This window comes from Eurytemora carolleeae, unplaced genomic scaffold (genome assembly GCF_000591075.1).
Source record: "Eurytemora carolleeae unplaced genomic scaffold, Eaff_2.0 scaffold39, whole genome shotgun sequence".
NCBI lineage: Eukaryota > Metazoa > Arthropoda > Copepoda > Calanoida > Temoridae > Eurytemora > Eurytemora carolleeae.
The window spans coordinates 266829-338366 of NW_019396056.1; the positions used below are offsets into that span (position 1 = coordinate 266829).

The following is a 71538-nucleotide window of genomic DNA, read 5'->3' on the forward strand; positions in this document are numbered from 1 at the left end:
ATATTTGCAAATAATTTTTTACACATCATGATATCTGAGTTCGTTTCTCTTTTTCCCATCTGACACCCCAAATTTTTTTTAAATCTATATTGTTAGTTTATTTTTCTTGTGGTTTTTAACATTTTTATTATCGATTTTGATGGTTATCATATCGTTAGAACTGACGAAGGTCAAACCAGACCGAAATATATTTCCAATAAAATGTGGAACTAACATCTACTTTATTTACTCTATGAGATTTGTTCCCTCATCCTCACCGAATTTTAAGAATAAGTGGAGATAAGAATAGTGCTACTGGTGGTGCAACATCAGTACAATGATAAATGCAGCTAGTGCTTTGTGCTTAACTAGTTATAATAGTGGGGGTATGGAAATTGATAAACAGAACTTTATATAACAGAACTTTGTTCTGATACATTACATGCATTCAAGAACACTTGAACATGGATTCTGGGGACCGGAAACAATGCAATACTAACAAACTAAAGAAATATTTTGGAGAAAATAATGATATGTATTGTATATGCCTGCATTCAAAGAGGATACAGTGGTCAAACCTTGACGGGGTAAAGGGGGTCTTGCTACGATGTGGAAGAAAGGATTCATAAAATGTGTGAGAAAAATCAAGTGTGATATCTTCAGAATCCAAACTTCACAATTCAATTTTCCCCATTCTGAATTGTTAGTATTAAATTAACACTTTATGGTAGATTCCCAAAATAATAACGAATGATCTGGAACTGCTATCTCTGGGTGACTAGTCATAAATGTAACCTATGCTACACTCTTCATTGTCAAAATCATGATGCTAGTATTGATGAATATGCTACAGGAATATGAGAAGCTATAGATTATGCAGCAAAGTTGTGTCAACCAGGATCAGGAGGAGTGGCATGAAAATCAAAAGGGATCTCTGGTTGGAATGAATATGAAAAACCTTATCAGGCTAAAAGTGAGTTCTGGTTTGGTGTTCGTTAAGCAGCTGGGACCCCAAGAGAGGGAGAACTGTTTATTTTGATGCGAAATGCTCACATGAAAAGTAAATATTCTATAAGAAGATTAAAGAGAGCCAAAAGTCAAATACTTTAAGATAAATTTACTTGGAGGGGATGATATATTCAAAGAAATTAAAAAAGTCCGGGGACAAAGCACAAAAATTTCAAATTGTATAGATTGAGAAGTTGGGGCCCAGAATATTTCAGATCACTTTCAAGAAATCTATGTACTCTCAACATACATATTTCTACACGCCCTTTTCTCTGAGGGAGCCAATGATTGATCGAAAACCCGAAGATTTATGTCTGTTATTGTAATCAATAGAATATGTATGTTAAGAAGTTTAGTGCTGGCAAACCTGAAAAGAATCATGAGGACACAACTATTCTGTTCTGCTCAGGATTACTACTTTAGATGGGAGTCGGAAAGGATCTGAATAGGAATGAAACCTGCTGCTTTAACCAGGTTCACTAAACGAAATGGAATTCTGTTTGATGACGGCAGACTGTCTCCAGGATTTCAGTTCAAAACTCAAAATTTAGACAAGGTTGGATATTTGGACAAGCATGAGATAACCGGCCTGGTACCTGTAGTAATGAAGGACTCTCCTATCTTCTGTGCATATCTGATGTATGTTCACACCAAGACAAACATTCATGACACAAGATGACGAAAGTACAAAAAGGATTACGGAATTTGATAAGAAAAGTGATATCTGATTGTATAAAATGCATATTATTAGAGAAGAAAACATTGGAACTAAGGATGGCAAATTACCCTGAAGCTAGAACAATCCTTGCTCCATGCTTTCATTAATGTATGATGGATATCTGTTATAGATTCAAAGGACAAGGCGCTAGAACTGTCATCAAGGTGTAATATTCTGTTTACTATCCGGAGCAACTAATATAATGGCCCTCAAAGGGATTGAAACCCAAGATGTGTGTGCAGTATTGGAGAGGCATTCCAACAGATACAGAGTTACTAGGTTCATATCAATCAAATCAAATCAAATTACAATCAGTCTTTAATAAAAAAATTTTACTTGAAAAGTTTCACAAAAGTTAGATTTAGAAAGGTTGGAGTTCCTGGCAGAGAAAGGTGAGGGTTCCTTTAAGAAGTCTGGTGGCTAAAAAATAGCATTTAAAATAAAAGATATGATTCCTGGCTGAAAAGATCCACAGGCTGGTCAAGCAAGAAACAAAGCTATATTTGAGAATTAATTAAGTATTTGAGCAACTGAAACAATAAAGTTTATCACATCTAAAGTCTAAATATTTATCAAGCAAGAATTTTTTAACACTAAGTTTAAACCCAAGCTTGCTCTCAATTTGTTTAATATTAGGATCAAAATCATTCCATAACAAAGGAAGGCTGAAAAAAGGAAACTTAAAAAAAATCATCAGCATTTCTAATCATTAATATGTGTAGATAATGGAACTCAGTTGGAAGCACTTGACATAATACTTTTGCCATAAGTAACACTTGCCATAAGTCACACTTGCCATGAGTTACACTTGCCATAATGGTTACAATTGCCATAATTACACTGGCTATAATTACTTTTGTCATAATTTTCTAATTTTTAAAAAGATGTAAATCTGTCTTTTTTATTGCAAATGCGGAAAATTTTCTCATGAAAGTTTCCAACTTAAGTTTTCTCATTGTTTTAAAACAGAACAGTTGACACAAGTTCAGCTCCATATTTTCTCACAATGGAGGACCCTTTGGTAACCTTTGACACCACAAGTAAGGGTAAACCCATGGTTCGAGACAGCAAAAACTACACCTATGTAGCCAATACCTCGTTTACAGAAGTTAAATATGGGAAATGTTTGGTTATAATGTGCTCTGCTAGAATTCGAACCCGAATTTCTTCCTCAAACCTATGAGAGGATTGCTAACATTGTCCTACAGTATAATACTCTTCCCATAGAAGAGTACCAAAATCTGATAGCTCATGAACTGTCTCTGCATTAGATTTGTTATTTGTATTCAATTTGTAATTGTAAAAAAAATATAAATATATATGTTTGTTAATTCAAACCAAATTTAATTTTAGTTATGGCAAGAGTAATTATAGCAAGTGTAATTATGGCAAGTGTAACTTATGGCAAGTGTAACTTATGGCAAGTGTAACTTATGGCAAGTGTGACTTATGGCAAGTGTTACTTATGGCAAATGTATTATGGCAAATGTAATTATGGCAAAATATTTATGGCAAAAATATTATGGCAAATGAAACTGAGCCCTTCAGGTTCAGGATAAGGTGAGAATTAAAGTGATTGTATGCAATGCAAAAGCTCATTCTGAATGGGGACATGTTGAGATACAGATCCAGGTACTGTGGGAATCCCAGGAGAAAATAGGAGTTGATACCACTGTTCCAATGACATGTATGCAGTGGGACACTCTATTCTCTATGATATCCAATGTTATTAAAAACCTGCCTATTGCCAGGGGGTTATATCCAATGAAACTGCTTTGGAATATGAGATTATAACAGATTGAAATTGGGCTGGAATAACTATAGATCATTAGAAGAGTAAGATATTGATCTATAAATGAGTACTAATTTTACGAAGATTTTGGATTGGAATAGAGATGTGTACCAACACTGCTATTAAACATTTATACATTTGCTTCATTTGCATCCGAATAAATGGTTAAAATCAAGTCGGTTGCCAATCATAACTGATGTTGTGTTGCTTGTATTTAATGATTGTAATTAAGCCAAGGAGTCCATGATTTGGAGATTGGGACGCTTTCAAAAGTTGAAAAAACCAAGATATCCATAGATTACTCCATGAAAGTAAATGGGGTGAAGCAAACAGTAGTCAGGAGTGGTAGATACAAAGATAAAGATAGATTGTGCATAAGACGACATTTTTCATCTTGAAAGATATAAATGTACAGAGATGGTATAAAGATATTCCTATTATATAGATTAACTAGGTCGGTTGTGAACATTGAGTCATTGAGTACTTGTGGTGTACATTCAAGTTCTGTAGAGAGAAATTTAAGTTAGTTTAGTCCTTCTCATGTCCTTCTTTAGTTCTCGTCAATATGATATATTGCTCAGTGAAATATTGTTGTTCAAATAGTTCCATTCCCGGAGTTATTTTACACTCTATTATGAAATCCATTAAAACACCAAACCACCCCGCTTATCATTGGAGTACACTTTGACCCCTAGAAGTATGAGTTCGTGGACTGTATAATTCTTGGTGATTTTGCGTACATAAGCTATCTATGTTTATCTATTTATCTATGGGTAGATATGTCAGTATTGTGAATTTTGTAGGAGAAATTATGGTCTATACTTTAGATCATTTTAATGGTTGTGTTAAAACACCAGTCCTCGTAGAAGTAATTTCTCTAGGGACTGCACTTTACTGATGTCTAATGTTTGCTAGCTATGGTTCGAGAAACCTCTATTGCCACTATGTCGAAAAATTTGTGAAAAAACCTTTTATTTAAACTTAAAATACAAGTTAAAATAAAACCTCCTGTAATACATAGGCACATTTTGATGTACTGTGCATGGTCATTTCTGCGTGCCGATAGGCGTAGTTATAACGGGGAGTCGATTTAAATCGCAAAATCAAGTGGGGAATAAAAACTACTCGACATTTTCTTCAAAAGTTACTCGATAATTAATTCGAATACTCTTAAGGTAGTTCTCCTCAAGGTCAGTTTCCATAGCATCCCAAAAACTCAAAATTAGAATTTGCATTTTAATGCAATGAATACCACTTATGTATTTCAGTTTTGATAGCAAGATAAACAAGAAGAAGAAAACTTTGAACAGGAAAAATTAGAAGGGGATTTGATCTTTACACTATCTATTTTTTTCACCGATAGCGACTAAAGACAAATACACAGGATGGCAGACGTCCCATCCCCCCCTTCTATGTCCTACTCGAGATAAAAAGCTGGAAAATGTGTACAACGCNCCCCCCATCAAGAAAATTTTATTGAAAGTGTGTTATCAATGTTAGGAATGCAGGAGTTGACTCAGTAACATGACTGAGGCAACATTTGATAACACACAAGAAAGAATATAGATACAGGGCTCCAAAAAATAGTTCTGCCTCTGCAATTTGGCTAGCTGCAGAAAACATCCAAAAAAAAAATTTATTTTCATTTTCAAAATTAGCCAAAGTATGATTGAAGGATGGACAAGGAATGGACGATCAAGAAGAAAGAATGAAAAACAAGAAATATAGAAGTCTCAAAATGTTTCCATCTGATATCATATTGAAATTTTAAAATATTGTAAAATTTAATTAAAATAAATTATTTAAGTTAAAAAATTTCAGTTTTGATTTCCGCCAAAGTCTGTATCTACATCACCTTGATTTCCACCAAGCTTTTGAGCAAGAGGCAGTTAAAATAAATTTCACTAAAAGGGGTCATTTATTTCACGTACTGTGTTATTTGCGTATATGTGTTTAATAAACTCATAAAGAATAATGTTAACTATACTAAAATATTTAGGATTATTTGCTGTTCTGCATCTGTTCGAGCACATCTGCAATTTGCTTAAAATATCCCATATATATATATTGCAGCTGTGATAAGCCCCCCCCCCCCAAACCTAAATTTCTTCACATTTTAGTATATAAAACATTCTTACGTGAGATAATGATAAAAATAAGTTTACAGAGCTGAAAACTTTTGAATGGTGGATATCGGGATTAAGGCTTAATCCACTCTTTTTCTTAATCTGCAGATTAAATATTGCTCGTTCTCCACTCATTTTTGATCTCCAGATTAATTATCCGATCAGGATTAAGGATATCCCATTCAAAAGTTCCCATCTCAGCTTAATTTTTTTGTTCATTCTATATTATAAATGTGCTGACCGCTTTACAGTTTAAAAACTAATCAAAAATGCACCCTCCCCCTATTCATGAATAAAATGGCCAAAATTTGTAGAACACGACGTTCTACAGAAATGTTTATTGCAGAATTTGAAGGTAAAAAGTGCTAGAATCAAAAAAAGTTGACCACATTATTTGGATAGCTCTGGTTGTATTTAATTGAATAAAACTGTAAAAAGGGCTGGCCAAATTTTTGAAATTGGCCCGGTAGAGTACATGGTGTTTGTTGTTTCGAGATTTACAAGTAAATGTTGCGTATATCCATGTTTATTGAGACACCTTGTATGATGTATATGAGAAAATTGAGATAACACTTTGTTTTTGCTCCATCTGCAATAAGAACCATCCAACCAATTTTGCTAACAATTTGTCAACCCATAATTAAAAGACGTCCAATCTGTTACATACGCAATACATGCTGTTTTAGGAGTGATTTATTGTGTCAGGGTAGACCATATATATTGACCAAATGGACGTGAAAAATACATGTGAAACAAATATTACCATTAAACCATACCAAACTAGTCAGACTCAGAGCATCTTCTTTTTGAACAGTATAAAACAATAATAAAAAAGTTCACGGATTTACTATTATTTATCACGCATTTTTAAACTTTAAACAAATCAAAAACTTTTGGACACACATTTTTGTAATTTTAAGCATCCTTAAACCTTCCCTGGGGTCATTGGGTCCCCATAAAATTTGGGCCCGATCGGTTCAGCCATTTTGACGTTTTAGATACAAACAGACAAGCAAAGTATATATATAGCAGGCCCGTAGCCAGGATATTTCCTGGGGGCGCACCGCGGGCGAATTTTTTTCTTTTTCTTTTTAGACAATGCTTGGTTTGCTTTTACAGTGGTATGGTTGTTTTTATCACATTGTCAATGCACACTATAAAGACTAACCTTTTAACAAGTGTATTTGAGCTTTTAAGGGTTACTTTTTAGTGTCTGAAACTTTTCAGTTTACAATATATCTATATAATATAGTATAGAACTGCTTAACCAACAGAATCAAGTTATATTACCTTGACTTTGCAATATGATAATTAATAATTATATATTCACATTTCTTATTTATTTTAAAAAAAAAGCTTTTCAAGGGTCAAGGGCAAAAACTCTGAAAGCGTACAGGATATTATCATTTCATTTCCATAGGACTCAATGCATATAATTAATAAAACATACTGTTTTAATTAGGCTTAACCAACTATTCAATGAGCAACTATGAGTAAATTAAGACACACACACACACTTTTAATGAGTAACACAAATGTGTAACACACAAATAGATTATAATATGGTTTGGGAAGGGAATCAATTCTTACTCGGGCTATATAATTGATAACTAGATATTAGAAAATTCTTTATTACATGTAAAAACCAATAGCTATAAGGAAGCTGTGCATTAGGCTCGTTTACTGCATAGGAAATCTGGGAGGCTAGTGTCTGCTTGGAGGAGGCTTATGACGCCCAGGTGTTCCCTCACTCTCCTCCCTCGAAGGAGAAGGGAAAAAAATTGAGAGGTAAAATTCAATTAGGCCCCACGTGTAGGATAGGCACGTGCACCTAGGGCCCCCCACCTAGAACGCCCCTGGGAGACCCCCCCCCCCGGGAAAAGTGAGATATGAGTGTGCAGATAAACAATGCTTCAACTTTTGAAGTGCAGCTCATTTCAAATAAAATTAGACCTCTAACTGCAGGGAAGGCTTTAAAAAAGATCGACACGTACGTCGGAAAAATGTTGAAAAATACTTATTTTTACTTTGACAAATATCAACATGTGACACATGTAATTACATATATTATAATTTCAGATCTGTATCTTAATTACTAAAAAAATTATTAACTCGTTTGATTTTTTTATGCACCGACCAGCCGTTTGGCCGTCATCTATCCTACTTATAAAATCAACATTGTGCATAAGTTTATATATTAAAACGAAAAAAACACAGGGTATGGTGTAAAACAAGCTCCGTTTAATAAGAGAACTTTCATAGAATTAAGTATAAAAGTAGAACATCTCTGTTTTGATTTGATCAGACGCTTTGACATTTTTGAATACAAACTGACGAGTCAAATATATAGACTGGGCGTTGCGCCCCCTTTCCTATTCACAAAATTACCTTTTAACTGTAGCTCTGAGGAGGGGAGGAAGGCCAACCACAACAATTTCTCGTCCGAGCCACCTCGAAATCCTCGTCCTTTCAATATTATTTTTTATAAGTGTTTAATACTCCCAGATAAAACTATTTTTAAAGAATCGGGCCACGTTAGGGCATAAATGAAGTATAACATTTTTGTAAATTGAAAAAAAGAGTCTCAATTGAATTAAAGATTTCAAGTTCAAATAATTCCGAGTTTATAGAACTTCTATCTTTTTTGTTAACTTTAGTAAAACCATAGAATTTTTCCGGATGGTTCTATGTGGAAAATTATAGGCAGGGGTATGCCGAATATTTTGCTATTTATTTTACATTACGGGGGCAGAAGAGATTTAAGCTTAACCTAAATAAAGTTTGACATTCTCATGGGTTTGAAGATTTCAATAAGATGTAATCATTGCAATACTTTAGTCCATCCATATTTTATGCCCTTACGTGGCCAGAATTATAAACTATTGGAAACTTTTAACACAAAATAATCGAAGGACGAGGATTCCGAGGTGGCTCGTACGAGAAAATGAGGAGTATGTAGCTCGGACGAGAAATTGTTGGGGCTGGCCTTCCCCCTCATCTGAGAGTGGTCATTTAAAATCATTCTCATATTTTTTTCACTTTTTTTTCTGTTTAAATTGGTGAATTTTCAAAAATAATAAATGTCGCCATTTTTTGCGGGCGAAATATTTGCAACTTCGAGTACCAGCCATAAACCATCCCTGGGGTCATGCGAGTTGCCTCAAAACTGTTTGGCTTGATCGGTTCAGCCGTTTTAACGTTTATAGATACAAGCAAACAAATAAGCATACAAGCAAACAGACAGTGCAAGCAAAGTATATATATTTATATAGATAGAAGATATATGATCAAAACTACGATGTTTCCTCACAAAAAGAAATTATTAAAGGTTATTGCAATGTTTTTTGGATATAATTAAAATTATAAAAAAAATACTTGGAACATTTTTCAGATTACCTGACATGAAAGAATAAGTAGTTTTAACCACTAGAGCATTTCTTTTGATTACATTTTTCTTGCGACAAGGTTATATTTCATATTCAAATGTTAAAAAATTTAAATATGTTTTTTTTTTTAAATAATCGTTAGTAAGCCTTTAATTACATAAGTGTAATAAAAGCTTTTTTTCGTCGGTCCCTAGTAATAATGCCATTTGTATTGTTTGCAACAATGTTGGTATGAAAAAAATTTGAGCATGGAGAACTTCACCGAAATATAATCAATTTCATATTGGTATTTATAAAACAGATTGGAAAAAAGTTCAAAATGTCTGTCCCAGCTTCAGATTTGTGTCTATTCTTCATTCTTAAAGGGACCGTTCACTTATTTTTTATTTGCATGGTAAACTGAACAGCCGATTAATTGGTATTAATTTACTTTTCAAAGATAACTATGGCCGGAGAAAAAGCTGATTTATATTTCTGAATTCAAGCGCAAAGGTTCAGTACCATTGCCTTAAGCTTAGATGTTTTTCAGTAACAAGAAAATCTAAAATGGTAACATATTTTAATGACATTATGCGTTTTCCGTGTTCAAACGTGTATTTGTAGGGTGTCTCAAAAACATTACTTTTTATGTGGACAGGTTTATCCCTTTCTCCTAGGTTCCCTTAGGCCAAATATAGTAATAAAACTTAGGTACATGAAAAATCTGAAAACTTTGATTTTACGTGAATTTCGTGTAATTTTTCGACATTATTAACGGTGCACCTTATGTCCTCCTTTCTTAGTATTTTTTCTTGCTGAGTATTGTTTAAATTATAAAAGTGCGTTTTGTTCGGAATTGTTAAATTATTCCAAATTATGGATTTTTCAAAAGTTGGTTTATATTCTGAACGCGTCCAAAATTCCAATTCGTGATATATGCAAAAATGGAAAACGTTCAATTGTTTCGCAAATAGTGCGGGTTTTAATTGAAAATGAACGATCACACAGTTTTAGTTTTAGAGAAGAAGTAATAGTGTTATTTGTAGTTATTGTCGTGTTTAATAATGTTTCTTAAAGGGACAGTAAAGGAAAAATGAAAGGGGGTATAGGCTGAAAGCTAATCACTTTAGTTCTTGATCGCGCCCCATGAAAGTTTTATCTGATGTTCCTGTCTCGAGAAATTGATATAAAACTGTGTTATAATTATACAAAAATTCATATATGTAAAATTTTGAAAATCTGAAACTTAAATCACATGACCAGAAGTATCACCAATGGCAGAGCAGTATACTGGTCACGTGTCTCCGCCTGTATCACGTGACCACTTTACTGCACTGCCATTGGTGGAATTTCTTGTCAAGTAATACGGACGTAAAAATAATATTATGAATGAAATCTATTGAAAATAGAAACAACAAATATAAAAGTAAACCTAAATTACAATTAGCTTTCTCTGGGATATCATCTTTTTCAGATTGATTGCTGTTTTTCTGAGCATGGTCTGTTTAACCCTACTATTTCTATACGAAATTGTATATATATGCATTTTCGTACAAGTTTGAAACAGCTTTGTATCAACTCTCGAGTTAGGAACTTCAGATAGGCGTCTCAAGGGTCTCGATGAAAAGCTAAAGTGATTAGCTTTCAGCCTATACCCCCTTTCATTTTTCCTTTACTGTCCCTTTAAATAGTTTCTTTCATTGATATTTGCTCTCGGCACAGTAAAAGTTACTAAAACGTTGATCTTAATATTTGTGTACAAACCTGACACTCAGTGTCAGGCTTGAAACATATGCACGGTTTGGAACTTTTCCCCCCTGCATTATTTAAGAAACATACAATCTCTATGTTACTCCTAGATTAGTACTGGTAATATGGAAATAAGAAGGAAAAATTGGTTCCTTGATATAGATATAAAATGTTCGCCAAATGTTCCCCCCCCCCTTACACTGAACCTCCTGAACGCCCCTGATGCATAGTATTTTTTTTCTCTACTATAAATCTGTCAATCTCTGTAGTATTTATCTCTTCTCTTCATAATCCTAAATCCATCTCTTTGCTATTTACCCTTTCTACCATTCATATCTACTATCCATCTCTCTTCTATTCGTCTTTGATATCCATTATTCATCTCTGCACCCTATTTCATGCCATTTATTTTTAAGCCGACTCTCTCTCCACTCTTCATCTATCCTATTAATATTACTACTATCTATCTCTAAACTATCCATATTAATTATTTATCTCTACTATCCATATTTCTAAACTCTTTATTACTAATGCCATGCGTAATGCTGCCAAGCCACCACTCACAAAATCTCAAAATTTCTACCTGCCTTCTGTCTTTGTATATTTAAGCTATGTGAATCACAAAATCATCTAATCCTTAGTAGCAATGCAAGTATTGAAAGAAGACTAGTCATTACTGTTGAGAGACTAGTCCTTATTCCTAATTTACGCTTAAGTTGACTTTTTTGACCAGTAGTAAATGCTATCAAAACCAAATTAAAATGATAATCCAATTTATATTCATAACAGAACATCATTAAATTTTGAAATAAAACCAACATTGCCTTGCAGTCATCAGTATTTGCACATCAAGGATAATGGTAGAAAAACCAAGAATTTTAAAAATGAATCATTACGAATAGGCCAATTCATGAACACGAGCTAGGAACTTTTTAATGAACAAAATAAGTCAAACAATTTTTACCCGATCTGTTACAACCATTTTCTCATACTTGGCGAATATTCAAACGTGAGAAATCGGAAGAAGAGGAGAACATGTCCGACTTATTCTGTCCATTGGAAATGTACAGCTCTAGTAATAAAAATCTTAGTTTTAATGATAAGTGTTAGATACGAGAAATCTAATGGTTTTCAGATCCTCCCATGATCTTTCCCCAGAGATCCTCTCCATCATCTTCAGTTGGACTTTCTTCACCCTGTTAAGAAAATTTAGATCAAAGTTTTTATTCTAAAAAATTAATTTAAAATTCAGTTTGGAGTAGTTAATTTTTTTGAAAGAAATCATTCAAACGAGATAATTTAGAATCTAAAGAGCTTTTCAACTTTTAAATCTTTACAACAAACTAATTTATTGTTAATCTTTTTTAAAAGAAAATACAAAGTAATTCAAATATTTCTACCAAAAAGAAGAAGAATTGTGATCAGAATTTTTCATCAATAAAAATTGTTTGGTTGGATCAACCCAGGTCTATGAAATTCAAAACTGTATCCTGAATTTAGAAAAATGGACCGCGTGTTATAAACTGTTTGGAATAACTATTATTTTGGCTCGCAATGGTATAAATCAATTATTAGTGTATTTGTCTAAATGCAATGGCTATTTCAATTTCAATTTCAATTTCGATTTCAATTTCAATTTCATTTTTAATTTGATTGGAAAATTTTTTCTAGAAATAATCTTAATTTAAGCAAAAATAAAAATAAATTTTATTTTATTTCGTATTTTTGCTTTGCGCTTATTATATCTAGAAATAACCATTCCATCAAGACCAGTAAACAAACATTTAATAAAATTACCTAAAATACTTTTATTATTATTTGGTCGCGTGTTAAAAAGATTTTTGATAAAAATTTTCTTTGTATTAGTGTTATAAAAAGTATGTTTTTACCTCAGAATCGCTGACTTCTGGAGGTTGAAACTTTTCCTCAGTGAGCTCTTTCACACTCTTACCCAGAATATTGGCATATTCATCTACACTTCCGATACGTCCTAAAATTTGTTTATATTATCTAAAATGGTTATATCTTTTTACTGACAATTTGGTGTAACCAAACATAGAGCAACATACAGGGGGTGTATATTTTTCTGTTTGAATATGAACTTTCATTGGGTTTAGGCGAAAAAAAGAAAAAAGGAAAAGGGGATCGGAAGGGGAAAAGGACAAAGGGAAGGGGAAAAGGGAAGAGAAAAGGGGGAAGAGGAGAGCGAAAAGGAATCCTCAATTTATATTAAATGTAATGTGAACAATAAATATGCAACTTTTCTTTTCTTTTCTTTTCCTTTTTTAGAAGAATTTTTGGAGGTTTTTCTAAAAAACTAAATTTTGTATGTTTTTGTTATATTTAATAAAAATGTAAATAATTAATTACTGTAATTAATTAAAATTTTAAAAAAACGTACTGTGATCTATCATATAATATCATATTTTTTGTACTTGGCTGAAAGAAACAATGGATTTAAAAAATCCCTGGAAAGAGGCATGTTTTTTCGTGCAACTTACTCTTTATCTAATATATTTAAGTATATACTACCAGGCCCGAAGCTAGAAATTTGAAAAGAAGGGGGCAAAAAAGTTATAAATAGCATACAAAGAAAAGTGAGGGTCGCGCCGCAGGTGAACATTTTTTGACATGAAAAACTCAATAAAAGTCTAAATTAATGAATGATTAGATTTTTAACTTATCACACATTAGAGTTTATTAAAATAAATATGTTGTCTGTCTTCTTTGCCTAAGTGCTATCGAGAAGCTATTTGCATCAAAACAAAAACAAAATGGAGGTATAAAATGAATATAATGATACAGAAATTTTTTTTATCATGAATAGCCAATACTAGTTTTTAAAACTGAGAAAGTAAAAGATGTTAATGCATGTAAAGATCAAGAAAAGCTCAAGCATGAAATCTTCAGTTTTCTCGAAATTAAAATTCGAAAAAACTTCTCTTGCAAGCTTGAGGATGATTACAAACAGCTTCTTCTAAATCTAAATTTTATATATAATTTAAATTTGTTTCCATGTTACTTTTTGATGTACGATGGTTCATTTAAATCATTAATCTAAGAAAATACAAAAAAAAATTATTTAAACTCTATCATTTCACAAGACAGGATTAAAATAAAAATTCCCAAATCATTTATCTCAGAAAGCATTCAATTTTTCTTTAATTTGAGGGAAAAATAATCCTTTACAAATAATATTGGTAACAAATTTTTATGCCAAATTTTTCTCCTTTCTTCCTTCTTTCTTTCATTTTTAGTTTCCTTCTTTAAATTATTTCATTTTCTTCTTTTTTTTCTCTCAGAAAGTGTGCCCCCCCCCCTTCGGAGGTAAAAGGGGGGGGGGGGGGCATTTTTTTATGAACACAATCATTGCAGTATTTCAGCTCAAACATCTAATATCGAAAACGCCTCGTCTTGAGATTTTCAAAATGTGGTCTACTATTTTTGTATCTTCAAAATTGACGGAGATGTTTCAAAATTTAAACAAATTTCTTAGTATCTAATATTTTCGTCAATTTGGAGATACAAGAAAGCTACTTTATGAAAAGCTCGTCATGCGTACAGCCTCGTTTTTTACTTTCTTTGCCATGCATTATATATCAGAAACCAAAGACGACTTTCAAGTCGTTTCTCAATTCCCTTGTTTATTAGGACACCCCGTAGGAAAAAATGATTTCCTGTTTTTAGGAGATTAGCTCGCATTTACTTTAGTATTTCATCACTAGGCTTACAGGGCACTTCGCGCCCATAATCAATCATAAACATTTTCTCTTTGTATACAGTGTAAAATAATCAAAAAAAATTTCGCAGATATAAAAAAAATGTCGTGAACTTTTTTTAAATTTAATGACAATTAAATTTTGTTAGAGGCAAATGTTTGAAATTTTGATCATTCATGAACCTTCCATGGGGTCACGTGATGTCCCACATAAAATTTGGTCATCATCGGTTCAGCCGTTATGACGTTTATTGGATACAAACAAACTAACAAACACCCAAACAATCATACAAACAAACAGACACTCAGACAAACAAAGTATAGATAAAGATAGTTGTATAAGTTCATGGCCAGAATGGTCAGAAGAACTCTAATTCTAATATATTAAGTATATACTGACGATATTCTTCTTAATTTACTATGTGATGTACTTGTAATTTTCCAAGGCTGTTTTCATCCATTTTATAATTTTAATCCAGAAAGAATGAAAGAACTAAATATTAGTTTAGATTGTAAAGTAAAAATAAATGTTTGATATCTTTTTACGTTTTTGAATGTTTGACGGCCTGACCATAAAAAACAAAAAGGCAAAAATGACGGAGAAACAGTAAAAAGGCCGGGGCCCATTTAAGAAAATTATCATTTAACGCAAAGATGCTGTATTTTAGCTGGGTTTACTCTTAGTTTTCTAAAAATGGGAATTTTTTCAGGGGCACCCTATCCTCCATCCTCTGTCTTTCCATAGATTTTTGACCTGTCTCGTATTTTACGACAACAACTAAAATCCTACCTGGCAACGCCTCCACAGATGGAATATCTACAGGTTTGGATGATGTGGATTCTTGAATTGTCTCTTTTTCTTTCCTAAAATATTACATCCGCGGTTTAATAGCATTTCCAAGTTATCCTTTTCAACTTTTACACTTCAATGAAGACTAGAATAGATTGACTTTATGTCGACGGCCTAGATACCTTCATGTCGACAAAATAAATTAAAAAAACATCATGGTTTAACCTTTTAGGATAAAATTTTCCTGCCGGTTTTTCTTAATTAAGTTTCTATATTTTAACAATAACTTAATTTTGTCACTTTTGTCGCATTAAATGTCTCGTTATTATATCTCGTTAACTTATGATCTCTTTTTACGTTTGACAAGGAAACTGGACATAAATCCTAAAAACAATACAATATAACTAATGTAACCTAATATTTCTATGTATATATGAAACCAACGAGATGGTTTGCTTGTTAGAATGAAATGTGAGCTATTTATGTGTCAACATTTGTAACTCTTCAAAAATGCAAGACATCTCCTTAACACCTTGAATTAATTCAAATAAAACGCCTTAAAATTAGAATTGAATATTATTGATAATATGTTTCATACGACATGAAAAAAGTGACCAGTTTATATTTAACAATATTTAGCTTTAAAGATATTCAAAAATGATCATAATGTAATTAGCATATTTTTATGTCTTAATAGTTTGCTGGGTTGCAACACCCCTATTCTCAAGTATACACTTTTTTAATATTTTTATTCTCTAACTATTTCACCACTTATTCCTCTCAGCAATCCTTTTAAAACAAACTCCACCTTCTCCACATTTCTTTTACTTCATTTAACCTATCCATTTCTTCTACTCCACTTTAATTTGTTTTCATGCAATTTTTAACAGGATTACGCTCTTTGTGTCATCTTATGGCTTTACTTTGGAAGGAATCGTTAAGGTAACTTTTGTATTCCAATGTTTCTATTTGGCGTAAAAATATACGTTAACTTCAGCAAATCAAAATTAGAAAAAAAAATTCTTATGGCAAGAAAATATTCGAATACATTCAGGATACATGAATGATGCAGCATATATGCAACAAAATAGTACAGGTGAATCAGATCAAGAAAGTAATAAAAATATTCCGCAGACCATCCAGAATGAGAATTACAAATTGCTTTATCATCAATGTTCAGCGCTGCATATTACCCTTTCAGGGTGGGGGGCTGTGCAGATATTGCAACACAGAAAAAGGGTACAGAAAGAAGATTATTGTAAAAAAGATTACCTGCATTATAAACATGTATGAATTACTGGTCGCTTAAAAATTGTAATTTGAAAAGAATATACAAAAATAAAAATATCCAATTTGACTTTTACTGAAGCTAGAAAGGCAGTCATACGGCTTTACAGTCTTTGCGGCTCTACACTAGTCTTCATGAAATAAAGAAATATCTTTGCATTTGAATATCACGAGAGAAAAGGTACCAGAAACAAGTCAATCATAGCATGGCAGCAAATTGGACCAACTTTAAAATATAAACTTTATGGTAATCAAATCCTGTCCTCAATATTATTATTTTTATGTATATTTTTTGTCTGCAATATAAATATGATTGTTAATAATTATTAATTGCCAATATCCCCCTTACTATTTATAATAAATGCAAAAAATCAAACTTTCTTAGAGTGTTCTTACTTTAGAAAATATCAAAATTACTAACTTTTCTTCTCCGGCTGCCACGGTAACTTTCATCTTTAACTTCGCCTTACTCACCAGCTTGCTCGAAGTAAATACCTAGCAAATATGGGTAAACATTAATATTTATTTTATCCATATATTTGAAGGATAAAACTGAAAATTAGTTGGATCCGCTACATTTTAGCTCCATGGATCCGGATTCGAATCCGCAAAAAATTGCATATCTACGTATCTGTATTCAAGTCATTCAAGTGGCAAAATTTCCACCATAACATCGGCAAAAAATATAAAATAAAATTAAATTATTTGTTATGGTAGAAGTGATTTTATCAGTGAAATTCTCTCCAAAAAACAAGGATTTTCAATAATTCTTGAAACCACCAACACAATATTATTAAAAAGTTAAAATGTCAATAGCCCCCTGTGAATTTTGAGATAACTAAATGCATATTTAGCATATCATGCTGTTTTTCTACGAAGATTACTGATGTTTGGAATTAAAATATAGCAACCTAAGAAGGAGTGACAGCAATTATCAAAAATGTCATAACTAGGAATTTCCCAAATGCCTGGGTATCTGGGAACTTTCCTAAATCCCTATAGGTGTTTGAGGGGATATTTTTATAAGATTTTAGAAATTTCTCCAATGCCCGGGTATTTTGAAAATTTCTCAGATACCCATGCATTTAGGAAATTTCCCAGATACCCAGGCATTTGGGGAATTTCCCAGAAACCCTGGCATTTCGGAAATTTCCCAAATTCATTTAGGTATTTGAGGGTGGTATATTTTCAAGATTTTGGAAATTTCTCAAATGCCTGGGTATTTTGGAAATTTCTCAGATACCCAGGCATTTAGGAAAGTTCCCAGATACCCAGGCATTTGGGAAATTCCTATTTTTGACATTTTTGATAATTGCTGTCACTCCTTCCTAAAGATATTTTAACAAAAAAAAAATTATATGATAAATACAGATGTCCTGTTGTTTAGTTCTTACCTCCTTCATTTTAGCGTCATTCTTCCATCTGTCTTCCCAGGTTTGCTGCTCCAACTCCTTTACAAGGGTTCATATATAATTTTTGAATTTTTGTTGTACATTTTTGTGCCCTGAAAAGGTGTTTAACTACTGAACCAGGTCCCCTCCTGAAAAGGAGTATAACTACTGAAGCCTTCCTTCCCTTAGCTTTCTTTCTTTGCACTGTTCTCTCTTATTCTTTAATTTCTCCATTTTTTCCCACAAACCCCAAAAGAGCTCATATTTTTTTGTCCCCCCGCCCGGGGGAAACCACAGCTCCTTAAATAGCTTTCCTTAGCGATGAAATCGCACATGGTAAATAGTCATATGGAAGATTTTCTATCTCATAAGAAAAAAATTCAGTACATCCGGAACTTGACATTTATATAAACCAAACAGAAGCATAGCAAGTTGGGTTTGAAAATAATATAGCTATGATAAAATACCTGTTGCGCATCTACCTCCTCTTTACATGGGTTATTTGGATCTCCTCTCTTTCTACTCTTTATCAAAGCCACCTCGGCTATCTTCCTTTTCATAGCCTCCTCGCGAGCTTTAATCTGGACGGCTTGTTTACTCTCATCCCCCCGTTTTTCTTCCATTGCTTTCAGTGCAGCTTCATCCTCTTCTATTTCTTTCTGCCTTTTCAATCTGTCCTCCTTTAGCGGATCCTCAACCTTATCCTTGATGGAAAAAAATTTATACAGGTTTTTAAAATTATAAAGCTAAATCAATAATCATGACTATTTCTAAGAGAACACTTTCTTAATTGATTGTGGACATAAAGTTGTCTTTGACCTTAGAAATACTTTGCGGCATTCATTTCGAATCTTAATTTTAGCAATATTTTTAATGAAACAATCAACAAAAAATATCCCTAACCCTGGCACTGCAGTCTTGTTTGGAAAAACTTGTTAAATAAACTGCCATGTTGGGAACGCAGTTTAATTATCTTATTATTCAAAAACACTAAACCATCGACCCAGTGGCAAGTTTTGCACAAAGTGCTTGGTCAAATGCCTCCTTGACTTTAACACTCCTGTATGGTCTTCCTGGACTGAATCAGATAAAAAACCTTAGGACTAAATAGAAAAACGACAATGTAATAATGAACTAACATGGTTTCTGACTTAACTAACTTGCAACCTATTCAGGGAAATTAAAAAAGTTAAAACCTCCAATCTTAAGAGGATCAGCGTTTTAAGCTTGATATAATCCAAGTTACAAAATCATAAAATGTCAAGACAAGAGTCAAACCAGAAATTACAAGAATATTCATTAAATCGGCCATATTTTAATAAAAAGAATTGACAGTTAGACAAATTTAACCGAGAATGGTTAAAAAAGGCACAAAAAATGGCGGTAAAACCAGTAAAATGGCTGGTTCATTTAGGAAAATTAGTTTTAAATGCTAAAATATCATGTTTGAGCTAGTTTTACCCAATTTCTTCCTAAAACTGAAACTCCCACTACACCCCCTCAGGGGTCCTTCAAGTAATTCAAGAAATTTAACTAAAATAATAAAGGGTTTATATTTTTCTGAAAACCATACAAATTCTATAAAAGTCATCATTTCCCATCACATGATTTAATCCAGAAAAAAATTAAAAATTAATTAATTCAAATTAGAACTTAATAAAAAAGGGAAGTTCTTTAATTTCAATCAACTTCCCTAAAAAACCGAAAAATAAAGGGGAGTGGAGATGGCATGTTTACCAACTCAACCAGCCCCTTTGTTTACCTTATCTTCTCCTTCAATTGCCTCTTTGTATGATGTATAAAAAGGATTGTTTTCATCTTCTGACTGAGCCTTCTCGGCTTCCTCTTCTTCTGTTGCATCTTCTTCATCTGGTTGACTTCGCAGGACAGATGATGCTTGAAATGCTTGCATTCTCCGTAATCTTTCAGCTCTGATCTTTTCCTGTTTAGTTTTTTCCTTCGACTCAACTTTTTCTCGTTTATCTCTCAGCTCAATATCTTCCAATGTCTCGGGACCTTCATCAGCATCCTGGGCTAACTCTTTATCCCAAACATCTTTCCGCATCACCAACTTATAGTCCTCCGGGTGCTCAGTAGCCGTAAAACTCTTAGCATAGCTCTTTAAGGCTACCTTGGCCAGCCTTTCTTCTTTATCCTTTTCGTCCTCCGAGGATGAAAGCTCCAACTCAATTTCACCCTCGCTGCCACTCGATATCAGCTGTTCATTATCACTGTCATCCTTAATATAGACAGTTTCCTTTATCTTCCTCTTCTTCCTTTCACTCAGATATTTTTTTTTCTCAATTCGAGTCATCTTGTTCCATTCTTCCCTTGTCACCTTTTTAAAATTGTCCCTTTTTTTACTTGGTTCTCCCTTCTCCTCCTCCATTTCTTGACTTTTCCCATCTGAGATGATCTCTTGTTTTTCCTCATTCTGAATCTGATCAGTTTCCTCATCCGAGTGTGAATAGTATCCATCATGTTTCTCAAATACTCTTCGTGGTGCTTTAACAAAGTTAGGCTTATGATCTTTAATCTGTTCTTCCATGTCAGGAGCCTCAAAATCGTATTTTTTAAGAGACCAGGAATTATCCTCTCCATCTCCTCTGCCTCTACCTTTACCTCCACGGCCTCTAGCCCGGGCCCTTCCTCGACCGGACACTTCTGCGGCAGCTTCAAGAGCTGGGCTATCATCAGAGACCATTTTGTTACTAATCTTATTTCTCAAGTTCTTCATCTTTTGAAGAAGAGCCTTATGATCATCCTCACGGTCAATTTCATCTTCGACATCACTATCTACCTCCTCAACTTCACCGTCTTCGACATCACTACCACCCTCAACCTTCTTTTTTGGTCGTATTTTTCCTAGTTTGATCTCGTCGTCTTTCCTTTTTTTGTCTGAAACATTCTCTCTTTGATATGGTTTTCTTACTGTTGATTGATCTTCTTTCCTCTCCTCAATTTCATCATTTTCACTTATTCCAGCGGTTTCGCCATCTTTTTTTCTGTATCTTCGCAACTTGCCTTCTTCATCCTTATCTTCAACTTCCCCTTCATCCTCACGCTCTATGCGTTTTCTAGACATTTTGGTTTTATGGTGGTTTTCGAGCTCTTCCTTCTCCTTCTCCTCTGCTTCTTTCATTTGCCTAATTTTCGAAAACAGTTTTTCTTTATCTCTATTCTTCTTCATTTCCTCTTTCCTTTTGTGATCTTCAATCATTTTTTCACGCTCTTTCTCAAGAATTTTTCTTCGTTCTTCCTGTTCCTTTTCGATGAGAGCCTTTCTTCTTTTAGTAACCTCCTCGGTCAATATTTCCTTCTCCAACCTTTCCTTATCGAGCTGCTCTTTTCTCATCTGCTCCTCGTACATAAATAGGGCTTCCTGCTCCTTCCTAGACTTAATCTCATCCTGAATCAGCTTTTTGTTTTCAGAGAGCATTAACATCTCTCTTGCTTTGTTCATTGCCTTGTTCTCACTGTTGAACACTCGATCGTCAGAGGGCTTTACAGTTTCAACCTTTTCTTTCTTCTCGTCATTTTCCTCATTCTTCTCTATTTTATTCTTTTCTTCTCCATCACTATCATCATCTCTCTTCCTAACATTTCTTTTTTCTACCAATGTTGGAAGTTTCTCCATCTTTTCTTCTTTTCCTTGTTCCTTTTTCTTTGCCTCGTCCAGAGCTTCTTCAATAGCCAGAGTTTCCGCTTCTCCCTCCTCTTTTCCGGCTTTCATCAACAATGCTTTAATAGCCCTTAACCGTAAATAATAAAAAAGGGTGTCAACGCATTTTTTTAAAGTGGACTAAGGGAGACACTTTTGAATTAGATAACCGGCTAAGCCTAAGATTCTTAAGCTTAGCAAGTATCGCAGGGGAAGAACTGATGTTCGAAACCATTCCCAGGCTTAGCCAGATATCCAACACAGAAGTTTCGCCCTCTAATTATTTCCGTAATCTTTTCATACCGTGCTCTCATTTCCAACTCTAACAGCTCCATCAGAGTTCTTCCCTGCTCAGTATCCTCTTCTAAGACAAACATTAGGATTTAAATAATAAAAACCATAAACAAAATGGATTGTCAAAAATCCCAAAATTATTTAATAGAGCTTGTTTCCAAAAAAATACTTATATAAATAAAAATTAAACCAGTGCAGTGCTTGAGATATTTTGAAGTGATTATTTTTTGTTACAATTCCTTCTTAAGCTTTATTTGTCATATTCACTACCAGAAAATAAAAATCGAATGGAAAGTGTTCTATTTTAACGATTTGAAGGGTAAAAACCAATAACTTCAAAAAGAAAGGTTGGTTGCGGGGATGAATTTGATATCTAGCATGCACATGAGTATGAAGGCTTTTGACTAGTATGTCTTTCTCATTTCACTGTGGCATATATTAAAAAAAAATTTAACAAACTCAAAAACGGGGCTTCATTTTAGAGAGCTCAACACTCCTGTAATGCGGAAAGAGACGTTCGATTCCATAAAAGACTACGGAATCCAACCAAAAAAATGGCAAATGTTTGGCTTAAAGAGAACTTTCTGGCTATTCTCAAAGCAAAGTTGCCTAGAGAAAGTGTTCAAAATATATTCAAAAACGTTAGAAACCCTGGATAAAAAATTAGTTTTGTCGGCATTTATCCCCTATGTCAACTTTAGTTTGATGTAGATAAAAATGGGAGTATAATTGATAAAGAACACTAATGAGTGATATGAATTTAAAAAATCTTATTCAAAACTATAGCTTAATACATTTTTAAACTTTTTATTTATCGTTTTTAGCTAAATGAATGAAAATTTACGTTGTATTTTTCGTTTACCCCCTTTACATTCATATTATATATACAGGGGCGCACTGGAGGTTTAGCCTAAAGGGGGGTGAACTATTTGCGCGCTTAAACGCGCTGATTTATTTGGTTCACCCCCTATCGGTCGTTGTTCACCGCACTAAGAACCTTCAAATACTATCCTCAACCAAATCACGGTTGGGGGGTGTTTTTCACCCCCCCCCCCGGTGTAGTTTTTTTCTAAATAACTTAAAAACGGCTGACAATAGAACGCTAAACCTTCTTCACTTTTTAAACTTCAGGGTGGCCAAAACTTTTTTGAACCCATCCGTACAAAAATCCGTACATTTTCAGAAGAAATCCGTACAATCCGTACAATTTTCGAAAAACAATCCGTACAATCCGTACAATTTTTTAAAAAAAAATCAATCCGTACAATCCGTACAATCCGTACATTTTGGCCACCCTGAAACTTTATAGTTGTGAACAAATTTTGCCAAAATTTTTTTTATGCAGAGTAGGGTGGAGGACAGTCAAACGGCGGGTCGGCGTTTCAAAAAAATCAGAAATGGTTAATATTTTTTTATCAATTAAGGTACAGGGCTAATATTTATATATTTGAAAAGGATGTATAATAACATGCGTCACATGTTAATATTTGTTAAAAGTAAAAATTATTTATTTTTTAACGTTTTTTGGACGAACTTTTTGAACTTTTTTAAAATCCTCCTTTGCACCCTAACCATTAAAGATAGAGGTATATTTTTTTACTAGGGACTGTATCACACTACCTTATCTCATCTCTAATGGCAAATGCCAAAATCATATGGGGAGACAAAAAGCCCAACCGGGATATGGTTAAAAGTAAAAAAAATCTTACAAGAAAGTGTTCCCAACAGGAGTGCACCCCCTTTTCAAAAACATTGCTCACCCTTTAAATAATCTGTTCCCACTGGGCCAGCTCCCCCAAATTTCAAACCCTGCTCCCCTTTTTCCCAACCCTGTGAACTTTATTTAATTAAATAATACTCTCCCTTACTCTGGGTCAAACATCTTAAACTCAGATATGGATTTTAAATAGAACTCCTATAATAAGATTAAGTTCTAATGAAAGAATTTGAGAAATTATCATAAAATGGAGAAATTGTCAATTGATAAGACAAGAATATAAATGTAAGTTTAATATATTAGGCCTCTAGGGGGGAAGGGGCATGTCAAGGGGGTTCACAAGGTTGTCAGCCCCCCCCCCCCCCCCCACCCCAAGCACACCTCTGCAAACATGCATTCTAAGAGTGATCGATTTTGGACTTTTTCGGAAATCAGCCATAACCGCCCACCAGAGGTTCATAGTAAACATATTGAATAGGCTGTAAACCAAATTTGAATTTTCCGATAGTCCACAGAACTAAATTAAAAATTCAGCAAAAGTTTTTTAACAGATTCGGAAGCAATTAAAAAATATTAAAAACAATTAACAAAATATAATTTTTTTAAATATTAAAATTGAAAAGATTAAGATTAAATAACAATCCGAAAACAACTTTTTACATATTATTTTTCTTTGTTTGAAGTTTTGAATTTTAATAAGTTTTCGTGCTCTGGTGAGCGGTTGGTTGATTTTAAAAAAAGTTCAAATTCGATCACCCCTAATAATACTTAGCACACACACCCATTAATGCAAAAATTATAGATTTTCAAGAGAGTTAAAAAAAACATTCTTACCTTTTTCATTTTCCTCTTTCTTGCTCCTTCCATGCTCTGTGGTTTTACTAGTGGATAAAATAACCTTCTTAACTGGCAACTGATCTTCATTCTTTTTGCCGAATGCAATCCTGTTTATTAAAAATTTTAGTGGGCGAAGGATTACAGTAAAATACAATCCAGAAAGGTATTTACAGTAATTTAAACTATTAACAACCTTTATGTGCAGGGCGGGGTTGCATTTTTGTTATTTTTACTTTCTAGTCGCCATAAAGCCATACAATAAAAGAAAAATCAGAACAGAAGATTCTCGAAATTTCCCGTTTGTGTGTGTGTGGGGGGGGGGGGGATAAGACTGACATAACTCAAATTGACAGTAATAATACACGGTCAGAATAATTACTTTCTATCTATAATTTTCAGGGACTTTCAGGATTTCTGTGTATATATACAATAACATAGCTTTGGAGTTTTATAATGCCAACAACTGGAAAATGGAGAGCAAATAAAAACTTACTTGTGAGATCTCTTCATCGGGCCTTTTAATTCGTTCTTCATGATACTCTAAAATATTTTAGAACGCATTATTATTTATGCATAATGTTTAAATTGGAAACCCTACCTGGAAAGCATCCTCACCAGAATCGGAGTCTCCAGGTTTTGAACCATTTTCACCCTGAAGAAAATAACGTAAAAAAAGTCTCTAGGGAACGTTAAACACTAAAACATTACTGTGGAATCTATTTTGATCAAAAGCAATCAATTACCAACCTCGGAGTCTGAATCTGATCCAGAACTTTCCAACATCTCCTGGCCCGCTAAAACATGCTGCAATCTTCGTTTACTCATTCCGATCTTATCAAAAATCAGTTTAATAGCAGCATTAATAGCAGCAGTTTCGTATATCCGATTATCAAAAGACGAGAAAATAAAAGTTATTTAACTTATTCAGAAGAAAACAAATATTTCTAGTATCAATGAATCGAGTTTGAATTTGGTAAGAATTTGTTGTCGACATTTTATAAAAATTTCCAAATTAAAATATGTAGCTAAAGATTTGATAAACTTTTCCTTTACAAGATGAAGATAGAAATAGAAATCAAAAATCAACATTAGTTTCATTATAACCTGACCCATATCAAAAACTTTTGCCTAATATCTTGGCTAACAAAAAAAGTACCGACACCAACACGATCAGGGGATTTCCATGCGATCTTTAAGAAACAAAACATCATTTGAAGTGAATTTCCATTAAACTTTTGAGCATTTTTTCTACAGGGTGTCCCACATCATATTGGATCGTGTTTAATGTTTGTAGCTTCAAATTACGATTTCCGGGACTAATCAGAAAATCTTAAAAGAACGGATCATTTAAAAAATTGTATGGTGCTAATATAAAAATTTGCAATCTGATATATTAACAATGAGGAGGATATCGTTTGTTCTTCATTTTAAGTCATGTTAAATTCTAACAATTTCTTACATTGCCTCTACAACATATATCCGCAAGTTTCTATTGCAGAGAAACCACATCATAAACTAATCAATTTCCAGCTATAAAAATAAGGATATCTTTCATCTTTGATCTTTGATTAGACTAAGACTTAAAAGGATTCAATTGAGAATCGGACATGCCACTCTATAAACAGAGGGTTACTTGAAATTACGTCTCCAGTCCCTTTACAATTAAAAATCAGTTATATCTACAATTTTACATATGCTCGTCAATTAATTGTAAAAAAGCATATGCTCTATCCAAAGTAAATAAAAAGTACCAACTGATCTAGACAGATAGTCTTTATATCATCTTCATCAAGATCCACAAGGGCAGGAGGGAGCATAGATCTTAGTTTAGAACCATTAATGGTTTTGAACACCTTAACATACATTAATAGATAAAAATGTTAGATGTTGGGAGGTTTATTTCAGGGCTAACACTACAGTGGTATATATTTGGAGAATGTAGAACTAGGGGGCAGGGAACGGAAGCGGGCGGGTGGGAACTATTCTACGAAATATATGGTCTACCTACAAAAACTATTTTTGCAGATTTGGAAAACAACAAAAAAGACAATTACGTTTACTGGCTTTCCCCCCCCTCTTTTTCATACTTTAACCCCAAAAAATTTGGCGCCATAATTTCTAACCTAATAGTAACATTTTTTTAACATAATACAGAAATCGGGATGATCTCGTTTCTATTTAAATAAAGAGGATTTTAAGTTCTTATGTTTTCAAAGAATTAAGAATCTCACCTGGTTTATCATTTCATCCCTGTCATTGATGTAGTGGGATATAGGAAAAATCTCCTGCAATATAAATTTGTAAGAAAACACAATCTCAATGATCAATGATCAAAAATATGGAAAAATGTAGCAACTGAACTGCCAACAATAGTTAAGTTGGCATCAAAACATCTAAATGCCGTCCATTTGTCCGTATTTGTTAATGACATTTCAAATACTATTTCACTAAAGGCTAAAAAAATTAGTTTTTTAAAACTCTGATTAGTATCTGAAAAAAAGGATTTTTAAGTATTCTTAATTTATTTTTAATTCCTCTGATGCAAAATAAGAGGAAGGGCCTGCTATAGATACTCAGACATCAATCCTTGCGATTTCTCTTCATGGGGTTAATCCCAAGAGTTCACCCTCAAACCAAGTAAAAATTGGACCAGCTAGAACAAACCATCAGAAGAAAGGTGGCAGCCTTGAAGCCAATAATGGCGGCAGGCGCAGCGATATAGAGTAATTAACATTTTCTTTCGTAAAAAAACATAATGTGAGCTATGTTGCTAAAACTGTCAGATTTAATATTTGTATTAATGTTTTAAAGGTTAAATGTTCATTTTGTTCATTGGAGAGAAAAAAATGTTTGCATCTGAGGAATTCCAAAACTTTAAACTTGAATAAAATAGGCTTTAAGTTGCTCTAGTTTACACCTTTTGATCAGAAGTTTTTAGTAGACATAAAAAATGTCCAAACTCGTCAATATTGGTCCAATATTGAGGCTTTAGCCACCACTACGGTTTTTTTGTGACATCCTGTATATCGTATATAAAAGTAGTAATCTCTGTTTGTCTCAAAAGTCTGGTTGTGGTGTCACAGTCTACTTGAACAACAATTATGTTAAACGAATTATCCCAATGCTTCTGTTACTGGATATTGTAACTTAAGAGCTATCATCAAAACCAGAAAACACGCTATTTTGAGAAAAGTTGATTAATTGATTGAAATTCAGGTTTATTTGGTCTTTCATTCATTCTCGCTTTAAAAGTGTACTTGATAATAAAAACTCAAAAACACACCGAAATATATATATTTACATACATTTACTGGTTGAGCCTCTGATTTCAGGGTTAGGTTTGAATGGATTCAATTGAATCCTGAATGTTGAATATTGTTTATAAACATGTTTAACTGAACTAAACAAGTTGAACAGCTGACGTGCGATTGAATTGACAACATTTCTCTCACCTTGTCTAAATCCATATCGCTTCCATCGCTGTCACTTGAACTAGAACTTTCTGACCTAAAATATTTACAAATTCTGAGTCAGACAGACAATAGTATAAACATAGACAACAAAATATCTAGTTTTAAATTACTTGTATTTAGCTCGCTTCTTTTCTTTCTCTCTTTCCACATCCTTTGCTTTTTTCCTTCTCTTTTCTTTTTTCTTTAACTCCTTTAAGAACTTCTTGTCAACTTTAGCCTTCTTCTCAGATTTTGAAGATGATGCCGGCATTTTATCTTTACCTTTACACCTTCAAAAATATTTCAATTATCTGAAATATAATTTTGAATTATTAGATGCGTTAAGGATAAATAGTGAACGACGAGATGTTTGAGTTCAACATTGTCAATTAATACTGAACTAAAAAATGCACGGATATTATAACAATTCAACTACCTATAACAAAATTAATTTTTATCTAACGTTCAAACATTTTAAAATCCCCAATTCATTTATGTTATCAATTCAAACTTTAAGAAACAAAATTTTTTTGGGATATTGATATGAACAAACTTGGAGTTTTGAAAACCCTTTTAAGTATTTGCGAAGACCGAAAAAAATTGTTGTGGTTAGTAAATATTTTGGAGGATTTTTAAATTTGGAAAATTATAAATTTCTAGAGCCTCGAGGAAAGGTGGAAGAACTCATGAAAAAATATGTAGACCTTTTCAGTAAAATGGGTAATAAATCAAGGCTTCATGTATGAAAAAGTTACTGCGACAACTAAAATTGAGTCAATACAGTATGCCTGAGTAAAAACAGTGTTCAGTGTTGTCTACAATTAGAGACTATTAACATTTTACTTTTAGGCGTATAAACAAATAAAAACAGTCGAAACTTTGTGTGAAAAAGCGCTTATCTAAAAAGCTTTATATTGATATCTAGCTAACATTTATGGATTAAGCACTTATTAATCTATAAATGTTAGCTATCCCTGCTGGATTCGACAGCGGGATATCCAAGAGGAAACAATTTATTCCTTCCGACGAGAAGATACGAGATATCTGCTTGAGTTATGACTTAACTTTAAGTCACTAACCATTCATCAAAGGAGGCACGGTATTAAATTCAAGCCATAAAAACGAGGTTTAAAAAAATAAAGTTACACACATATTTCCATTCATTCATAACTTGAATGTACGAAGAGATCATCTACAACCAGGATTTTTAGACAGCAAAACTAGTAAATGTAAAAGTGTAATTGCATCAGGATTCATGATCATTGCATTGACTATAAAGGATTAAAAATAAAACCTTTTATTTAGAATAGAAAGGCGAGCCGATTTTTCAATTGATCTGATCTGGACAATTATTGTGACAAAATTTGCGAATGTGAAAAAAATAATACGGTGTTGAAAAAAAATGTGCTAGGTTATTTACATGACATTAATTTATAGGTTGTGTATGAAAACGGCCAAAACTGCGTGTAAGTCCCCCCCCCTTTTTATCCTTAAAATTTATTAGCATTTTATTAATCTTCAATAGCGATTTCTAAATTTGAATGTTTTTATGTTTATGTTTTTTCGAAGGAGATATAATGACCTAAAAGTAAAAACAAGGAGCTTTTTTCGATATGGTTCTGTCTGATACTAATTATTCCAACTAGACTATTAAATAGGGACACAGGTGACTCAAAAGCATCCTGGAAAAAATAATTGTCCCTTATAAGATTAAATTTACAAGACTAGTTTAAGAGAAAGGATGTGATCTAGGAGTATGTGTAGGGGTAGCTGCCAGGCTACTGGCTCCACTAGCAAGGGGAGTTGAATCTAACGATATACTAGGAGTTGGGGTTACATCATCCCCTGAATCCGGAGAATCTCGCATTGACAAATCTTCACAGGACGCCCGGGGCGCGAAAACTGCCAGTCCAGGAGTATTTCTACCTACTAGATCCGTCCTGTCCCCCTTGTAGTCGGATAGCTCCTGCGTTCTGTCACCGACCTGGTAGGCACAAATTGTAGCATGATCCAGCTTACCAGGAACCAGGGCTAACTTTTCACAAACCTTCCGACGTCGGAGTTTCTGGTCCTAGAAAAAAAGATGTATATGCAAAAGTGTTTAAGAATAAAAGAATAGATTGTATATGATAAATCTTATCACATTATTAATTAATGAACAATGCAGTGTGGAGGGCGGGTGGGGGATACATAAGGGTATTCTGTGTACCTGCATATCTTGGTCATGTTCCGGATACAATTCCGGATCTTCTAATATTTTCCTCTTTGCTGTAGTGAGCCGTTGACAAAAATCCAACATTCGCTGACACAGCTCAGCAGCACTGTTTACTCTACCACAGCCTTAAATTTATTATTATTATTATTATTATTATTATTATTATTATTATTATTATTATTATCATTATCGCACTTAGGTCCTACTCACCAGGACAGGAAAAAGTTATCCAATGTTAGGGTATAACACTTAAGAATAATGGATTCATAGTGCAAGCAAGACCAACGAACAATGAATATGTTAGGATAAAGCATTACAATTAGGTGACTAAACGTCAAAACACCTGAACCGATCGGGCCCAAATTTTGTGTGGGACCACATATGACCCCAGGGAAGGTTAATAGAATTTTAAAAATTTGCCTCTAAAAAATTACAATTTTCGTAAATTTTGAAAGGAAATTCTTTGTTATAGTTTTATAATATATGAAGAGAAAATGCTCACAAATAGAGCAATTAGAAATGAAATAAAAGATGGACACGAAGCGCCCTGAAAGCCTAGCTTTATGATAGTAAAAATGCTGTTCATAATCTATACAGAATATGCAAGATGTTTCTTTACTTATTTATATAGAAACTATTCAATCTTTACGGCTCAATTTCTAATTTTCTTTATTTATACTTTACGTTCATCTATTTGCCGACCTATTTTGTTCTAAATCGTCCATAGAGATAAGCTAGAAAAATAACGTCGTAGTAAAAGTTGAGTTTTGAGATAATGCAGAGTTTAATTTACTAATACATGTAGATATTCAAAATTTATCACTAGACAATGATTTTAAAAAAAAACCTGAATTAAGTATTGAGTTGGAACCCCAGTCATGGTTAAGAATATCTTCTATCCTCAGCAGCGTCAGTTCGTGTCTCTGGAATCCTTCAACTGTTGGTAAAAAATCTGAGTCAGATACTCGTCTACTCCGGGGTATATTTGGGCCACTCTAGAAACAGCAAAGCTTAAATTTCAAACCTAATAGTTGGATCTCAAGCGTTTATATTGAATTAAAAAATATTTTAGGATAAGTAACAATTCTGTAACTCAAATTCAATTCGGTATTTTGAATGCGGATTATTTTTCTTCTATTAACTGGTTGCTTACCTTGAGTGAGCTAGATCTCTCAGGCTTCTTAGGTATACAAAACTTGCCCACTACAGGGTCAAAATTATCAGATATTCCATCACTAGTTAAAAAGACAATATCCCCAGGAAGAACCTAAAGATAAACTGTATTTTTTCCCTAAATAATTAATAAATAACTAAAAAATAACACCAAGTGAGTAAATATTTACCTCTGTTATACTACAAGTAAGATTTGATAACTCAGGATTCAATCCATCTACAGGACCCAAAGCTCCTATAAAAAAATTAAAATAATCCGGACAATGCATTTAAATTCTTGCTCTTAGTCTACCATTCTACACTAAGCAACATTTGCCAAAGTTTACAAAATTTTTATGGCTGAAGGACTTGGAAATTATGTTGCTTCTAACCCCTTGTTTTGAGCATTATTGCAATTCTGTGACAAATAATAAAATTTGGATTCATTAGAATGGCACTTTTTAATAAAAAAAACTTTTTAAATATAAAATAAATATTTAGTTTATGGAACAGAAAAAAAACATTTCTTTATTTAAGCCAGGTTTTTCATCATATTTTACAGATCACTGAAAATAAAAGATTAATGTTAGATAACAAGTCGATATGTCAAACCCCTTCTTCTCCAAAACGGCTACTCATCAGATTTGTCTAAAACCTGTTTTGAAATCAGCTAACCCTATATTTTCCATTTCCAAGAAAACTGTCGGGGCAATTTTTAATAAAAGCTAAAACCTAAACTTGTCATGTGTGCCCGGAAACCTCTGCAGAAGAGAAGTGAATATTTTTACAATTACTTACCTAATGCATCTCTCATATCTCTGTTTGCCGTTATATCATGACTACCTTGGGTAACCTCTCGAACCTCCCCCTTTACAAAACACAGATATTATTAGTCAATGAATTGAATCATAAATATCAAATATTTACGTGCTGTTAAGCACATTTAAACAAAAAAAATCTTTAATTTGTATGAATAATAAAAGGTAGAAATTATCTCTTAACTTTTCTTCAAAAAAAAAACCCTTCATCTTTTCTGTTTTAAATAAACAATGACATGGCAATTAAATCACACATAAGGTATTCTTTTATAATTTTTAAGTTTTTTCAAAGCTTTGTCAGCTGGGGTTCTTTAGGTTTTAGGTGTTAGTTTGTACTGAAGGTAATTTTATTTAACGGTAAGAAATCTAAACCTTATAGGAATTTAAACCCATGCATCACGATGGCGGTCTGGGGATTCAACATTGGGGATCTTTTCAAGATCAATTCTTTATTATTTATATAAAATGTACAAACGAACATTTGAGTAGACGTAGGCCAAGCTATCCCCAACATTGCATACACAAAAATGGAACCGGTTTCCCTCTGTGGGCAGTAGAATTGCTGCTGTCAGGGTAGTTAACATTGCATCCTAGAACAAAACATTCACATTCAAAATCAAAAAAAAATAATATCATGGACAATTCAGCTACTACCTGTTCTAGAATTAAACAATGAGCTGCGTGGAAGCTTCTCAGTAAAATTTGAAAAACATCCTGGGTGCTTAGACTACGGCTTCTGAAAAAAACGTCCAGTAAAATGTTTTCTAACATACATGGTTATTTCTAAAACCCAACCTGGTAACTCCGAATAATGCTGTGTTCAGGTATTCCATAGCTCCGTAAACTGCTGCACGGGATGCAAGAGCAGCTTTAGGTCCCCAGTTAACCCCGTCCCCTAGAACCTATAGAGTACAGTATTTATTTTTAAGCACGAATTCTATGAGGCTGTGAGATACACAATTAGTATCATAAGTAAATTCTGATACTTAAAATTTGTTTTTAAAAAGCTTATTTGTACACGTTATTAATTTAAGTTATCATTAATCAAAAGTTTTCACAAAAAAATCGAATTTCTGGAAATTTAACAACAAAAAAGCCATGAACGTTGGGCATACTAACCAAAATTGCTGAATTTTTCCTGGCCACCACAGCGAATGTATCAGCGATAGGGTGTCCAGCCTGCTCATTAGTTGCAGGGTTGCGTTCGTACAAACTATCCGATACGCCGTAAGCGGAACCATTAGGACGGTTCCAGTGTCTGACTCCAGCTATACTTGTTGATATGTCATCCTTAATGTTAAATGTTGTTTCATGCTGTAAATTTTTAGCGCAATAATTTTTAGCATAAATGAAAAGTATTAAAATAGTTCAGTTTAAAACAGTCATTTTGGACATTTTTTGTTTAAGTGTAAAATCGTAAAATCCTCAGTTCAACCTGGCATAATATTTGACATTTTGCAATATCTCCGCAAATAATGACAGTAGACGGTGCTAATTTTTCAAGTACACTAGTCTTTTGACACAGGAACCATCTATTAAAATGATATTTTCAATGTCTTCGGTCGGAAACTAATTATGAGAACCCATTTAAACTAATTAACAAATGAAAAACCCCAAAGTCTCAATTTTTCCTTTATATTAGCAGAAGCTCCAAACTCATAGATGTTACTTCTACTTCCTAATGAACACCACTTTTCACTAATCACCATTGCAATGAATTAAAAATTACTTATATATGGAAAATGGCCGCAAAAAAATGAATTTTTATTTTTATATTTGTAATTTTATGATAAATATTCGTATATTTAATGACGTTTAAAGATTTTTTTAAAGTTTAAAAATTACACTGAAAGTTTGACTGTGAAAGCTAGTAATATGTATTAATGAAAAATTAAGTACGCTGGGTCTAAGGAGGGGGCACTGGGGCACTCTATAATGTCCCTGCTAGAAACGATAATGTGACTGAAAAAAGACAGTTTTCTTCACTTATTTTTGGTTTTTAAATATTTACCTTGAGATCAAGCGCAAGCTTTGCTAAAATATCTTTATGCTGTTCCAATTGAGTATTCTGCGAACAAATATTGCTTTCAACCTAGGAAAATAAAGATAAAAGTGCGAATAAATATAAAATAAACATGAGACTAAAAAGAAATGCCACATATTCACCATCCAAGCACTCTCTTCCATAGAGAATGTTGAAACCTCTCATATCTTTAGTAAACTCGCAGAACTTCCTTGCTTTTGGGGGAATAGAAGAATGGGGGATTGGGGGAAAGCGATATAAAACAATTTATTTACAGTACTTGGATGAACTTAGATATTAGTGAAGAGTGATATACATTTATTTCGTTTTATTTTAATAAATAAATAAATTTAAGTTTAACTTTACTCAATGACCTACCGATTCAGAATGAACATGAAATGGAATCCATGTAAAATACTATTTTAATTTTCTACAGTTTTCTCTTTATAGAACTCTAAAATGTGATTTCCAAGAGTTCTGATTTTTTTGTAGGTAATCTACTTCTATACTGTCCCTGTCTGTCTGTCTGTCTGTCTGTCTGTCTGTCTGTCTGTCTGTCTGTCTGTCTGTCTGTCTGTCTGTCTGTCTCTCTGTCTCTCTGTTAGTTTGTTTAATTGGTATCTAACAAAAGTCAAAACGTTTGAACTGATCCGGCCTAAATCTTTTGTGTAGCCTCAAATGGCCCCCAGACCCAAAGAAGGTTTAAATATTGTCAGAATTATAAAAATTTTCTATAGAAATTTAATTAAGAAGTAAAAATGCCGCAGATAGAGCAACCATTAAATGTAAGAATCCAAGATGGGCGCGAAGCGCGCTGGAAGCCTTGTAGGCAAAGTTTTAATTGATCTTTGGATCTTAATCAAGGTGAAGAGTTAAAAGATGATTTTAGCAGAAGAATAACTTTTTCATGCTTGGCAGGCCAAGAAATTGAAGAATCCATATACCTTTGTAGATTGTAGCTCCGGGTAGTCCTTGTTTATTTTTGAACAGTTTTCTTTCCGACTAGATACCAGATCACCTTGATAAATATCGTGAGCTCTACAATTAATACAGCATCACTGAGTTGATAAGTAAAAAAATCTTATTCCTATCGAAAAAAATCGTATGCTGCCCCTATTTACAATAGAAAAAAGTTAAAAATGTCACCGTTTTAAATTATCTAAAATTCTTGTCTACTTTTATTTTCGTTTTCCAGTAAAATAATACCTGTACTACTGATTGAAGACCTATTTGTAGTATGATTAAATCTTGACTTGTCCTCTTGACTTGGAGATATATTAGATTTCTCAAAATTAATCCTAGAACTCGGATTGTACATTTTAGTGGCTGTGGTAGATTCATTTTCATTATGATGTGAACTCGATTCCAAATCTGTCTGCGAACTAAGAGAACGTGTTGCACTGATTGTATGAAGTTTAACTGTGCTGGACAGGCATATAAATATTCTAAATGCTAGGATCTAAATATGTTTACCTAAAAGTGATGGTTTATTTTCCTATCATATTTAGTTTTGTGAGATGTTGTAAAAATTCGAAGCATATTGGCATTGCTACGCTTGTCCATTATTCATTGGCAGGAACAAAATTAAGAAGAAAAGAAAAATAGTAGTTTTCCGCGATAAATTTTAAAACTCGTACAATCTGTACATTTTCACTACCCTGCAAACGAGGTGAAAAGGGAGAAATGAAAAGAAAGAAATAAACTCATAAAGACAACATTTGTCAGTGTTTCCTGCTTCAATTCAAGATTACGAAGAGAAACTATTATGTACTATCTATTAAGAAATATTTTCAGCAGTTTTATTGTTTGAGATTATCAGCACGTTCCTGAAGGAAATAGTCGAGGGCGCAAGATTAAGAAAGTTGGGCCTTGGTGCAGATCTTAGCGGAGAACTTATCGTTACCCTTCTTCTGGATACAAATCACAAATTATTATTCAAAATCAAATTGAATTCGGAACTGACTAACTAACCTCTCCGGGGTAATTTCTGATGGTTGAATACTTCTCACAGGGAGATATCCGTCCTCAGTCTCAATCAAATCCAACTAGTTATAATAAGAAATGTCAATGCTGACAAGTTCTTTAAATCTAAATCTTTAAACTTAAACGAAGAAAGAAGAGTGGACTGGAAGTAATTATATTTTGAGCTGATATGTTCAATATCATTTAAGGGGAGGGGGGGTGACTTTTCTGCCAAATTGCCTCTCTGCTTTTGGTACTGTTTCCCCAAAATAAATACCCATGAAAACTTATGAGAAATGTAAACACAAAAAAAAGTACTGATGAACTGACGACCTTTACTCAATTCTCATTTTATAATTCATTAACACTTCTTTTTCAAGAGGAGAAATTTAAAATTGAATTAATTGAGTTTACTATTCACTCACATGGTCGTCTACATCGATAGCATCACTAGTTTGGAAGAGTGGTGAACTAACGTCTTCACAGGAAGACGTGGATCCTATGGTTGATGAAAGAGATCCACGAGCAGGGGTTGAACAAGACTGAGTTACTGAAGTGTGTTTCCGATATAAATCTGTTGAACTAGAACAATGGGAAATTGAACCTCGAACTATACTAGTAATTCCTTCATGGCTAGCTCCAACAGGGAAAATTTCTCCTGTAGATGAATTAGGAGAAGGTGCAGATCTTTGTGAAGAATCCACTCTGGACAATCAAATTCATGGTAATACTTGTAATTTTGAATGAAAATATTAGAATTCGATTTAAATAATCATTTTTAAGAAAAAAAAACTCCATACAAATATGATCATTCCTGTATATTCTGTCCATCACCCTGATTGTCATAATGGAGTTGTCAATAAAATGTGGAGACTTTAACACCCTGGTACGGTATCGAACTGAATGATTAATTATGCTACTAGACTGGGAAATGTTAAATTAAAATAATTTCAAATGTCACTCGCTAAGTTAAATTGTGTTATCTATAGTTTCGATAAGATGCCTAATGGTATCAATGTCCTCTGCACTCTCTGTTCTATCCACTCCAGTAGAAACCCTTTCTGAAGAATTCAATTCAAAGCTCTGCACCATTTCAGCAGCAATACTGGCGCGTCTAGAAGCTGTTTTACTAATACGGCCATCCTGAACCAAATATTGTCTTATTAAATTGTTGGTATTCAACAGTTTTTCACAATCACTTTCTTAATTTTTTTCAGGGGTGTATATTTTACAGAATTACCAAAAATGAATTTTATGATTTGGGGAGACAAAAAGGAAAAAATGAAATAAAAAATCAACTATTTTCAAATCAAATCTTGATTTCTTCGTGCTTGTAAATAATAGCTGACATTCTTATACTTTTCATCCTGCCAAATTATTTTATTATGTTTGATACCATTAAACTGTTTTTATTAATTCTACTTAGCAAGAAATATCACTTACCTCAATATCTATATAATCGACATCACCAGGGGCAGAAAGTTTCTCCTTCTCATTTTCATCTTTACTTCTTAAAATTATAATATTTGATTGAATTTGGTTTTAATTCATTACTTAATAATTAAAAATAAGAATGAAAACAACAAAGCTCTTGGGATCCGAGCTTTCAGGTATTACAAAATACCTCCAGTCATCCATAAAATTTAAGAAATGAACTGATTTTTCCTCATTAAAATCAGAAAAATTAACGACACAAAAATTAAACGGAATTGATTTTTTTTTTCTTAAAAGAGCGGATAGGAAAAACGTAGGTGATTAAAATGAAAGGTTTAGGGCATAAAAAAATTATAAAGAAATGAGGAACGTGATTTTGCACGACTATAATGATCAGTGTACCTGGAAATGCATGTTAACCCTCCTTCAGGGCCAGTAAAAGCAGCGAACACTTCAGGTTGAAGATAGCCCAATGCGTACACCGGCAAACTAAAAGTGAGAAACTGAATTAGAGGCTACGGGTTTTCTAGGGCACGGTTTTACATTTTCTGAAGAATTTTCTATCAAAAAGGTTTTATCTAATAACGGGGATGATTTTGCACCTAACTAGCAAGAATAAATGTTCTACAAATTATACTATGCGGGTATCTGTAGATGTTTTGATCAAGCCGATGAATACCATCCACATTTCATTCTTCATTTTTTTTAACTATTGTGTAACTACCTGTGTCCAGTTTTAGCATGATGTATATCCGGTTGTTTAGGTCTACTTTCGCCCGCTAGGTACCGCTGGATAAAACACTTCTCATACTGAGGCGGAGGAGATACAGGAGCAGTCCGATTTCCGCTCTGATGATGTTTATAAATAATAAGAAATAAGTTTGGTAAATAAATTAGCTAGATACGCGTGTGAGTGAAAGGGGGAGATTAAAATATTCGATTTAAAAGAAAAGTATATATTTATTGTTACATGTTCAATATCTCATACTTTTGGATTATAAATGATATTTAGGAATTCCGAAATGGATATATCTAGGAGCCTAACGAGAAAAGTTGGGCAACCGATATTTCGTCCCATCTATGGAAATCATAAATACCATTTATAATCCAAAAAGTATTAGAAATTGAACATGCAACAATATTGATATACTTTTCTTTTAAAGCGTGCAAAATAACAATACAAAATCGTTTTTCTCTCAATTCCTTGCGTAAACTTCATTACCATAGTTAGCCACCGGTGTTTAATCAGATTTCACCTACCTGAGAAGGACCGGATATCTGTCTAATAAACCCTGTAACCCTCTTCTTTATAGAGGGCATAATGAACACCAGTTACATCGTATCTATAAGTTTTAAAATTTTCATTTCATTTAATGAACACAAGAAGTGTAGTTAACTAAAACCCGATTGGGTCCGTTCTAGAGAACGATTTTTGGACCCCACCGAAAATTGAAAAATAGGAAGGACCCGAAATTTGGAGGTTTTCTTTCAATTCCGAATGTGCACATACATCTATTTTTTTGTATTACCTACTTGGGCTCTGTCCTAGTGAACGAGTTTTAACAGGCACCTTGATTGATAAACGTTTATTTCTTTATACCTAATTACTGGTATCTTAAATCTTAACAGGCTCAGAATGTTTAAATCTTATTTTAAAAATCCAAAGGCAATACCCATGTAATGTTGCCGCACTTAATTTGGTAAAAACCAAGGCAAATATAAATCGTCTTTGCTGAGACAAATTACGGTGTCACGTTAAATAAGGCCACACCGGGCGTTATATTTGGTCCGGGTGTTACATGTGAAATCCATGTACAAAATTGATAGGAGGGGGAAGGGGGGATGTAACGCTACACCGGGTGCAATACAAAGACGACCTAAGCAAAAACGATATATGTACAGTGTCCCATATCATATTAGATTATCTCCTTAAAAGCTTTAACGCTAAAATAAAACCTTAATACTCGAAAAAACTAGTCATTTCTGCAAGAAAATTCTTATATTAGCCTTATTTCATTTTTCAAAATGATTCTCTTTTCTTAAATTTTCTGATTAGTCCCGAAAATTGTAATTTAATGCCAATGGAAATGGAAATATATTTTTTATAGAGTAATATATCTGCAGAGTAAAAAAATTTAAGTGCAGCTCTTTAAGTAGAAACAGTTTTACATAATATAATATATAGTAGTTTTCTGTTTTGAGCACATTATAAAATACTCATTTATAATGCTTATATTTCTTTTAAAAAATTTGCAGAGGCTACGCCCACCTACACCCCCTCTCGCTCACTACGTTTCGCTCGGTACTATATCTTATTATTCACACTTTGACCCCCCTTTTTAAAAAGCTGGATTCGCCCCTGTGAACTATTGTTCATTTTAACTACCGATAATGAGGTCATTTCCTGTAGTTCAAGCAACACATTATTTACTCAATTAAACTATCTTACATAAAATATACACTATACAGTTTAAATTTTTTGAAATTTATGAAAATGGTAATGTTACATACGCGTCTATATGCAACATCCCCCCTACTGAACTTCCGAGCTACTGCAATATCGGACCTATTTATCGGACCTGTTTATTTTAGTATAATTTGAGGGTTAGGTTAGGTTAAGACAAGTTCTGGGCCGAGCGCTGCGGCTAGAACAGGCTAGGGGTCCGAGTACCGCGGCTATAGGACAGGCTAGAGGGCCGGGCACTGCTCTAGCAGCTGTAAAACCATGTGATAGTAGGTCGGATGTGGCGGCCATCATGATCAATAATATCCATGTGATACAGAAGGACAGACCTACAATTTCAACAATTTTCAACAAAATTAGTTATATTAAGGGTTAGGTTAAAAATAAACAGCTGTCATAGGTCAGATATTGTGGTAGGTCAGAAAGTTAGTTGGTCAGAAGATCAGTAGAGGGAATATGTCGCACATATTAGACCATTAATCCCGTTGCGATGTAATATTACCCGGGCAAATGAATTGCAGTTCTTACGATGTAAATAGTATAAATTGTATTATCCCACTATATGTTTATTGAATAATGATTTACCATTTTATTGTTCATTCTTACTAAAATATGTTCAGTTCTTCTATAACTCATTGTTATAATTTGGTCATAAATGGGCAAAATGGTCAATAATAAATTTTGAGATTTTAGTATACATGTGCCTTTACAAATTCACAAAGCTTCCATTGTGCATTGTGCAGTACAATTTACTTACACTTCTATAATTATGAATAAAAGGAAATGACCAAAAAAAAGATGTATGTTTTCAGTCACTTAAGCATCAATGTTTTTCTCTCCCGAAAATCTGGGGTCTGAAATTAAAATATTATAAATGGGTGCAGTTTTTAAAATAATAATTTTTAACGGTGTTGGGTATTTTTAATGGCATTTTCCAAGGGCAACTTCTCAAATTGGACAATTTCCAGTGAGGCGACTTTACGATTGTAAATTTTACTGGATCAAAATAAAAAAAGACAAGGAAATGACAATTTTTTTATGTAAAGTTACTTTTAAGAACATAATATTCTGAATCAAATCCACTTTCTCTCAAAATTAGAAATAAATTTTGCAGGATCAGTTTCCAGTTGGCTGCATACTCTTGTTTCTATAATGGGAAAAATGTGTGTATTAAATTTAACAAATTAATTAAGATTAATGTAATCTTGTACATATCAATGGTTAGGTAAGGCCTTCTGAGACGCCGATAATATAGGTTAAAGGTAGGGGATAGTTTCTAATTTTCATTTGTGAAATTGAACATTCAGGAAGTTGTCATTTGGAAACTCTGCCAAATTGGGTCATTCCTTATCAAGTCAGCCACCCCATGGAAGTCAATGTCATGGATTTTCTTCAAAGGGGATGGTGGAGTTGGCACATTTGATGTAGGGGGGGGGGGCCCTGCCTTCATTTTTGGTTCAAATCTTCCAATTTTTTGGGTGCACGCCTAATTAGTGATCGAAATTCCTAAAATAAAATAAAATTGAATTTTAATGACCTCTAATGACCTCTAATGACCTCTAATGACCTCCAGAAATAGAAAATATTTCAACTATGGCTTTATGCACATCAAACGAAAGCTAGGGACCCAGGNAACCAAAAATGAAGGCAGGCCCCCCCCCCCCTACATCAAATGTGCCAACTCCACCATCCCCTTTTAGTTATGGTTTTTTAAAGTTCCGGCCCGACCTTGCATGTTTTAATTAGCAATAACTTTTTTGTTGTTTAAGATATCAAGCAATTTTAAAGGCCATTTTATACTCGAATTGCCAAAAGATTACATCTTAGTATAAGATTTATTTTACTTGTAGCATATGCTCAGAGATGTTATTTATACTTTTTTACCTTGATTTTTTTATGAGAGTATCCTCCAATTTTCGCAACACTTTTTTAGAGATTTCTTATTATGTATTTAATGATGCAAAGTTTCATTTTTGAAATTTACTTCATGTTGGAGCTTGAGCTTTATCTATATATAAATTTAGCTTGTCTGGGTGGGTGTTTGTTTGTTTGTCTGTTTATTTGTATCCAGTAAACGTCAAAACGGCTGAACCGATCGGGCCCAAATTTTGTGTGGGACCTCACGTGACCCCAGGGAAGATTTATGAATGATCAAAATTTTAAAAATTTGTGTTTCAAAGATTTTTATTTTTGTAAAATTTTCAAAAATGCTAGAAAAAATATTATATTATTTGTTTTATGCTGTACAAAGAGATGATGCTTACAGATAAAGCCACAATTAAAAGTTGAAATAGAAGATGGGCGCGAAGCGCCCTAAAAGCCTTGTAACCTTAATCTATAGATAAATTTGGCTCGTCTGTCTGTTTGTTTGTATCCAATAAATCTATTACAATTTAAATAAATAATTCTATTTACAATTTAAATAGAAGATGGGCGCGAAGCGCCCTAAAAGCCCAGTTTTAGTAAATTTTTCGAAAATATTTTACTGCAGTCGTCTCTCTTGTAATAAAAGTTGTCTTTCTTGTTAGAAAAGTTGTCTGTGCTAAGGCAAATTTTCAAAACTAGGTTTAACCGTTTTGACGTTTTGACAGACAAGCCAAATTTATATATAGAAGCATCCTAAAATTAAGATTAAAAAGCTTTATAGCTCCTTCAACAACTAAATTTTGAAAAAATGAATTTTTGAACAACCATTAAATTTTTGATTTGATGTTTCCTCATAATATGCAAGCTGTGCGCAGTATTGACTCCATGATTATCCAAAAACTGGCTGAGTTCATAAATAATGACCCAATTGGGAAATTTAAAATGTTAGAAGACGCCGCTACTTGGTAAAAACCAAAAATTACAAAAATTACCTTCTGGATTTATAAATTTGTTGACGAAGTCCTCATCGTCCAATTTTCTTTTCTTTACAGTTTTTCCACTTATATCAGTGCTTTTATAAACTAGACTTTGATCTTTTTTAACAGTCAGGTCAGCTTCAAGGTTATACGAATTGAATATCGTTTGTTCGTGAAAGCATGGATCAGAATTATTTTTACCAGTTGCAGCTTCTGTTTCCGAATCCCAGTTGATCTTTCGTTTACAAAAACTCGTAGTGTTGCTTTCTCCTGAGTTTTTACCCTCCTTCCCCCAAAACCTTTCAGATGGACAGAAAACTTGCAGCTCAACCATATGAGTATCGTTTGATAAATTAGAGACCTACAAAGATATTTAAACGATTAACATTATAATTGACTTCGTTCTTTAGAGCAATTCTACATTGTTATTAATGCGTAAAACGATTGTTGTTTTGGCTTCAACTTTAAGAAAAAAGAAAGTACAAATAAAAATCTTCTTATGAACTCTAAGTTCTATAAACATTTCGAACGTTTAATTTTACTTCGTTTAGACTTATATCTTCTGTTAAAGTCAACATCTAGCATAATTTCACAAAAGCAAACTTGTAGAAATTATCATTTTGAGCCAGCTTTGCCTGGAAACTTTAACAACTTTCTCCATAAAAGCAAATTTGCCCAACATATAAAAATAAAACAAAATAAATTACATTTCCGTGTTTATACAGAGTTCACCAATAAAAATTTGAGGCAAATTGGTCCACAGGAATATGAGTTATGATTGAGGATACAAACAAACGTACAAACAGAGATTACTGTAGCGATTTCCTGTATTATCTAAAGCTGCAATGTTTGTGTACTATGTATGCATGTACAGTAAGACCCACTCAAGTGCGTCCTTATTAGTGTGTCCACTGTAGTTCAGTTCATTGTTGGAAGCACTTATGATATTATGATATTGTGATATTATGATATTATGATATTATGATATTATGAGATATTGTGATATGATATTATGAAATATCCATATCTTTATAAAGTAGTAATCTCTGTTTATCTAGCTGTATGGCCGGATGTCCGATCATTTAACTCAGAAACCCCTTGTTTGACTGATCAATACTTCTAAGATGAGTGGATCGACTTTTACAGGAAAAGCTACAGGCAAAGCTGGGTTAACCCAAGCTAAATACAGAGATAACCAAAAAACTCTGAATTAGAAAGACGACTTTTATAATAATTTTATGATTTTGAAAAGTTTAATGAGCGCGAGACACAGCAATACTGGAGTGTAAACAGACCCATTTCCCTTAATTACTGATTTAATAAGTGTCTAGTAAAACTATTTGTTTGTAACAAGATTTCAGAATTGACATAATGGGGTCATTGACTTTTCCATTGTATTTTGATAATCACTGAATAATACATATTACACACACCTGACCCTCATACTGTGGCCCATTTAAAGAGGGAGGGGGGCAACTGTTTTCTTCCGTCCAATCAGTTTGATCAGTCAAAGAGTTCCCTACCGTCTTATTAAATGAACCATTCCCTTCCACCTTGTCAGGGTAACCAGATGGGCTCTTTTCTTTCATCTGGTCAAGGTGATCAGTTGGTCCCTTTTCTTTTATCTTATCTGGGTAAGCAGCTGAACCATTCCCTACCCCTGCCATCTTGCCGCGGTGATTAGTTGACCCAATTTCTATCATATAATCAGAGTAGACCGTTAAACCATTCAGTTCCATCTTATCCTGTTGATTACTAAAACCTTCTTCTTCCATCTTATCAGGGTAATAAGTTGATCCATTTTCTTCAATCTTATCAGGGTGATCAGCTGAACCATCTGTTTCTGCCTGTGCATGAGGATGAAAAAACTTTGGATGATCTTTATGCAAGGAGAAACCAAGATCTTCTGAACTGGCCTTTTTTGTCTGACATTGTTGAGGATTCTTGTGTTTAGAATATGGTGTATGCTGTGTTTGAGTAAACTGGTGTTCAGTCGGTAGTTGCATCATCGAGATCTTTTTTACTAGATAGTTTTCAAGATTAGTTTTTTCAAACCACTCACGTTGAAGACGGTTTTTCAGTCCAATAATTTTTCTGTTCATCTCTCTAAATAAAATATAAGAAAATTGAATATAAAATACAACATGCGATACATGTATTGGTGTTGTAAACAATTGTTACTTACAATTACAATTACTTACAATTTTTCTTCTCTCGACTTCTTCTTCAGTGATTCGATTTTCTCAATCATTGCCTTTTTTCCAGTTTCTAAAACCCATACTTCTAAACTCAGTCGTGTCAATTCCTCATTACGAAGCTTTAAAGTGTTGTTTAAGTCTTCAATAATAAAATCTCTCTGCGCCAAGGAATCTTGAATAAGTTGAACTTCTCCCATATTAATGTCTGTAAATAGATTACAACGCATGCTGAATTGAATATTCTTCTAATACATTAATGCAACCAAAAAGTTTATTCTAGGAAAAATCAAAGTAACCCATAGGCAAATGAAATTTAAAGATGATTTTAATATATTTAGTTGTCGGTCAATGCCAATTTGCAAGGGGGAAATGTTTTAATCATGAGTCATAAATGTTGTATACTTGTGTTTCTTTTCCATGGCAGCGTAAAGAACTTAATAACATAACTCTTCTAGCATAGCTTAACAAAAAAAATTGAGTAAACGTAACAAAAAAATCTAACAGAAACGCCTGAAGATTTAAACATCTGTTTATTCAATACAAAGTTTTCAATTTTGATGAAAAGACTAAACATTCAATAATAAATTGATTAAAAAATGTGAATGTAACGTATAGATAGGATGAAAATAATATAGGTACATTTGTGTGCATAGATAAAGAGGTGAGGTTGTTTGATCATTTTACCTCGATTTCTTTTCTTCCCAACTTTATTTGCTTCAGTAATGTTAATTCTAAGTGTAACTTGTACTCGGTAATGGGGTCCTTCTGAACCCTGGTAATGTTCTCCAAGGTTTCCTGGGAGAACTCCAGAGTGAACCCGTTCTTCATCGCAACATCTATCCCCATCCCAAAAGGTATGGGTTCTCCTTGAAAGGATCTGCTTGTGTCATCGTTTCCAACAATTTTTACTTCTACAATGTATCTGTACTTTGGCTTTGTCATGAGCCTTAAAAATATGATGGTTTTCTCGTTAAACATCTGAGAACATAGAACCAGGACATCCTTGCTACCTTCTATTAACCGGAGAACTGGTCGGAATACACTGAAGAATACGTTCTGTGTGAAGACAATATTCTGGTTCACCCCTAGTGTAAGACAAGGTCCAGGGTTGGACAAATCAAAACAGCTTTCTATGTGATCCATTGCATTTGCCAGGGAAACTTTTCTTTCACATTTGATTTCAGGACACTTTTGGTTCTCAGCGTACTTGCAATCAAGCTCGTGCACTTGTAAATCCATCCTGTGAAGTTCAACAGTACAACCCTTGTCCAGATTAACACATGAAAACTGCAGTAAATCCGATATCCTAGGAGCCAGAGGCGCATAAAATAATGGCGTATTTCCATCCTTGCATATTAAACACCATTGTCTGGAACAAAAAAAAAATAATAATAAAAAAATAGTCCTTTAATTAAAGGGAGTGACCGTCTATGTAAGGGATTTGAACTGAGTATGCAGTGTTGTAGAAAACTTCTTTCGGATGCATTTGAGACATATTAAACTTTTTAAAGATCTGTAAATCCCGAGTTTGAGTGCAAATATTCGACGTTCAAAACTCCTACTTTGGGGGTGGATACGTTTTCAGAATTAGTTTTTTATTAAATTATTAAATAACGACGACATAAAATGTAAAAAAGTTCTACAATAAACTACAGACGTCATGTATAGGAACATGTTGAGAAAATAAAAATTAATCTTATCATCGAAAATAAGTAATCTTCTTCAATTTTTAGTTTCTACTTTCTCAATATTCTGGTTTCTCCATTATTCACAAAAATTTTCTGCAGATTTTCTAGAATTATTATTGAAAAGACGACATTTGAAGAATTTGAATAAATCTGCGCATAAATTCAAAGAAAATAAGAAATTCAATATAATAATGAAAACGAAATAATCGATTTTAGCATTGATTTAAAAACAAATTTCTTTTGAGAAATATGTTCCTAACCATCTAAGAAGATTACTGTATAATTTTTACTTTATTTTTCGTTGTCGTTTTTTAATAATTAAAAAAAAACTAATTCTGAAAACGTATCCACCCCCAAAGTAGGAGTTTTGAACGTCACTCCCTTTAAGCAGTTATTAAAAATACTTTTAGAAACCATTATTTCAAAAGTTTGTGGGATCAGAGCTGGGAACTTTAGAAAGGTGGATATCAGGATTCATGCTTAATCCTCTGTTTTTGCAAATCTCGAGACTAACATAATCTCGAGATTATGTAAGTCTTGAGATTAAATATTTAGATCAACAAATTGGATTCTAAGAACGCCAGATTTGTTGGTTTTCCTGACTGGAAGGATTAAAGGTTATCCATTCTAAAGTTCCCAGCTCTGAATATTTTTTTCAAACGCAATTTTAAGCTAAAACTTTTTTAAATATCATGGAACATGTATTATATATAAAGGTACTGGAAAATAAGAAAAGTTAATGAAGATTAAGAAAATATAATCAATTTTAAGGAATACATTAAAAAAAATACAAAACCTTTTGGTGTTGACCAAGATTGAATTTTATCTAAAACTATGATCTGGTTTAAAACAAAATTTTAAACACATTTTTCAGTTTTGTTATTTTAACTTAATTTTCTTTTTGGGGTGGGGGAATCTTAAAAAGTTTGACCTCTGACTTGATTTTGCACTTTCTTCATTCGAGTCCGGAATAGCATGCTTAAACTTAAATTTTTACCTAGAACACTTTTTGCAGAGCAAATGATCCTTCATGCATATCCCCATGATCCCATCTTTCTGAACTGCCTTACAGAACTGGCAAGTCACCATTTCAAATAGTTTTCTCAGTATGTACTCTTTTGAAAACATGCTTTTCTTCTCTTTATCTTGGCAAACTTCACCTCCGAAACCATCAACTTTTTCTTTCAACTTTGGGAAAGATATTTTACAGATAAAAGTAGAAATATTTAAAAGTATTTTCTATTGAAATTATAAACAACGCTTTTTTGAGTTTGAGTTGAGAAAGTTTGCTTCGAGTTCAACAAAAAAATAAAGGACGTCCATTCATTAGAATTTCAACAAAAACAGGTGAATCTTTATTCTCAAATGAAAGGCATTTATGAATATATTCATCATATACCCCGGGAGGGGGGGGGGGGGGGGGCTCCAAATACTTCCCTTTGTTAGAATTTTATTTTCTCAAGTCTTATGTAAAATATTAAACATCATGTTTTTGGAATAAAAACGCTCTAGAAGAATTGAGTCGATAAGACACAAACTCTAATTTCGTAATCTTTCATGTCGCAGATATTTAAAACTATGAATTCTGTTAGTGTTAAGTTTGAAATATCAAAGGTTTACATCATGAGGTTGCAGAGATATAGGGATAAGTAAATTTGAGTTGGTGGCAAGAAGAGGCGGACCCAGCTCTTTGACAAGGGGGGGGGGGGGTTCAAAAGTGCTCGAGTGGGACTAGCATCGGTGTGGTAAATCACATTTCAATCAAAAAGTTTCACCCAATTTTAGGTGAAATAACGTTTCACCCCATTCACGTTTCATCCAATACAACGTTCCATCCAAAATACGATTCACTCACGTTTCGCCCAAATCATACCTACTTAAAAGTTTCACCCAATTTTTTGTTTATTCCTCAAACATAAATTGCACATTTTATTGCCCAATTTCCGATCATATCTCATAAACTCCTGGACCAATTTGCCTCAAATTCTGATTGGAGAAATCAGGAGAATCATGGGAATCTTCTAAGATTGGTTAAAAAATTCTAATCTGAGTGCAGTCGACTCATATATACAAACAAAAGCCGGGTTCCCGAGCTAGTCAACTATATTAATGCATGTTGTTGTAAATACGTAGCTTTTGTGCTTGAAATCTGCAAACCACATTTGAGCTCAACATAGCGGCGCAGTTACAAGTAGCTAATTAGTTAAATGTTGAAAACGGATAATAGCTTGCCCAGGACCAAGCTTCAAGAGCTGGTTACAGTCAGACGTGCTGACCCAAACCGATCTATAACAAAACGTCGATCAGCCCAGATTGGCAAATCTTAAGGTTGCACTCCAAACCTTCAATCCAAACTTCATCAAGGAGTTCATGTTTTGACTCCGAGGATGCCTAACTTGAGCAGTACTTGAAAAAATGTCAACTGTGTCCTTATGTATACATCTTGTATAAATTCAAAATAAAATTAGCAAAAAAAAAGAATTTTTTTTTTTTGGGGGGGGGCAAACTCTTAAGACATGTTTGGGCGAAACGTGAGTTGGGTTAAATATAATTTGGGCGAAACGTAGTATTGGGTGAAACGTTATTGGGTAAAACGTAATATTGGATGAAACGTAATCTTGGGTTAAACGTTATTGAGTGAAACGTTTTGGGTGAAACATTGCTGGGTGAAACGTGATTGGGCGAACTGTTACCACACCCTAGCACAGAGCGAAACTTGTGAACGAGGAGGGGGTGCAGGGTGGCGGAGCCCCCCCCCCATTTTTGTAAGGAATTACATTAAAAGTGAGTATTTTAAGAGCTCATAATGGAAAATTACTCATAAAATATGTAAAATTATTGCTTTAGAACAATTTACTTCAAAATTTGTCGCTCAGCCATCTCAGACAAGAAAAATAAAAATAATATTAGGAGGATAGGATAGCAAGGTAATTAGATCAATATGTAAAATTATTGCTTTAGAACTTTACTTTCACATTTTTCACTCAGCCATCTCAGACAAGAAAAATAAAGATATATTATAGAAGGATAGGTTAGCAAGGTAATTAGATCGAGGATATCTCAGTTCAGAAAAAAATATCCAATACTACCGATGGTTTCGTTTTTTTGTGACTATAAACTAAAATGTGCTTCAATTAAAATCATAATAAACTTAATTCTTAAGATAGGAAAGAATCATATTCTATTACTTACAGAGGTTGTTTAAACTTCAAATCTATGGAATTGATGAAAAGTAAAACTTTTATGATTTATCAAGAATTACGAAATGACTGCTGGAAACACACACACTATTTTCCAGGGGTGAGGGGAAAGAATTGAGTTAGAGCGCGCAAAGCGCGCCGATATTTTTTTTCTATTCTTGGAAAGCAAAATTGAACGGCTATGTCAGTCATTCCCCCATCTTAAGCTCACACTACACACATACATACACACACAACACAAAAATAATATTTGCACATTTTAAAAATTAAAAATCTTTTCTTCCCCAGAGAAAAGACTGATTTGACTAAAAAATTAGTTTGTATCTGCTGGAAAGCAAGTTGCAGTAAATTTTTAGATTAGTCTCCAGAAAAAAAGTATCTTTTATCTGTTTTCAAAAGGGGGGGTTGTCGACCCCTTGACCCCCCCACCCCCTATCGATCCTCGCCTGGGCAAGACTCAATTCCTTTGTTATTGTTTGGAAAACGAACTTGTGACCCTGTCCCAACAGCTTTAAGATAAAACCCCAATTTCGATACTCATATTCAAAATTCAAGATTTTCTTGCAGAAAATAATTATTCTTTGTATACTGTAAATACCCATCCCTCAAGTTCAAATTCATTCTCCTGCAATATGAAGTCAACCTTATTCAGGTCTTTGCAGATCTTTTTTTCTATTTGCACGTTGATCCTTTGAACATTGTCCTTGAACTCCTTGAACATATCCTTCATTTCATCCAGCTTCTTTTTTAGATCTATCTTTGCGTCTTTCATTTTGCATAGCTTCGCTTGTAGTTCCTCTACCTTTTTAGCAACTTCTATAAACTTCTCCTTCTTATAGTTGTCCAGGAAGTGTTCCTTTTCCCTGGCCTCATCTACTTGTCTTTTAATTTTTTCCAGATTCTCTTTGGTGTAATCTCTTTCTTCCTCGGCTATCTCAAGTTTCTCTTTCCATATGTTAAGCTCCTCTGCTAGTTTCTCTCCTAACTTGTCTCTTTCTAAAACAGCTCTTTTCAGATTCTCTTTCAATTCACTCATACTCTTATCCACCGTTTTTTGTTTCTCTGCACAATCATCAGATATCTTCTTATTTATATTCTTGAGAAACTCAATTTCTTTATTCTTTCTCTTGATCTCTTGAGATGAATGCACAACTTCTTGATGCATAAATTTGAGCATACTTTGATATTTAACCCTATCTGGATCATCTTCCGTAAGAACTACTCCATTAACACTGCATCCGGTATTCATTTTTTCTAAACAAAATCGAACAAATATTAAAAAAGAAAAATCACCCGACTACTGTTTTTCATCAGTCGTCAATCATCTTTTCTTTAAGATTTTTACTTATCTCTCTAATATTATGAGACTCAAAAAGGTAAAGAAACAACAAACAAGAAACAAAGATCGAATTAAAGAAGATCTTTATAAATTTTTTCATTCGAATTTCGAATAATGTTCAGACCATTTATACAGATTCGGTCCATCCTAACCGACTGTGCCCCCCCCCCCAAACATAACCTTAATGCATGAAATCTGTCACACAAATTATGAATGAGCTTTAAATCTGCCACAAACATAATCTTAATGCATGAAATCTGCCACAAACATAATCTTAAAGATGAAATCTTAACAAAAATTATGAATGAGCTTTAAATCTGCCACAAACATAAACTTAATGCATGAAATCTGCCAAAAAAATTATGAATGAGCGTTAAATCGGCCACAAGCGTCATCTCTATGCATGAAATCTGCCACAAAAATTATGAATAAGCTTTAAATCTGCCACAAACATAATCTTAATTCATGAAATCTGCCACAAACATAAACTTAAAGCATGAAATCTTTTAGGAGGGACCTGGTTTTTGACCTTTTTACAGGGCCAAAAACGCTCTATTCTACTACTAAAATCCCCAAAAAAAAATTCTGCAACCCCCAACCGCAGAAAACTTCTTCAAAGTTTTCGCGGGCTGTGTGTAAATTCTGCCTTTTTTGCCTTTATCCTGACCTGCCACAAAAAACCTGGGAGGAACCCCGACTTAAATACCAAATTCAACAAAAACTTTCTAAACCCCTCATCAGAGATTGAACGAATAAAAACTTAAATCTAGTTTAAATATTTTGGATTGGGTTAGGATAGACAACGTCTGGGCCGATGAATAACATACTTCCTCTTGAAGAACCATTTTTACCCCAGATGAAATGAACGGAGCGGCCAACTTTATGTTATTTTTTGGAATTATTCGATTCGTTGAATTGGAGAATTTAAATGAATATTTAAAGGAGAGAATAGGTGAGGGAAGCGGGGGTTATTAAAAAAAAAATTTACCGTGGGACCGAGCAACTTCCAGGCAGGCTAAGCGGCTGAGCGAGGGGAGGAAGGCCAACCACAACAATTTCTCGTCCGAGCCATATTCTCATCATTTTCTCGTCCGAGCCACCTCGAAATCCTCGTCCTTTCAATATTATTTTTTCAAAGTGTCTAATCCTCCCAGATAAAACTATTCTTCAAGAATCAAGCCACGTTAGGGCATAAATGAAATATCAAATTTTGTAAACGAAAAAAAGTTTCAATTGAATTAAAGATTTCAAGTTTAATGTCTTTAAAAATGTTCACCTTTTTTACGCACATTTTCAGATATTCCTGGTGTAGAATGCCGCAAATAATTTCAAGTTTATAGAGCTTCAATCTTTCCTGTTAACTATAGTGAAAACCATAGAATTTTTTCAGGTGGTTCCATGAAAAAATTTTAAGCAGAGGTGAGCCAAATATTTTGCTGTTTATTTTATATCACGAAGGTTAGCCATTACAGGGGACATTAGTTCCAAAACTAACACTTGGCCCATTTCTAACACTGAGAGTTAGAAATGGGCACAAATTGAAAGACTGGGTTTTTGGGATCCTGGCCCATATCCAGAGTAAAACTTGATAATAAAAACTATAGTACCAACATTTCATTAAACATGAGAAGGACAACAATTAAATCAAAATTATATTAGGAGTTCTATTTATATTAATTAGCTCTTGCCCGTTTTAACTACAATGTTAGGTTTTCCACTTTCGAACATATCCTGAATTTGAAACATTGTCGCGTTTTCCAGACAAAACCCACTTTCCTGTTTTTGAGTATAATCCTCAATTCAAAACAAAACTCACTTTTGTTATATTTTACCTTATCATAAAATCTTGTTTTATTTCATGAGTGCGTAAATACTTGAAAATTGACACTGATATGAATTCGGGTAATTGTCTCAAAACCAGGATATGTTCCGAAAATGCGACATGAGCTGGAATCCAGTAATTGTCTCAAACCAGAATATATGTTTCGAAATTGTGACATGAGCGGAAATCCAGTAATTGTTTCAAAATAGGGATATGCCCGAAAATGAAATCAAGATTCATAAAAAACTAATTCTCACACCTGATTTTTAGTTTAAAATTGACATTTAATGTTTCAATATATAGTTTTAGCCATTTTTTATAAGTATATGGTGTAATTTTGTTCTATTCAACTTGGATTTAAAGATTAATACTCTTGAAAAAGAAAACTTTGCAGATTTGGCCCATTTCTAACACTCAAAGTTAGAAATGGGCCAAGTGTTAGTTTTGGAACTAATATCCCCTGCATTACGGAGGCAGAAGAGATTTAAGTTTTACATAAAAATAAAGTTTGACATCATTCTTTTGGGTTTGAAGATTCCAACGTGATATAATCATTGAAATACTTTAGTCCATCCATATTTTATGCCCTAATGAGCCAGATTTAAAAAAAATAGTGTTACCTTCAAGAATTAGAAACTTTTTAACACAAAATATCAAAGGACAATGATTCCGAGATGGCTCGGACGAGAAAATGAGGAGAATGTGGCTCGGACAAGAAATTGTTGTGGCTGGCATTCCTCCCCTCGCTGAGCATTGTCCATGTAATTAAAGAGAGAGACCGGCAAGGTTAGGGAGGGAACCCCTGGACGCCATGAGCCTCTGCTATACAGACATTGAGCCTCCCAGATTCGTTAGGCAGACCGAGCCTCCACTATGCAGACAAAGCCTACGCTATGCAGACCGTGCCTCAGCTATGCAGTAAACGAGCCTCCACCATACAGCACAGCTTTTTATAAATCTTGGTTTTTATGAGTGATGAAAACTTTTAAAACCTCCTGTATTACAAAGGCACATTTTGATGTGTAGCGCATGCTCATTTCTACAAAGCGGAGGCTTGGTCTGCCTAGCAACTCTGGGAGGCTCCTGTCTGCATAGCAGAGGCTCATGGGGTCCGGGGGTTCCCTCCCTCGCAAGGCATGGTAGAAAAGTATTTGTTACATGTTTTGTCCATGTTTTGTTTAAGAATTGTAAAAAACGTTTCTTCGACTTACTGAACAGCTAGTGAAATATTAAAAACGGGGTTCGTTCCTAGAATATGATTTTAAAACCCTGAAATAATACTAAATAAACATTTTTGTTTAAAATAATTGCAATCACTGCTCAGTGCTATTTGCTACCACACGGTTCGAGGGATGGATGGATCCGACAGGTTAAATGTTAATCCTGGGTTGAAGTTTGAACTGTATGTATGCACATGTTACTGTATTCTACGATTACTATTGGTTGGAATATATATACATATCTTCTACGATCATTCCATAAACCGGTTTTATTTAGTGATTGTACGCAGTGAACGCAACTTGAACGCACTATAGTGCTTTCCAGATATGTATTAACTCTTGATTGAACTTATATTAAGCTACGCTCATGGATGACTCAGATTCGCGTCTAAAAGAAACTTCAACCTATAAATTAAAAATTATAAAAAATAGTTCCAATTCGAACAAATAAATAGTTCAAATGTACGAAAAGAAATTATAGTTCAAAACTTCAAAACCCAGCAGGAAAAATTCTATCGATATGGGGGGAAGGCGAGTGGCGACCCACAATCTTTTTTACCTCCGACCAATAAATAACGTCACAAACTGGTATTTGCGACATGCGTTTACCTCATATATTCCATATAAAGACACCACCCACGCCCGTTTTCACTTCCGCCAAAAAATGTTGTGTACTTTTGTATGCTATATAGAACAAAATCAAAGAGAATATAGAATATATATTAGAGTGGAATTTAATAGAAAAACGTGTAAAAAGGCCATTTTGTTGTACTGTTTCCATCCCTACTAACCCGAAAACCTAAAAAAAACCTAAGTCTCTATATAGGTATACGTATTAATAGGTATTTTTACGTATAAATATGTATGCTCAACTTTTGGGTAAAGAACTTATGATATATTTACGTATTTTACGTATTTTTCATACCAAGCAATTTTTTTTTATAAATGCTTTGGTTTTCCATAAACGTATTTATACAAAAAATTACGTATACTTTTTACCAAGTAATTTTTCTAAATTTTTAGGTTTTTATTTAACATATTTTTTACGCATTTTTAGGTTTTTTCATTATACTTACAAAATTTTATTTTTTAAAAGTTTGATGCAAAACTAAAAATATGTATATTTTTGCAAATTTCATACCAGGAAATTTTTCTATATTTTTGGTTTTTACTATACGTAATTTTCTTTACTTAATTTTTTTTTAGAGTTATAAAGTTTGAAGCAAACTTAAAAATATGTATATATTCAATATTCATGAAACCTCAACTGCAGAAAATGCATTTTTAAGTTAGAATTTGAAAATATTTTGTACTCTTTTTATAAGTGAATTGTTCTGCAAGAAATTTAATGCAAACATTTAGGAAAATGCAATATTTCAAAATTGCTATCATTTTTGAGTAAATTGATGTTTTCATTAGAATCAATGTCAGTAAATTCTCGATTTTTTGATAAATAGAAGTTTTACTTTGACAGTCTTGTAACAGGTATAATGGTAATTGTATAAAGTATAACACATATTGAATAGGTAATTGTTGAAAATACTGACAAAATGCATATATGAATGTTGATTTAGATGGATACAGATGAAGGAATGTTGATGGTGTGAATTTCTGAAGACAGAATATTAGATTGGATTGAAAATAATTAACATCAATGAATATGGATTTAAGAAATTTGTGGAATTAGTTGTATAGAAATGAAGGAAGGGGTGTATTCAGGAATTTGATCCGGGGGGGAGCTCAGCACCAGTTGGGGTCTGAATACCCCCTGAATTCAATAGATTTCACTGGTCAAGTGGGGGGCTTCGCCCCAATTCCCCCTGAATACGCCTCTGAACAATGCTCATGCAAAATTTAGTCCACTTCTTAACATTTTAGTTTTAGAACTTGAAAAATACGTATTTTATGTGTAGGTAAAACCTAAAAATTACAAAAATTAAGAAATGTTAGGATTTTTTCAAACCTAAATCTACATATAGGAAAAACCTAAAAATTCCTGATTCAATGAATTTTTAGGTTTTTTACATACGCATTTTTACGTTTGTCAATACGTATTTTTTATTATTACCAAAGAAATGATTACGAAATTATGTATGTCATACGTATGGAAAATACATATTTTTACGTATTCCTAAACCTAAAAATATGAATATATATGTATGTCATACGTATTTTTAAGTTTTCGGGTTAGTAGGGATGCTGCAGGTGTACTTCACATATTTGTGCTATATAACCTTTTGGGCCCTGGAAAATCATTTTATAGAAAATCTAAAATTAATATTTAAAAAAACAAATTATGAAATAGGCTGGTTTTATAATCGACCAATGATCATTTCACATAGACTCTGTGCCTTTCACTTTACAAACGATGATTTTCCGTTTTATCTATAAATCAAATGATGTTTTTTATTCACCTAATTCATTTTATAAAGTTTATTTAAAAGCTTTAAAAATTCGAAATTGAAATGGATAGTCTAGGCATGATTTGTACACTTTGAACTCCCTTTCAGGCTGTAAGGGACTGAAAAAATTCATACCTAGGGATTGTCTAAGTTCCACTCTAATATATATTCTATTCTCTTTGACTAAAATGCAGCATCAATTCAAACATCCGCTTACGATAATTTTCTCAAAGTTTTGGAACACCAACAAAATTGATATTTTAGATAAAATCTAGACTTAGCAATTTAGTTAAAGAATATGCTATAAACAAACAGGGGCGTACTAAGGGGGACGAGAACCCCCCCCCCCCCCCCCTAGAAGACTTCTCCCCATGGACCTAAGCCAGGGGCATACTGGGAGTGGCTTGGAACCCTGTGTACCCCCTAAACATGGCTCCAATGCCTAATATGTTATACAGGGTGATGATCGGAATTATTGAGAGACGACTTGAATATCGTCTTTGATGTCTGAGAATTGATAAATGACATAAATCAAATCAAAAAAGATTGAAAGTCTAAATATATGAGCTTTCCTAAATCTATCTTAAACATTTTTGGAGATATTAAATTAAACATTTTAACAGTTTCGTCGAGTTTTAATGAACTGGAATCTGGACTAATTCCTAATTGCATTTAACAAATTGATAGATCACTTTTTGGAAATCTCGAGGCATAGTTTTCAGTGTTAAATTTTTTTAACTGTGATACTCCAAAATTATGTTTATGAAATAATCCCACATGAAACAAAGATGATACAGAGTGTCCTAATAAAAATGGGAAATTAAATGACAACTTCTATATGATAGAAGTCGTCATTTAATTCTCATGTTTATTGGGACACTCTGTATTCTATAACATACATATTTTTTTCTTATTAATTGACAATTTGTCCATTTTTTGATAATTTCTTAAATTCTTTCAGTTAGACCTTAATCTTATTTACAATTTTTTTTGCAGTGTTTCATTTAATTAAAATCCATATAAGAGTTTAGATGTTAGACCCTGCAATTAGGCTGGCCTTGAAAAATTGGGCTATGCACCATGCATTGCTGGGGGGGGGGGGGGTGGCACCAAAAGTTCACCCCAGGCTTAACCGATCCAGTACACCCATGTTTATTAATAAACGTTATATTTTCATTTACTATTTTTTAGTTAAGTGGACCTGTGGGTACTGGACCTATATGTGAATGAGAGAGGGAAGGCTTCTAAAATTACTAAAATTATATTTTTCCCTGATAAAGCAAAAGATTAATGTGCAAGAATAGAGATAAAATAACTTTTATTTATAGATTTTTAACAAATCTTGGAATGGCTATAGGGGCTTTTTTATGAATAGCTTTTACTAAAAGATAGACAAATAAAAAATATTCTTCATAAAATGTTGTTGTCGCTTAGAAACAAGATTCTGACGATGAACAGATAGACAAGGTATAACCCACGAATCAAAATCGATAATGCAGAAAACTCTTTATTTCCTAAAAAAAATAACGAAATGAATAANAATGTTAATGGTTGACAAATGTAGATTCTAAAACACAATGCTTACTGTAACATTTTCTTTCTAGTCATTGAGATATTTAAAGAAAACTCTATTATAACCTATTGATTTAAAAACCATTAGGACTTTTTTTTACATTCCCTACAGACAGCTACATAGATCTACATAAGAGGGTGTGAATAAATGCTTTAAAAAGGCATAGAAATATGTAAACCTCAATTTTAAAAATATATTTTTATATTATTTTACACCATTCATCAAAAATGTGTAGAAAGTATATAATTCATAATTCATTTATAATTCATTAAATATCATACTATATACTTTTTACTTTATTATTCATTTACAATTCATAAATATCATAATTATATACTTTCTGCTGATTTTTGATGAATGGTGTACGGTTTGAACGATAAATAATAAGTGACAAAATAAATTTATTTGCAAGATTTTAATTATTACCTTTTCATCGAACTGTGAACATTCCATCCAAATTATTTGTTAAATCGAGAAAGACAAAATTTTACACTGAAAAGAGTTTTAAAGCATTGAATTTTATGTTAAAGCTAAGAGGAGTATGTAACCTATTCTCCCGCGTTTTCCTTTTTAGAAATTTTTCTTTTAAAAGTTTTTTTGAGCAGTCTTTTGCTGGGATTCCGCTGGGTTCGGGCAGGGTTCTGCTAACTATCTAGGTTTAAACAGGATATAGCTGGGGCTCGCGCCGCATGCCCCCCCCCACTCCCTTGTACTGCTGTATTGCACAGCAAAATTAAATCCCTATTTTTATTCATATAAAGTAAAGTAGAAGAAACGTAGCTGCTGGAGAAAACTAATCATTAATCCTCTTTTTAAACGTTCACTTTGGAAAATATCATATCTATTGCTTCTAGAATGTAAGGCAAGGAAGGTTTATTGCGGTCGTGTATACTCTGCGTACATATTGAAACCAGTTCTCTTTGGGCGGAATTTGTAAACAAGAATAGATGCATCAGTGTTCGTTTAGTATCCGAGGAGGTTAAAAGCATTAAATTTTGAAAATTTTGATAATTCACATAATAGTTTCCTATGACCAGAATATTTCATCGATTTTTTATGTGAAAGATGGATCCCATTTCAGGCTTCGACATCCGTCTTGTGTTTACATTACCGCCCAGAGACAGTACACTGCAGTACAAAAGATGTGTACACTTCTGAAATAACTTTCCTTACATTACATCCTTGTATTGCTTTATGTAAATATTCTAAAATGGAAAATTCCCAAATTATTTCAAGAGATCCATGTTGCAATGGGCATGCGATAACAGATCAAGGAAATATAGGTTGGTATCTTCCATCCTCAAAAGCTTATAAAATTTTTCAGCCTAACTGGAATAATCTAAAGAGGCGTACTCAGGGGGAGGGGGCTATGGGGGCTCAGTCCATGGAAAAGTGGAGCCCCCCTCCCTGTTAGATAGCACCCATTAGCCCTATAGCTATGAAGTAAAGTTGAGACTAGATATATATATAACATGTTTGTACACATTTTGAGAATGCCAAGGAAAAAAATATTTACACTGTCTCTTATGAATAAAGATATCTAAATCATAAAAAAGAAAATACAAACAAACAAACAGAAAAACAGAGATCATTGGTAACATATGGTTATCGTTTAAAGCATAAAGCATCATATATTGCAGGATAGATTAGATTAATAGTTCATTTGAACTATTTTTAAGCTTCATCTGATCTAATTAGTAAGCAAAAGTTCTTATGAACTATTTTTTTTGTTCATTTGATTTTGAACTTTTTTATATGAAATATGGAAATATCCATGCATCTTAATCGTATAAAATTGCATGTGTGTATGCGGGGGGGGGTGTATACTGTAATATGTGAGTGTGTTTACTGTGTGTGCGTGTGAAATTTAAAGTTTATATACCAGATGGCGTGGATACTAGACTAGAGTTAAACTCTCCAGTTTGTTTTAAGATACGGACGAAGTATGTCCAGCGTCTTAGAGAAGTGACAATGAAAACAGTGTTCTATAACCATGAAATATTCGTGGATTTGTTATGTATATATCTCAGTTTTGGTGGGAGGAATAGTGAACACAGCAGGTCTACATCCAGTGGATCCAGAATTGGCGGAAAGATCTGCAGCAGAGACGGCGGAGTCCGCTGTTTTTATTTTTCCCAGTATGAAAATGGATCTTCTTAGCCTGGTATGTGGTCTACAAAAAAAAATATAATTCGTATTTCATTTGTTTTGTTCACTGTTAAAATTCTAAATACTTTCAACTTGATTCGTTTAAGTGTTTTTTTGTGTCAAATCTTTCTGTTCTTCAAATTGTCTGGCAATTGACGACCTCGGAATTGTCTTATTTATTGGTCGTAACTTTATTTATTCAACTTGAAATCAAGCCTGTCGGAATATTCTGCATGTGAACAGTTGTAATATAATTCATCACGCAATACAACAATTTTTAAAGAATTATTTGACATGTAGATACATGTAATTCAATACAAAATTGCTAAACCTGAAAACAATACATGCCGTATTTATTGGAATACAATAGAACATTTCTGTATGTATAACATTTTTCATTAACAAAGTTTTGTTAAACTTTCTCACAAAAATTCACAATAATGTTTTAATTACTACTGAATTTACTAAAAAATGTTATACTTTTACGCAGATCAATTTTCATTTATACTCTTACGCAGATCAATTTTCATTTATACTTTTACGCAGATCAATTTTTATTTATACTTTTACGCAGATCAATTTTCATTTATACTTTTACGCAGATCAATTTTCATTTATACTTTTACGCAGATCAATTTTCATTTATACTTTTACGCAGATCAATTTTCATTTATACTCTTACACAGATCAATTTTCATTTATACTCTTACACAGATCAATTTTCATTTATACTCTTACGCAGATCAATTTTCATTTATACTTTTACGCAGATCAATTTTCATTTATACTCTTACACAGATCAATTTTCATTTATACTCTTACACAGATCAATTTTCATTTATACTCTTACGCAGATCAATTTTCATTTTCTAGGTACTTCCTCAAATTGAAATCACTAGTTTTGTTTTTTATTCTAAAATATTAGAATTTTAAACTTTTTTGGCAGATCAAAGCCATTGGATTATGCAAGGGAGGAGACTGTGGGGAATTAAGCAGTAAAAGTCTAATTTTATAAATATAAAAGTACATAGTGCTCTAAGATGCTTTTTTGTAGGTTTGTAACATTTCCTGCAGGATTTCTGTCATATTCGAGTTTAAACAGTGTACTCGTGCGCATACGTGTATTGTGTATATATATATTTTAAAAAGTGTACTCGTGTGCATACGTGTATTGTGTATATATATTTTAAAGGCTTCCATGTCAAATAACGGCCTAAGGTGTTCATAGTTAACGGTGAATTTTCCTTGAAATTTAGATAAAGCAGCTACAGCACCCTAAATACACAACACAGGGTCCGTTTTAATATACATTTCTACTTTCTACTCGACTGCAACTTTATTTACTACTTCTACTCTCTTTAAACTTTCTCAAATTCACTCACTTCTCACAAATAATTTTTAATTTCTAATCTCTATTATTTACTATCTATTTTACCCGTTCTAATCTCTCCTCTCTTCTCTCTACTCTCTACTCTCTACCTTTTCCTTATTCTCTGTTCTCTGTTCTCTGTTCTCTCTTTTCTCTACTCTTTACTCTCTTATATCTTCTCTCTACTCTCTACTCTTTTCTCTCTACTTTTTACTCTCTACTCTCTTCTCTCTTCTCCCTACTCTCTTTTCTCTACTCTCAACTCTGTTCTCTGTTCTCTGTTCTCTGTTCTCTGTTCTTATGTTCTCTCTTCTGTGTTCTCTCTTCTGTGTTCTCTCTTCTGTGTTCTGTTTTTATATCTTCTCTCTACTCACTACTCTCTTCTCTCTACTCCCTTCTCTATACTCTCTTCTCTCCTCAATCTTCTCTTTTCTTCTCCGTTTTCTTCTCTATCTTCTCTCTCTACTCTGTTCTCTCTTCCCTCTTCTCTCTCCTCTCTTCCCTCTTCTCTCTTTTCTATTCTCCCTTCTTTCTTCCCTCTTTTCTTCTCCTTTCTTTCTTCTGTGTTCTGTTTTTAAATCTTCTCTCTACTCTCTTCTCTGTACACCTTTCTCTCTACTCTCTTTTCTCCTCTATCTTCTCTTTTCTTCTCCGATTTCTTCTCTATCTTCTCTCTCTTCTCTCTACTCTCTCTACTCTGTTCTCTCTTCCCTCTTCTCTCTCCTCTCTCCTCTCTTCCCTCTTCTCTCTTTTCTGTTCTCTCTTCATCCTTCCCTCTTCTCTCTTATCTCTACTATCTATTCTCTGCTCTCTACTCTCTTCTCTTTTCTCTATTATCTCTTCTCTTTTCTCTATTCTCTCTTCTCCCTACTATCTATTCCTCTACTCTGTTCTCTCTTCTAGTTACTCTCTACTCTTTATTCTCTTCTCTTTCTTCTCTCTCCTCTCTCTTCTCTCTTCTCTTTTCTATATTCTCTCTTCTCTCTTCTCCCTACTCTCTTTTCCTCTACTCTGTTATCTCTTTTCCTCTACTCTGTTCTCTCTTTTCCTCTACTCTCTTCTCTCTTCTAGTTGCTCTTTACTCTCTTCTCTTTCTTCTCTCTTCTCTCTTTTCTCTCTTCTCTATTCTCTCTTCTCCCTAGTCTCTTTTCCTCTACTCTCTTTTCTCTTCTCTCTTTTCACTCTTCTATATTCTCTCTTCTCCCTAGTCTCTTTTCCTCTACTCTTTTTTCTCTTCTCTCTTCTCTCTTCTCTTTAATCTCTACTCTTTCCTCTCTTCTCTCTTCTTCCTTCTCTCTTCTCTCTTCTCTCTTCTTTCTACTCTCTACTCTTTACTCTCTTCTCTCTTCTTTCTGCTTTCTACTTTCTAATCTCTACTTTCTACTCTCTTCTCTCTTCCCTCTTCTCTGTTCTCTGTTCTCTCTTTTCTCTACTCTTTACTCTCTTCTCTCTACTTTCTAATTTCTACTTTCTAATCTCTACTTTCTACTCTCTTCTCTCTTCCCTCTTCTCTGTTCTCTGTTCTCTGTTCTCTGTTCTCTTTTCTCTCTACTCTTTACTCTTTTCTCTACTTTCTACTCTCTACCCTCTTCTCTCTTCTCCCTACTCTCTTTTCTCTTCTCTCAACTCTGTTCTCTGTTCTCTGTTCACTTTTCCCTGTTCCCTGTTCTCTGTTCTCTGTTCTCTGTTCTCTGTTCTTTGTTCTCTGTTCTCTGTTCTTTGTTCTCTCTTCTCTTTAATCTCTACTCTCTTCTCTCTACTTTCTTATCTTTTCCTCTTCTCTCTTCTCTCTTCTCTCTTCTCTCTTCTCTCTTCTCTCTACTCTCTTCTCTTTTCTCTCCTCTCTCTTCTTTCTACTGTCTTCTCTTTTCTCTCATCTCTCTTCTTTTTATTCTCTACTCTCTACTCTCTTTTCTCTCATCTCTCAACTCTCTTTTCTTTTCTCTCTACTCTTTTCTCTCTTCTCTCTTATCTCTTCTTTCTACTCTCTGCTCTCTTTTCTTTTCTCTCTACTCTCCCTTTCTCTTCTCTCTTCTCTCTTTTCTCTTCTCTCTTCTCTCTTCTCTCTACTCTCTTCTCTCTTCTCTCCTCTCTTTTCTTTCTACTCTCTACTCTTTTTTCTTTTCTCTCTATTCTCTTTTCTTTTCTCTCTACTCTCTTTTCTTTTCTCTCTACTCTCTTCTCTCTACTCTCTACTCTCTACTCTTTTCTCTCTTCTCTCTTCTTCCTTCTCTCTTCTCTCTTCTCTCTTCTTTCTACTCTCTACTCTTTACTCTCTTCTCTCTACTTTCTACTTTCTACTTTCTAATCTCTACTTTCTACTCTCTTCTCTCTTCCCTCTTCTCTGTTCTCTGTTCTCTGTTCTCTGTTCTCTGTTCTCTCTACTCTTTACTCTTTTCTCTACTTTCTACTCTCTACCCTCTTCTCTCTTCTCCCTACTCTCTTTTCTCTTCTCTCAACTCTGTTCTCTGTTCTCTGTTCACTTTTCCCTGTTCCCTGTTCTCTGTTCTCTGTTCTCTGTTCTCTGTTCTTTGTTCTCTGTTCTCTGTTCTTTGTTCTCTCTTCTCTTTAATCTCTACTCTCTTTATTCTCTACTCTCTTCTCTCTACTCTCTTATCTTTTCCTCTTTTCCCTTCTCTCTTCTCTCTTCTCTCTACTCTTTTCTCTCCTCTCTCTTCTTTCTACTGTCTTCTCTTTTCTCTCATCTTTCTTCTTTTTATTCTCTACTCTCTTTTCTCTCATCTCTCAACTCTCTTTTCTTTTCTCTCTACTCTCTTTTCTCTTCTCTCTTATCTCTTTTTTCTACTCTCTGCTCTCTTTTCTTTTCTCTCTACTCTCCCTTTCTCTTCTCTCTTCTCTCTTTTCTCTTCTCTCTTCTCTCTTCTCTCTTCTCTCCCCTCTCTACTCTCTACTCTCTTTTCTTTTCTCTCTACTCTCTTTTCTTTTCTCTCTACTCTCCCTTTCTCTTCTCTCATCTCTCTTTTCTCTTCTCTTCTCTCTTCTCTCTTCTCTCCCCTCTCTTCTCTCTACTCTCTTTTCTTTTCTCTCTACTCTCTTCTCTCTACTCTCTTCTCTCTTATCTCTTATCTCTTCTTTCCACTCTTTTCTCTCTACTCTCCCTTTCTCTTTTCTCTTCTCTGTTCTCTCTTCATTCTTCTCTCTAATCTGCTTTCAGGTTCATCTTATACTTAACATATGTATAATTTTAGGATACCAAGTTTCCGTTTATTGAAGTGAAGTATCGAGGAGAACCACCCAGGTTTGGAGAGCAGTTGAATCCTGCTCCTGTTTATTCTGAACCCATTGCACTGACGCCTCAAGATAAGGATATACCATATGGAGGCCAGGTTTCTCAAACAAAAGATGAGGAAATTGAAAGTAGAAGTTTACCTGAGGAAAACAATAAACCTGGAGTTGAGACGTTCAATGCTGTAACATCTCAACCTCATCTAGAGATTACTCCAGGAAAATTTCAGAACATATATATATATAAGATTATTGTAAATATATAATCTCTTTTTTAATACTTTTTTTAATAAAACTTTTTGTGTCCCAAACAAAATATTTTCCTCTTTCCTTATAAAGTATACATTTACTTTGGTAGAAAGCTTCAAATATAATATTATCTAAATTTCATTATTTTTAATTATTCAGTTATTTCTTTACACCACGGGTCGTCCTTTTTAATATATGCCTTTAATTTATCTCTATGTTTACCTAGTTAATGAAAACAGTATTTATTACATGTTTCTTTATAGTATTTCCGCGCCACATGGTCCAAGAATTTATCCTCTGGTTTTAATTAATTTTGTAAAATAAATCACATAGTTGAGTTGCTTAGTAACGTTATTTCTTTGATTCACTTCCTCAATTTACTTGATAATAATTATGATCATAATTATAATAATAAATTCGATCATATGATTAACAATAATAATAATAATAATAATAATAATAATAATAATAATAATAATAATAATAATAATAATAATAATAATAATACTTTATCGAAACTAATTTTGCTTGCAATTGGTTTGCAATTATTCTTTTTGTTAAGTAATATTCATAAATAGTTATAAATATTCATAATCTGAAATTTGACCGAAGGAAGAGGATCATGGTCCTATAATAGCATCGTCCTAACAGCCCAAGCTGGTTTACAACCTCAACATGTTCCATTGACCGCAGAAGATGACCTCACTCCTGAATCTTCGGAGCGGGTCATATCCACACATACCTTAAGTCCGATCGAGGAAAGTGACAAATCGAGAAACTATAAATCTCAAGGTGATAAACCTCCCAAGATATTAAGTTCTCTGGTTTCAAGTTCTGAAGCGGTAGTTATTCCAGCACTAACCGATGGTGATATCGATAATACGATTAAATCTAGTTATACACCAAGCCTTGGTGAGTTTAAACATCTGTTACAAAACTCTAACGACTATAAACAATGGTTAGCAAACAAATCCAGATTTCTCAGAGAACTTGAAAGAAGTTCTACGATAGAGGAAGTTACCGGAAAATTTCCGCACTTTCCTGATAGGAAAAGTGGTGTTGAACCGGAAATGAATGTTCTCGATAAAAATGCAGATGTTCTTAGACCACAAAGAGAATCTATTCATTCTGGTGGTAGTTCCCTGCCAGTTTACAAGGACGGTGATACTCTTTACTTGATACCCAGTAAAGAGAAAGAATCAACAAAACAAATAAAAACCACAGCAAGACCAGACTTTTCTACAACATCCCTTAGACCTAGAACAACCATCAAAATTTCCCAACTTACTCCCCGAACTCCATATTCAGCTCATATCTTTACATCTCCTTCTTACTCCCGTACAAAACCCACCATGGGTCCTTTGTTGACAAGTCCTCTACCTCCCTTGCCACCTGGATATGAATTAGTTCCCATAAGCCAACTGACTCCTGAGCACGAGGTTGTTCCTTGGGAACAACTTCCAAGATTAATGGAGGAACATAATCTAACACTGGAACACTTTTCTTTAGGTCCGTTTCAACATTCATCAAAATCAAATCCTTCCCATCAGACCACAATATCCTCCCATTATACTACTCACAACACAAGATATGAAACAACAGCAAACCCCTCTCTGTACTCTACACCAACGGTATACTTAAAGTCCACTCAAAAACAAGTTTATGAGGCTTCATCAACAACCAAATCTAATTATGGGATGACACCAATGTATGATTCCACTAAAACCCCGCTACATGAATCCTCTCCCCACTCTGAATATGTATCCACTCCTAAACCTATCTATCAATCATCCGAAAGTCCAGCATATATATACACACCTAGCCTTTATGGATCTCAAACGAGCCCTGCCTATGGATCTACTCCTAAACCTTTCTATGGGTCAACTCCAACTCCTATTTACAACTCATCTCTAAAACCTGCATACGGATATCCAACTCCTTCTTATATATCAACTTCAAAATCTATATATGTTTCCCCAACTCCTCGAGGTTCACCTGCTTCTGTTGAAAGCTCTACTCCAAAAAGTTATTATCGCTCTTCTCCGGTTCCTAAATTGACATTTGTTTCCTCAACTCCTCACTCACTCATTAACTTTCCTATAGGTGGGATTATATCACCTCATATGCCACCACCAGTGTCTCAAGACGTTGGAGGATTTTTTACACAAAATGAACACAGTTTGTATTCTCCCAAACACGGACATCCTGCACCACCCAGCTATCCAAAACCCAAGTCAATACATTTTGGAACGGATTTTGCAAACTCTTATTCTGATAACAAGTTCAAGTATGATCCGACAATTTCTCCGTCTGAAATTTCAGGTTCAGATAAACACAACTCAAGGGCTCCAGTTTACTACCCTCCTGGTTTATCTCCAAGTTCTGTGCCTCGGCTGACCACACCACACTCTTTTGTACAGACAAGTTTTAATCCCTCTCTTGGGCCTAAATTTAAAACTGACAATAGCATGACCACTCCATTTACTCACTTTTTGAAGAAACTTCACAATTCTCCAGGTCCTTTAGATCCTCCTCGTAAAGTAAGCACACCACAGTCTAAATTTGATTTTGCAGATAACACTTCAACCATCCCTGCTCCAACTCAAGAACCTCTTAGTATACTACCTCCACCAATGCCGCACCATCTTTCCCATCCAAATCTAAAACATCCAACTTACTTTGATGTAGCTCAACAGGTTCAAGTCCATGTTAATCATCATTCAAACCCTTATCCTGTCCCAAACCCCATTGAACCAGATCAGTCTACTCCTTCACAACCGGATCTATTTCTTGAAATGACTCCTCGACCAGAGATAAATTCAAACCAAGACAAGGATTTAGAAATAAGCTTAAATCTTCCCAGAAAAAACGAGGAACTTAATATTGATAAGATTCCACCACAAGTTCAATTTTTTCCAACACGACCTTCTGTGGTTAAATCGACCATAAAAACTACTCATGTTGCAGTTCTCATGCCACAAGAAGCAGTCCCATCCCTTGACAATCTACAACTGAATGAAAATGATGGTATTAAGGAGAACAGACAGAAGGAATTCGAGGAAATCAAGTTATCTCCATTTCCAAGTTTTGTGGAAAAATCACCATCTATAAGTGGTAATCAGAAGGAGCTAGATAGATCTTCAACAATAATTCCAGAAACCGTAACAAAAGAAACCAGGAATAAAATGCGATCTTCAACTGAGAAACAAACCTTCAGAAAGAAAGGTCGGCTGAAGATCCGGCCAAACCCTACCATATCGACAAGGACAAATTTTCATCCCATTCCATCTGGTCCAATTACTCCATCCACCAACCTCCCCCAAGCCAGACCAAATGTTCCTGAATTAGAAAATTCATTCCAATTGCCCTCCAACAGTCCTGCTCAGAAACATGAACCACAAAATAAACAAGCAGTCATGGATAAAGATGAGTTAATAGAAATCAGTGGGAGCAATGGACTATGGGTTTCAAAAGATAAAGTTTCAGCTGAAAACTCTCAACTAAAGAGAGAATTTACTACAACCCAAAGTGGACCTCAGACCAATTTTAAAGTTGCACTTCATCCAGACTCCAGAGTTTGGCCGGCAAACCTTGCTCAGACAAAATCCTTCGTTGAGGAGGAGAGAACCTCGGAACTGGAACCTCGGGAAATTGTTATTCAATCAACAACCATTTCAACATCTAGGGTAGAGCTTAAACAATCTACAACTCCTTCAACAATTACAGAAATTCACACAACTCTTGGTAATCCTTTAAACTTATTAAAGGAGCTAAGAGAACAGGATGACGAGAATAAAAAAGATATTTTGATCCATAATAAAGGAAAATCACCTAACTTTTCAGATATGGATGCAGCCTCTTCACTTAATGAATCACAAACATCAATTGTTTCAAATAATAAAGTTAGTTCGGATGATATGAAAGAACTAGCCAAACTCATGAAACTCAGAAGGCGGAAGCTGAGACAGAGAGCAAAATCTTTAATGTCTGCCATGGAAGACATGAATGACAATGAACCTTTTGTTGTTCTACCTATGCATCAGGTTAATCCTCATCTGAAAATAGACGTAGACGAAATTTTTGACCCAGACAAACATCCGGGCGTTAAAAGAATCTCAGCATATGATTTTGAACAGATGTTAAATAGCAATGGAAGCATAACTGTTGCCGATAACAAGTTTCAAGAAATGCTGTCAGAGATAACAACATTTGAATCTGATATAGAACCAGAGACCATAAAACCCCTTGCAGAACAGATGGTGACCGATGAAAGCAAAGAAACAATCTACAAGCTGAAAGAGGAAATTGAAAAGTTGACAAGAACCTTGCAGGAGTTTCAGTTAGCTCCAGGGCACAGGACAGAGCAAGATGATTACATTGATTTTGACATTGATGATGACATCACTGCTAGAACTGCAAACTCTGAGAATATTAAAAGAATTTCTCTCATGGAAGCTTCTGATGGTTCGAACAATCTGGAAATAGAGGAAACCTTCACTTCTGCTCCGCCCTCTTCATTAATACAGTACAATACACCTTCTGTTAAACTAATTAAAGGTAAAAAAAAGATAATCCGTTTTCTTATTAAGATAACAGATATTTTATAATTGGAAAATTTTTATTTTGATTCCCTTGATAAAATCGGTTAATTTAGGATTTTAAAAGAATTGAGTATGTGGAACAAATATTTCTCTTTTATTCCGGGAATTTTCTTTCCGGGCCCTAATTTCAAACTATCATCTTCTGAGTAATCAGAGAGAAAAAAGTGAAGTTTCGGTCACATTATTCCTATTAGGGTTGCAGATGTTAGGTTTTAAATTTATCTTGAATGGTTTTAAAAAGTGAATTAGCAATTTCATTCAATATCAACATATATATATTTTCTACTTGTGATAATGTACGTAAACATTATTCTTTGATAAAAGACTAAAAATTTTAGGCTTAATAACCTGGCCCACTTTTCACATTCTAATCCTTGTATCTTTGCAACCCCGTCCCAAGTCGTAGACATAAGATAAACTGGGGGGGATAGGGGAATTTGGGCGGCTTACGTAAATTTCCAGGGTGGGGGAAATAGTTGAAATATATATATATTTTAACCCCCCCCTGAAATTTTGGCCCCTTTTATGTCAAAACCCTGAAACGGCTGCGGGTGGGAGTGAAAACATGTGTTATCCAAGATTATCCGATTTTTCCAGGGGCCGGGAAGGGGGGGGGGTACGTCCGGTCTTCCAAATTTTCCAGGAAGGGTTCTTCTCCTTCCTCTCTTCTGAGTTTCAATTGAAATAAAAGTATTGAATTCTATTAATAGGCATTAAGAGGAGAGGTTTTAGAAAATATTCAAAGATAACATCTAATTTGATAAGATTTTCCTTTTTTAATAAAACGTTTAGACCTTTTGTTTTAAATAGACCGAATATATTGCGTGATTGTAATAATTGTAACATTTGTAACAAGTTGTTTACATAGGTTGCAGCTTTACAATCAGTTGATTATAAAATTTCAGTTTCAGTACTAAGAGTGAAGACTCTCAAGGTCGAAAATTAAGGAACATGTTGTAATCTCTATAAAGTATATAACAGTCATCAAGATTTCAGTGTAAACCATTTAAAATAACAAAATACAAAAAACCTTCAGCTTAAATATTTTTTACTTACACCACTGGATTTTCACTGTCAAGACGGTTCCAACGGTATATTGCACATGTTTGGGTCATTTTGTCTAACTTATAAGTTTTAAAAGTAATATTAAATATTCTGGCCCTCAGGAACATCTTTAAGTGGTAAAATAGGTTTACAGGGGCACAACTAGCATTTTTTAGGAGGAGCTGCATCATTTTTTAAGAGTTTGGCCAAGGGTACAGAGTGCCAAGCCCCACCCCCTGTGTAATTTTTAAGCGTTTTAAGCCAAATAAAAAAAACATTTTTAGTTTTACTGGGTTTGTTTGACATAAAGTTTAACGTTTTTCTTCTATCCTATAGCTTAAAATGTTCTTGTTAGTTTTAAACTACTTCCAACATGGGACAAATAAAAGAAAACTTGTTTGCCCGTATCATATCTTTTTTTCTGTATTTCTTTATGTCTATTTGTAGTGTGTACTCCTGTTTTTCTTGGTGTCTATTTGTAGTGTGTACTCCTGTTTTTCTTGGTGTCTATTTGTAGTGTGTACTCCTGTTTTTCTTGGTGTCTATTTGTAGTGTGTACTCCTGTTTTTCTTGGTGTCTATTTGTAGTGTGTACTCCTGTTTTTCTTGGTGTCTATTTGTAGTGTGTACTCCTGTTTTTCTTGG

The 71538-nt window shown here is 33.7% G+C and overlaps 5 protein-coding genes across 11 annotated transcripts in view; 1 reads left to right on the forward strand and 4 right to left on the reverse strand.

Moving 5' to 3' along the window:
* Window positions 1-11493: 11493 nt before the first annotated feature.
* On the reverse strand, window positions 11494-28320 carry LOC111707392 (trichohyalin). 7 transcript variants are annotated; one of them, XR_002766430.1, is made up of 17 exons: window positions 28016-28320; window positions 27885-27939; window positions 26664-26717; window positions 26184-26285; window positions 25180-25263; window positions 25031-25084; window positions 24926-24972; window positions 24430-24539; window positions 21888-21948; window positions 19686-21675; window positions 18391-18627; window positions 17927-17983; window positions 16954-17027; window positions 15246-15319; window positions 12627-12727; window positions 11806-11933; window positions 11494-11658 (listed from the first exon to the last, which is right to left on the reverse strand). XR_002766430.1 is itself a non-coding variant. In XM_023480499.1 (16 exons), the coding sequence occupies exons 1-16, from the start codon at window positions 28153-28155 to the stop codon at window positions 11859-11861; spliced, it is 3315 nt and encodes a 1104-aa protein (XP_023336267.1). In that variant the 5' UTR covers window positions 28156-28320; the 3' UTR covers window positions 11494-11858. The 7 variants fall into 7 exon arrangements, 1 of the variants encoding a protein (XP_023336267.1); XR_002766427.1 differs by having other exon boundaries at window positions 11494-11665; XR_002766425.1 differs by having other exon boundaries at window positions 11792-11933.
* A 670-nt stretch (window positions 28321-28990) lies between these two features.
* Window positions 28991-39142, reverse strand: LOC111707423 (PP2C-like domain-containing protein CG9801). The gene is made up of 23 exons (XM_023480529.1): window positions 39018-39142; window positions 38749-38831; window positions 38213-38337; window positions 37891-37977; window positions 37498-37564; window positions 37058-37197; window positions 36869-36937; window positions 36480-36759; window positions 36064-36137; window positions 35919-36002; window positions 35299-35474; window positions 35037-35110; window positions 34081-34161; window positions 33189-33359; window positions 32865-32971; window positions 32724-32805; window positions 32549-32659; window positions 32050-32119; window positions 31443-31507; window positions 31253-31366; window positions 30947-31094; window positions 30094-30224; window positions 28991-29955 (listed from the first exon to the last, which is right to left on the reverse strand). Exons 2-23 carry the CDS (start codon window positions 38806-38808, stop codon window positions 29614-29616), a joined length of 2658 nt encoding a protein of 885 aa, XP_023336297.1. The 5' UTR covers window positions 38809-38831; window positions 39018-39142; the 3' UTR covers window positions 28991-29613.
* Window positions 39143-40528: 1386 nt separating this feature from the next.
* LOC111707437 (uncharacterized) lies at window positions 40529-45405 on the reverse strand. Its single transcript, XM_023480553.1, has 4 exons — window positions 44997-45405; window positions 44229-44901; window positions 42811-43156; window positions 40529-40806 (listed from the first exon to the last, which is right to left on the reverse strand). Exons 1-4 carry the CDS (start codon window positions 45218-45220, stop codon window positions 40769-40771), a joined length of 1281 nt encoding a protein of 426 aa, XP_023336321.1. The 5' UTR covers window positions 45221-45405; the 3' UTR covers window positions 40529-40768.
* Window positions 45406-45506: 101 nt separating this feature from the next.
* On the reverse strand, window positions 45507-52300 carry LOC111707431 (uncharacterized). The gene is made up of 4 exons (XM_023480541.1): window positions 52209-52300; window positions 50486-51135; window positions 47679-47869; window positions 45507-46362 (listed from the first exon to the last, which is right to left on the reverse strand). The coding sequence occupies exons 2-4, from the start codon at window positions 51128-51130 to the stop codon at window positions 45669-45671; spliced, it is 1530 nt and encodes a 509-aa protein (XP_023336309.1). The 5' UTR covers window positions 51131-51135; window positions 52209-52300; the 3' UTR covers window positions 45507-45668.
* A 7744-nt stretch (window positions 52301-60044) lies between these two features.
* Window positions 60045-71538, forward strand: part of LOC111707204 (uncharacterized) — a 17913-nt gene continuing 6419 nt past the window's right edge. Inside the window, exons 1-3 of the mRNA XM_023480263.1 lie at window positions 60045-60401; window positions 64964-65219; window positions 65862-69806. Of these exons, the coding sequence (XP_023336031.1) occupies window positions 60231-60401; window positions 64964-65219; window positions 65862-69806 (4372 nt within the window). The 5' untranslated portion in view covers window positions 60045-60230. The remainder of the gene's footprint in view (window positions 60402-64963; window positions 65220-65861; window positions 69807-71538) is intronic.

Bases quoted from the DNA above. Each gene is read 5' to 3' on its own strand.
- LOC111707392 (XM_023480499.1), bottom strand. From the start codon at position 28,155: ATGCCGGCATCATCTTCAAAATCTGAGAAGAAGGCTAAAGTTGACAAG. The intron at 24,973-25,030 runs GTAGGGTTTCCA...AAAATATTTTAG, and splicing joins CTGGTGAGGATGCTTTCCAG to AGTATCATGAAGAACGAATT. The intron at 11,934-12,626 runs GTAAAAACATAC...TTTTCTTAACAG, and splicing joins CAGAAGTCAGCGATTCTGAG to GGTGAAGAAAGTCCAACTGA.
- LOC111707423 (XM_023480529.1), bottom strand. From the start codon at position 38,808: ATGCCCTCTATAAAGAAGAGGGTTACAGGGTTTATTAGACAGATATCC. The intron at 31,367-31,442 runs GTAAATATTTAC...GTTTATCTTTAG, and splicing joins TTACTTGTAGTATAACAGAG to GTTCTTCCTGGGGATATTGT. The intron at 29,956-30,093 runs GTACACAGAATA...CTTTTTTTCTAG, and splicing joins AACATGACCAAGATATGCAG to GACCAGAAACTCCGACGTCG.
- LOC111707437 (XM_023480553.1), bottom strand. From the start codon at position 45,220: ATGCGTTGTAATCTATTTACAGACATTAATATGGGAGAAGTTCAACTT. The intron at 44,902-44,996 runs GTAAGTAATTGT...TATTTTATTTAG, and splicing joins AAGTCGAGAGAAGAAAAATT to AGAGATGAACAGAAAAATTA. The intron at 40,807-42,810 runs GTAATTTTTGTA...TTTTAATTTCAG, and splicing joins CAAATTTATAAATCCAGAAG to ACCCCAGATTTTCGGGAGAG.
- LOC111707431 (XM_023480541.1), bottom strand. From the start codon at position 51,130: ATGAATACCGGATGCAGTGTTAATGGAGTAGTTCTTACGGAAGATGAT. The intron at 47,870-50,485 runs GGATGGGTATTT...TCTTTCCCAAAG, and splicing joins AGAATGAATTTGAACTTGAG to TTGAAAGAAAAAGTTGATGG. The intron at 46,363-47,678 runs GTAAAAATTTAA...TTTTTGTTCCAG, and splicing joins CTCTGCAAAAAGTGTTCTAG to ACAATGGTGTTTAATATGCA.